This window comes from Eschscholzia californica, unplaced genomic scaffold (assembly GCF_041429995.1).
Source record: "Eschscholzia californica isolate CP2 unplaced genomic scaffold, dmEscCali1.0.p SCAF_6, whole genome shotgun sequence".
In the NCBI taxonomy this organism is placed as follows: Eukaryota; Viridiplantae; Streptophyta; class Magnoliopsida; order Ranunculales; family Papaveraceae; genus Eschscholzia; species Eschscholzia californica.
The window spans coordinates 19,316,195-19,367,301 of record NW_028238483.1 but is presented as its reverse complement, the minus strand read 5'-3'; the positions used below and the strand labels follow the sequence as shown (position 1 = coordinate 19,367,301).

At 34.9% G+C, this 51,107-nt stretch overlaps 6 protein-coding genes, 3 long non-coding RNA genes and 1 pseudogene across 15 annotated transcripts; 5 read left to right on the top strand and 5 right to left on the bottom strand.

Moving 5' to 3' along the window:
* The first annotated feature begins 2,152 nt into the window (after positions 1–2,152).
* Positions 2,153–3,515, top strand: LOC147532241 (uncharacterized). Its single transcript, XM_086649588.1, has 3 exons — positions 2,153–2,395; positions 2,553–2,778; positions 2,895–3,515. The coding sequence occupies exons 1-3, from the start codon at positions 2,153–2,155 to the stop codon at positions 3,356–3,358; spliced, it is 933 nt and encodes a 310-aa protein (XP_086505714.1). The 3' UTR covers positions 3,359–3,515.
* Positions 3,516–3,737: 222 nt separating this feature from the next.
* Positions 3,738–7,793, bottom strand: LOC147532240 (beta-glucuronosyltransferase GlcAT14A-like). Its single transcript, XM_086649587.1, has 5 exons — positions 7,692–7,793; positions 6,493–7,222; positions 6,333–6,408; positions 6,114–6,229; positions 3,738–4,759 (listed from the first exon to the last, which is right to left on the bottom strand). Exons 2-5 carry the CDS (start codon positions 7,061–7,063, stop codon positions 4,260–4,262), a joined length of 1,263 nt encoding a protein of 420 aa, XP_086505713.1. The 5' UTR covers positions 7,064–7,222; positions 7,692–7,793; the 3' UTR covers positions 3,738–4,259.
* A 710-nt stretch (positions 7,794–8,503) lies between these two features.
* Positions 8,504–11,146, top strand: LOC147532239 (putative F-box/FBD/LRR-repeat protein At1g78760). Its single transcript, XM_086650411.1, has 4 exons — positions 8,504–10,090; positions 10,182–10,334; positions 10,428–10,751; positions 10,848–11,146. The coding sequence occupies exons 1-4, from the start codon at positions 9,065–9,067 to the stop codon at positions 10,908–10,910; spliced, it is 1,566 nt and encodes a 521-aa protein (XP_086506537.1). The 5' UTR covers positions 8,504–9,064; the 3' UTR covers positions 10,911–11,146.
* Positions 11,147–12,517: 1,371 nt separating this feature from the next.
* Positions 12,518–16,354, bottom strand: LOC147532238 (uncharacterized; annotated as a pseudogene). Its single transcript, XR_015228106.1, has 8 exons — positions 16,336–16,354; positions 15,987–16,129; positions 15,845–15,893; positions 13,735–13,787; positions 13,486–13,570; positions 13,336–13,402; positions 13,028–13,250; positions 12,518–12,894 (listed from the first exon to the last, which is right to left on the bottom strand). The product of XR_015228106.1 is annotated as an uncharacterized LOC147532238 (transcript).
* Positions 16,355–18,598: 2,244 nt separating this feature from the next.
* On the top strand, positions 18,599–34,460 carry LOC147532234 (patatin-like protein 3). 4 transcript variants are annotated; one of them, XR_015227641.1, is made up of 7 exons: positions 18,599–18,779; positions 33,457–33,506; positions 33,596–33,634; positions 33,734–33,838; positions 33,915–33,946; positions 34,156–34,215; positions 34,346–34,460. XR_015227641.1 is itself a non-coding variant. In XM_086647888.1 (5 exons), the coding sequence occupies exons 3-5, from the start codon at positions 19,950–19,952 to the stop codon at positions 21,165–21,167; spliced, it is 480 nt and encodes a 159-aa protein (XP_086504014.1). In that variant the 5' UTR covers positions 18,678–18,779; positions 19,541–19,702; positions 19,878–19,949; the 3' UTR covers positions 21,168–21,398. The 4 variants fall into 4 exon arrangements, 1 of the variants encoding a protein (XP_086504014.1); XR_015227640.1 differs by lacking the exon at positions 33,596–33,634; XR_015227639.1 differs by lacking the exon at positions 33,596–33,634 and having other exon boundaries at positions 33,695–33,838.
* Positions 21,718–22,733, bottom strand: LOC147532237 (uncharacterized). The gene is given in 2 exon segments (XM_086649921.1): positions 21,718–22,328; positions 22,406–22,733. Coding segments are annotated over 2 exon segments (720 nt in total). The 5' UTR covers positions 22,601–22,733; the 3' UTR covers positions 21,718–21,803.
* On the bottom strand, positions 24,721–32,138 carry LOC147532235 (uncharacterized). The gene is made up of 6 exons (XM_086645072.1): positions 31,746–32,138; positions 31,304–31,530; positions 27,953–28,054; positions 27,754–27,860; positions 27,554–27,662; positions 24,721–25,006 (listed from the first exon to the last, which is right to left on the bottom strand). The coding sequence occupies exons 2-6, from the start codon at positions 31,508–31,510 to the stop codon at positions 24,848–24,850; spliced, it is 684 nt and encodes a 227-aa protein (XP_086501198.1). The 5' UTR covers positions 31,511–31,530; positions 31,746–32,138; the 3' UTR covers positions 24,721–24,847.
* Positions 29,171–31,111, bottom strand: LOC147532236 (uncharacterized). 3 transcript variants are annotated; one of them, XR_015227151.1, is made up of 7 exons: positions 30,922–31,111; positions 30,682–30,816; positions 30,481–30,596; positions 30,301–30,387; positions 29,899–30,047; positions 29,664–29,776; positions 29,171–29,555 (listed from the first exon to the last, which is right to left on the bottom strand). It is a non-coding gene; the product is annotated as an uncharacterized LOC147532236 (long non-coding RNA). The 3 variants fall into 3 exon arrangements; XR_015227153.1 differs by having other exon boundaries at positions 29,899–30,023; positions 30,682–30,752; XR_015227152.1 differs by having other exon boundaries at positions 29,899–30,023; positions 30,682–30,802; positions 30,922–30,950.
* A 5,561-nt stretch (positions 34,461–40,021) lies between the features above and the next one.
* Positions 40,022–41,527, top strand: LOC147532233 (uncharacterized). Its single transcript, XR_015227643.1, has 3 exons — positions 40,022–40,161; positions 40,254–40,294; positions 41,443–41,527. It is a non-coding gene; the product is annotated as an uncharacterized LOC147532233 (long non-coding RNA).
* Positions 41,528–42,667: 1,140 nt separating this feature from the next.
* Positions 42,668–44,607, top strand: LOC147532232 (uncharacterized). Its single transcript, XR_015227642.1, has 5 exons — positions 42,668–42,710; positions 42,824–42,944; positions 43,125–43,603; positions 43,683–43,787; positions 44,072–44,607. It is a non-coding gene; the product is annotated as an uncharacterized LOC147532232 (long non-coding RNA).
* Positions 44,608–51,107: the final 6,500 nt, after the last annotated feature.

Below are 51,107 nucleotides of genomic sequence, written 5' to 3'. Positions count from 1 at the left end.
TAAGATGTGATGAACACGATAACCGTTTAATTTAAACCATGAATGAAAGAAGCCTAAAGCTCAACAAAATGAAAGAGACCTAAAAACCGACAAATTTATTTACTTTACTAATAACTTAAATTATACGTGATAAATCTTGATGGCAAAATTAATTTTCTTTATTAATAACCTAAATTATATGAGATAAATCTTGATAGGAAATTGCTTCCACCGAGACTCATCTCGCGACTTCATAGACTTAACATGGGTGTACTGCACCAAAAATTGATTGACTAACTGGTTTTTTATTGTACCCAAATTTTGGGTTTTAAATTTATCCTCCCGTTTTGTAAATTTGTATGGTGGGATGGTGGGATATGAAACTCGGTGGAAATAACACATTCTCCGTATGATGATATTGGAGTATATCCAAAGAAATGTGTATCCATTCATTATTGACACAAAACCAACGTGGATCTTTGCTGTCTAAACCCTAAGAGCATCTCCAATGCAAAACTCAATCTTAGAAACTCGGAGTGCCACATAAGATTTTCTGAGTTTTTCTTAAAAAATCATCTCCAATGCAAAACTCAACTAAGATCTCAAAGATGATGTGTCGAGAGTGGAATAGAGATATCTCAAGAGGACACTCTATTTTCAGAGTGTCCTCTTGAGATATCTCTAATTGTCCAACTCATCAATATTTAAATTTCAACCAATAGAAATCAAGTCTTCGTATATTTCCAAAATAACTTATTACTTTATTACGAAAATAACCATAACACGTAAGTAAAATAAAAGAGTTTAGAGTATTGCATTGGAGACATATAAGAATTGAGGATCTCTATTTTCGACACCTATGAGTGAGAATCTCAATTGGAACTCGACAAATAGGACGAATAGAGATTTTTTTGAGTTTTGCATTGGAGATGCTCTAACTCCCATCCCTTCATTTATCTATCTAACTTAGTTTGTCCTTATCATACACCCAATCAAAAACCGCCACATGTACATTTGGTCCTACAAAAATGTCCGCGGCGAATCGCTCAACCACGTCTGTCAGGTGGGACCCATCTAAAATCTAACCTATATAAAGGACCAGAGAATTTTCTGATCATTCACAAAGATAAATTTAGAGTTAATTCCTATATGGCCCCCTACTTTGTGACCAGCTTCCTTTATGGCCCCTTTTTTTTCGTAAATTCAAATATGGCCCCCTATTTTCAGATAAATGTCATTACTACCCTTCTTAATTCTAAATTTAAAACAATAAAAAAAATGATTTCCACCTCACCCCTCTCTCTCTCCACCTCATCTATCCCTACACCTCATCTCTCCCTACACCTCATCTCTCCCTACACCTCACCTCTCCCTACACCTCACCCCTCTCTCTCTCCAATTCACCTCTCTCTCTCTCTCCAACTCTTTCTCTCCTACTCACCCCTTTCTTCTCCGGCAAGGTGGCCGGCCGGAAAATTTTCCGGCCGGTCACCTTCAAACTTAAAAAAAAAAAAAAAAAAAATTTCTCTCTCCTCTCTCTCTCTAAATTTTTTTTTTTTTAAATCTCACCACTCTCTCTCTCTCTAAAACTCCGGCGAAGGGGGTTTCCCTTCGTCGGAGGATCTGTTCACGAACAGCAGCTCTGTTCGTGAACAGCAGCTCTGTTCACAGAGCTGCTGTTCGTGAACAGATCCTCCGACGAAGGGAAACCCCCTTCGCCGGAGTTTTAGAGAGAGAGAGAGTGGTGAGATTTAAAAAAAAAAAAATTAGAGAGAGAGGAGAGAGAATTTTTTTTTTTTTTTTTAAATTTGAAGGTGGTCGGCCGGAAAATTTTCCGGCCGGCCACCTTGCCGGAGAAGAAAGGGGTGAGTAGGAGAGAGAGAGTTGGAGAGAGAGAGAGGTGAATTGGAGAGAGAGAGAGAGGGGTGAGGTGTAGGGAGAGATGAGGTGGAGAGAGAGAGGGGTGAGGTGGAAATAATTGTTTTTTTATTGTTTTAAATTTAGAATTAAGAAGGGTAGTAATGACATTTATCTGAAAATAGGGGGCCATATTTGAATTTACGAAAAAAAGGGGGCCATAAAGGAAGCTGGTCACAAAGTAGGGGGCCATATAGGAATTAACTCATAAATTTAAGACACTAGTTTTGGGTGGAGAGGTAGGTGATTACTCACAATGGCCGGAACACAGGGAAGAAGAACCACCGGTCACCGGATTCTAGCCGGTTTTGGAAATGATGTCGGTTTTTCCGGTCGACTGACAAGTATCGTTGATATGGATTTTGGGGATTTTGAAGAAGAAGATCGGTCACCGAAAAATTATTGTAATGATATAGGCGAGGATGACGAGGACCAAGACAACCCACAAAGTGTTGCTGAGAGTAAAGCTTTTTGGGAAGATCAAAACCAACTTCTCCAAGTAAGTTGTTTTTAATTTTTTCTTAATTACTCCATTAGTTATTACTTCAATTTAATTAATTATATTTAAGATGATTTTCTATTAGTCCTTTCATTCGAAAACCCAATTCTTATGTTTTAAGAGCTGATGACTAAATGGGTTTTGTTATTTTATATAGGCAACTTTAATAAGGACTACATCGATCGAGTGGAAAATCAGGCTAGCAACAAAAGAAGCCATGAAGGAATACCAACTCGAAGGAAGTGTTTGTGTGTGCTTGAGACCAGTACACAGTGGATGCCGAAATTGTATGAGGAGAGACGTTAGCGATCGCCTTCAAAAGGCTGGTTTCAACATAGCTATTTGTAGGTCTAAATGGCGAAAATCATCTGAAATTCCATCAGGTAAACAAACAAACAAACGAAAAAAACAATAGACGAATAAACAAAAATTTGTATAAATATGAACTTGGTTTTTTTTAATTCAGAATTTGACTTAGTTGTACCATTTTTTTCAACAGGGGAACACACATATCTTGATGTAGTAGATTCAAGTTCGAAAAAAGGAGAAATAAGAGTGATAATTGAGTTAAATTTTCGAGCCGAGTTCACAATGGCACGAGCAAACCAAGAATACAACAAGTTAATAGATAGACTTCCGGAGGTATTCATCGGAAAGGCAGAAAGAGTACGAACAATTATCAAGATCTTATGTTCGGCCCCTAAAAAATGTATGAAAGAGAACAAAATGCATATGGGTCCATGGAGAAAACACAAGTATATGCAAGCAAAATGGTTTGGTCCTTGTGAGAGAACAATTTCTACACAGTTTTTCTCCCAGGGGTTTTCTAACCGACCAAGGAAACCGAAGGCTTCCTTGCTCACATTTGACTTGTTAGAGAATTTACCTTCTCTGCGACATTTTGCAGTAGTTGAAGTTGTTTGGTATGTGAAGTATAATGAAGTTTGGTTTGTGAATGTATGATCTTCCGGGCGAGGTGTAAAGTTGAGAGAAAATATATAATAGTGTATCTGTATATCGAATGATGTATAAGAAGATTGAGAAATAGTTTAGTGAATGGTCTAAACTATCTAGTTTATGAACACGTTCGTAGTTGTAGATTTATCGAAGTTTATTTGAATTCAGAAAGAACATAAATGATTTCTCGAGTGGATATTCGTTGAGAAATCAAGTTTTAGAAGACATCAAAAGTCATGTTGAAGGGGTGATTTTTTTTCCATTATCAGAATGTGACTCGGATTTATTTCATCAAAAAAAAAAATGAATGTGACTGAGATATATAAAAACGTATCTGAATCTATCACGTCGTGGACAAAATAGGAGTCTAAAGCAGAGTCAGATATATACAAACTTCGAATAAGTACTCATAATAGCTCCAATTCAAACGCTTTTCATGAGTCAGAAATGAAGAGATAAAAGAAAATGTATTAAACTGACTCGGGGTGATTCAGGCTCCAAATAATACCAGATGGAATAAACAAATTGAAAGTTCAATCACAGAAGTTGGATAAGTATCATTATTGTTGTTACAGACAGTAAATTACCTGCACTTTTCTTGTCTCATGGAATAAATAAACTCTCCTTGGTTAGCTCTGCACTTCAATCTTGCTCCTCCGACTATTGGTGTTTCTTTTCTCTGATGGATCCTTTTGTAAGTATAAGCTAACAACGATACTTTTCAGCTTCCGTGGCAAAAGTTAAGAAAACGGATAACGTGTTATACTGTTTCCGACCAAGAAAAATACGGTGCACAAACACCTTTGAAAGAGAACGGAGAAGCTCTACCTCTCTGTTCTCACTCTGACAATGCTAAAATTAGTGTCATTTGGCTGCAACAAGAAAACGAAGAACTTCTTCATCTAATCTATTTACATTGATTTGACCTAAGTCTTGAGGAAGAGGCTATCTTAGACAAGAGAAAAGAAAGTCGACGTGATCCTGGCCCTGGTTTAATCTTAGTAGGATTTCCAACTTCAGAACATGGAGGATTTCCAGAGCACCAACCACCAGGAGTGAAGCTACCGTTTTTTCGCTGAAGAAGATCTTTGTCTATCTTATCTAAGACGGAGTCATTTTTCTTGAATTTCCGGGCAAAAGGAGCACCACTTCGAATCATCCTAAATGTGTCGTTAATGTTGAGAACATGAGGGTGTTGTTTCGGGGGAACATCCCAAGCAATATAATGTAGATCGTGGTTAACTGCAGTCTCGGCAAATTGAGGCACATTGCAGATAATTGTGTGGAAATAGCCTTCGGGTGATGAGAGAAAGTTGGAGTAGTACATCAGGAGAGTTCTCGGTAGGTTGTCCCAGCCCCATATTATATACTCAACGAATGAGCGTGATAAAACCATCCATGCTGAACCTGCAAAAGTTCTTCCTCTTACCCCATTAACGATATACACTAAATCTGGCAATAGTCATCCTGCAACATTTATGTACAACCCAACTCCCCCCAACTATATAACAAGGGAGGAGGGTATCTTTTTCAGAATACACCATCCTCTTGAATGGCTAAGATTACACCTCCCAAACTTATCTCTAAGAGTTGAGATTACATCTCCCACTTATTTCCAAGGGTTGAGATTATACCTCTCAAACTTATCTTCAATGACTAATATTACACCTCTAAAACTTATCTCCGAGGGCTGAAATTAGAGAATTGTCCGTGTCAACCGGGCATGGGGTTATACCTCATTACATCAAATGTGTAATCTCAACCTTTGGAGATAAGTTTGAGAGGTGTAATCTTAGCCATGAAGAGGGTTTGAAGATAAGCTTGGGAGGTATAATCTCAACCCTGTGAGATAAGTTTGGGAAGTGTATTCTTAGTCATCGAAGAGGGTTTGAACATAAGTCTGAGAGATATAATCTCAAGCCTTGGGGATAAGTTTGGGAGGTGTGATCTTCGCCATCGAAGATGGTATATTATCAAAAAATACCCAGTGGCATCGGCACGGTGAAAATTAAATTTTTAGGCAAACTACATGAAAACAAACAAAAGGTAGAAAAAATAAACACATTGTTGTTTTCGTCGTGAAAATGTCAATAAAACATATTTAGGAGTAGAGAAGGTAATTAAACTCAAGAGAAGCTAACGGTCATCAATTTGGGGATCTTAAGAGAGTTATGTGAAAAGTGATTACAGGGGAGGTTATTTAACTAATTTAACTGTATGTTGGAGGGAGATATTTTACGGGAGGTTTTTTTCTTTCTAATTTAACGTATTTTAAAGGGATAGAGTTGGAAAAAATGATGTCTATATCAGATTTATCTTTGGATATATGCTCCGATTCATCTGGAATTTAGCGACCTAATGGTTGATTATAAATTAGCCAACACAACTACAACTGCCCCTTGGGATTATAACCTCTTTTAAACCTGACAAAATAAGGCCCATTCAGCCAAACCTACCCTAAATCACTCCTAAGATACGGTTAGCCAAATAACCTACCCAAAATCTCTCCTTAAAGGACCTTCATATATATCTCACTTTCCATACAGGTCTACTAAAATTAACATCATAGATGAGTGTAATTTACTCTCTGTTAGTTACCTTATCTTCTCTTCCATCATCTTCTTCCATGTTTATTGGTATTTTTCTCAGCAGGCACGACAATGCCTTTACATTTTTTTAGGTGCATTCATATAATATGCATCAATTCTCTATGTTTAATCTTTGCAAGACTGAAGGAAACGATGGAAAAAGAGAGTCTGACCTGTAAATAGTTTAAATGCTGTTCGTAGTTCTCTTCTCTCGGTTGCCCAGAATATATCTGCTTTTTTTGTCATATAAAGTCCAGGATCTATAATCAAGGGCTTCGCCCTTTGACCTCTGTTCACCAATAGAATTATAAGATTAATGTATGAACATGGCATAGTTAACCGAAAGAGAAACTGAAAAAGGATATCAAAAAGAGAAAGGAAAATCAAGGTACTCCTTCCAACCTAACCGACTTGTATGCTCTATAAAATTGAAACTTCTATTTAATTTTGAAAATGTGAAGATAATATCTGCATATATAAATTAAAACGATTACGAGATTATAAGAGAATCAACAAACGAACTTTTGAAAATACCGAGAGAATAAAACGAACCATCTTGTGTCATGAGAGGGTAATCTGAAGCACTGAGATTTATAAACCAATCCCATTCTTTGCTTTTCTTGAGCATAATGGCACATGCATGAAGTGTATTAGAAATCATAGTTGGTCCTCTGTAAGTAACCATATTTGCTTTTTTGATCATATCCACATTGCCAATCTTTACAAATATAGGTTCCCTTTCTATACGAGAAGCAAGTTCCAACCTTTCTTCCACCGATGACTCCAAGTCCAAATGAACTATGTAGTGATTCAATGGATGATAAAGGACTTTCAAAGTTCTCCATAGCTTTTCTAAATCACCTTTAGAACCTGAAACCAGATAGGCGAACCGAGGAACAGAGGGTTGTGTTGGGGGAGGAGGTTCTATAACTTTAGATTCAACAAAGATTGATTCGGTTTGGTTCAACGATGTTCCTCTAGAGAAAATTGAAAAGATAGAGTTGATTTTATCTAAAGAAGAAACAAGACCCAAGTTGAGAGAGGTTACAAGGAGGAAGACACATAGGAGAGAGCTTACCACAAACGAAAATACCCATTTTTTCTCTATGTTTAAAGGTTCCATGAATGAACCTGTTCATGGGTTGTTTTCGGTTACCGAACAATCATCCCCATTTTTCAATCTACTATGTTTTATGATCTCACCATAAGAATGAAAACTAATAACAGAGGCCTTCGATATTCGGGGTTTCTAGCTTTCGAAAAAAATTGAACTTGAATGTACCTATAGATTAAACACATGAAATAATTTAATATATGCATATAAAAGGAAGATCCAATATTTATATATAACAAGCATTTTGATGTCAATGAGCTAACAAAACAAAGTCTGTGAATTTCTTCAAAAGACTTTCTGTTTTTCCTTCTATTTGAGTCATTTTTTCAAACACATTAACTACATAATTCAAATTTGAACAAAATAAACAAGGAACTATACTATAAATCCAATTCAAACCAGAGAATTATGATAAACAAATCTGAAGAAATAAAAGAAAATAATCGATACCCAATTGGATCATAACCCATTGGAGAAATTTGCATATAATTTACCCATATGAATGAAAACCATCAACATACAATATAATTCACAACAACAAGATCATGAAAATAAAAACATACCCACAACTTCAAATCAATCATACTATTAGAAAGAGAGAGAGAAAGTTCTAGAGAAAGAAAGAAAGAAAGGGTACCTTGTTGAAACAAGACAAGAAGCAAACCAATCAATATATGAATATGAAGCCTTGAGGAAGCTAAAAGGGCAAAATAAAGGAAGCTTTTTTTGTGCATGGAGTAAAAAGAAGGAAAAAGATACTCCTTATAAAATATGAGATCTAAATTTTGTTGTTAACTAATCAGTATTAAGTATCCCGAAAAAACAGCGGGAAAAAGTTCCCGAAACATTAAGGACCATAGGATTTAAGCGAGATCAACACGTGGATGTTCATTACGGGTTTGTAGAAAGTAGTATATTCGGGACACATGTTGGGTCAGTTTGGTATTTTGCTTTAATGGTAACTAAGTCGGCATTCATTACGGAATAATAGTTGACCAATGACGGAATAATCGTTGGTGACTTGGTCCCTTTCTCTAGCCTTCGAATTTCATACACTGTTCGTGCAAAGTGGGAATTACGGATTGCTATGACAGATTTCGTCGTATACTGGAGCATCAAATTGTTTTTTTCATCGAAACGGTTCGGGACGAACCTCGTGGGAGAAGGGGAAGCTGATGCAGGGGCATCCGGCGTGGACGCTTTTGCCGTGGACCTATCGGCCACGTAGGTCAATCGGCCATATTGTTTAGAATTAGGAAAGTCCCAGTTTTAGTATGATTGAATTTAGGTTTAGGAAATTACATTATTTCAGTATTTACATTAATTGGAAAGTCTAGTTTGAGTCTATTTATTTAGGAAGTTGCAGTATTTCAGTATTTCCATTATTTAGGAAAGCCTAGTTTGAGTCTAAAATCCTATAAAAGGAGGTTCAGTCTGTCTTTTATTTTCATGTTGAAGAGAAAAACCAATTGAGTTTAATCAAGTTTATAGTTATTTATTCGTTCTTTTATCGTTTTTTGTTTACTTTTATTATCTTCTTTTAATTCCGCTGCGTTCTACATCAATAGCTCTCCAACCATAATAGCTCCCTAATAACAATTTTCAGCTCCCTTTACCAATCGCCCAAATTTAACAGCCGAATAAATAAGTGGGTTCAACTGAAAAAAATCGCCGAAATTTAACAGCTGAATAAATAAGTGGGTTCAACTGAATTTTTTTTTTCTCTCTCTCTCTAACTAGTCGGTTGGAATAGGTATAAATAGCTGAACAAAGGAGTTTTCGTTCCACACTGAAAAAAAAATCTCTTTTTTCTCCCGATTACCTTCGTTCTTGCTCTTCTGATCTCTGGTTTTAGAAATTAAACCCTTAACTCTCTACAGTTTCCAACCATTTTCTCCTTCATTGTCTCCCTATCTCTCTCGGTAAGTCTGTAGTAATAGAATTTCTTTCCATTTCTTTATCGTTTTCAATTAGGAAACAAAAACCGTAATCCAAGAATCCATTAAAAAAATGGGAGAAAACCCTAATCGATCAAGAAAACAAAACTGCAATCAAAAAGGTGATTTAGACAGACTAAGTAATCTTCCGGAAGATCTAATCCATCTTGTGTTGTCGTTTCTTGACATAACTGATATCATGAAGACTAGTTTGTTGTCAAGACAATGGAGATACGTCTGGTGTATGATGCCCTATTTTAATTTCAATGAAGCTAAGTTTTCAAAGTTACAGATGAAGAAACTGAGGTTTAAAAGGGAACTCACAAATCAACAGTTTGCAAATTTCGTGAATTTCGTATTAAGTCATCGTTCTCGACAGAAGACCATCAAAAAGTTCAGTTTGGAATCCAGTTCTTCCAACCCGTCTAATGAAATCAGGGAAAATATCAATTCATGGATACATCATGCTATTAAGAGCAAGGTAGAAGAGTTATCCATTAGGTATTATTTCCTTTCACCTTTTCGATTTACTTCTAGTATTTTTTCAAGTGTTTCTTTAACAAAACTAGAGTTAGGTTCATCTATGGATAGGGACGGAAGTTCCAATGTTAATCTGCCTGAAACTATTCATTTGCCTAATCTCAAGTACATGAAACTTGATTCGATCGTAATTGAAGAAAAAGGGATTCAAAAGTTCATCTCGAGTCTACCCTCTCTCAAAACATTGATTCTAACGATTTCTAGAGTTAGAGACAGGGATAACGTTTTCGAGATATCTTCGGTGGTACTATCAAAACTTCAAATAGAGAATACACTTGCCTCGGGCAATAAACCCAGCAAAATTCATCTGTCTACTCCCAAATTAGAATCTTTGATTGTCCACGACTTTATGGCACAGCGATACACATTCCATGACCTATTATTGTCCATTGAATGTGCACATATTAACCTAGTAGCAGTTAGGGGATCTGATGTTGGTCCAAATGCTATATCGGAACTCCCAAAGAATTCTCTTATTTTATACGTTGAGCGTGCCAAGGACTTTTTAAAAGTTTTAACTAAAGTGACAGATTTAAGCGTGTCCCATGACTTCCTCGAGGTATGTCTTCCCTTGAATTTCTTTTGTCTCCAATTGGTTAAATGCAATTTAGTTGGCTCATGCATAGTTTACTTATTTTATTTCTGCGAAGGTTATCGAATCTCTGAAGTTTCATCCGAACCAATTCAATTGTCTAAAGAATTTGAAGTTAGTGACATGGCTTTCAAATAAATCATTTGGTGCAATAATTTCCTTGTTAAATGCATCTCCTAATATAACATCAGTGTTCGTGGAAATTAAAGTGGTAATAACCGAAAACCTCACCTCTTGAGCTGTTTATGTTTTGGATGTCTTCAATTAAACGGGTACTAACTCTTAATGTTTTTTTTTAATCCAGAGTTCTAACAGAGACAGATTGTATCCTTTCCATGATGAAGAAAACACTGATTCTAATATGGAATTGGAATCACTCCCAGGCCTTCTCAACCATCTCACGGTTGTTAAAATTGAAAAGCTATTTGCTTCTATTAATGAGCTTAAACTATGTGAGATGTTTTTGAAGAGTTCTCCCAATTTGGAGAAACTTATTATCAGTTATAACAATGTCGTGGTTAAGGGAGAGGACAATAAACACGAAATACGGACGGGGAGCTTTTTTGAAAAATTGCTTAATTTCCCTGCAGCTTCAGCCACAGATTTGACGATCGAGGAAGAGGATTATGTGAGTTTATTAACGTTTGATTCATACTTACTCAAAGAAGTATCCTTACTCATTTAACTTTAAGTTCTGATTTTCTTGTATTTTTTACTTAATCAGGGGCAGAATGGTACTGCTGGTATCAAGGAGGTTTCTGCATCAACCAACTTGATCTCCAAATAGGTTTCATCTATGGATATCGAAGGACAGTAGAGAATGAGTTAGTAGCACTACATGTATATAATAAGTAGCTTGAAGTTTTAGCTGCAAGAGAACCTTGAGGGTCTTTATTTGATTTCAGTTGGATATTGTTGGTGGTTTGTTAAATTTTAGATGAACATTTTGTCATCTTTCTCTATTAATATTGTTGGCTTAGTATTGCAATTTAGACTACAATGATTTGTGTTTTTGTTGGCTTTTTACTCTAAACTCCAATTTAGCTGCAGATTTTGTGTATGTGTTCTAATTGCTAATCTTTAGTTTATTTTTGTCGAATGGTTATCTAAATCCTTGATGATATTTTGATCATCTTGTGAGATGTCAACAGGGCTAATTTTCGACATTAGAAGGCTAATTTCAACCACAAGATGATACAAGCCCATAACTAGGAATCGAAGTGGTACAAGTCCAACTAGCCAATTTTCGACATCGCAACGAAAAACGTATACACAACTTGGAGGTATAAACCTCATAACTAATACTGCAAAATGACAATAAAACTATGCACCACATTCAACTAGACAGTCTGAATTACACTTCCATTAACAAAATGGCAAGGAGAGTATGTCCTGGTTAACTTAAAACTCCATTAATAAACTAGGAAGAGATTAACCAAAAGTGTCACCAACCTTTGGGTTAATCTCTTCAACCTTTTGGGATGAAGAGAGAGAGAAGGAGAAAGGGATGAAAAGAGAGAGAGGGATGAAAAGAGAGAGAGGGTCGCCAGCGTTAATGGTAGAAGTTGCCGGAATCCGGTGGAGCTAGCTGGAGTTTTAGTTGAGGTAGAGGAGAAGAAGAAGAAAATAAAAAATTGAAAGGGTGATGTTTGGGAGAAACTAGAAAAGTTTGTTTCTACCCAAAACTTATTGCCCCGCAAACTTTGTTGATTCCCCAAAACACTGGCCTAAAACAAAGATACTACAGTCATGATCTCCCACCACCACCTCTGGCCACAATCATTTAGGATTTCCCTCGAGCAAGACGACTGGCGAAGAGAAGATGCCCTGAGAGAGAGATGGTCGGAAGTAGTGGTGGTAGTTGTGAAGTTATGTATATGTTATTTTGGCAGTTATAAGTCATTCGACTACGATCACGTAAGTCGTTACTAGACATTGATACATCATAAAGATGTGATAAGCACGATAACCGCCTAATTCAAACTAAGAATGAAAGAGGCCTAAAACCCGACATGAAAGAGGCTTAAAGTCGACAAATTATTACATTATTTATTTTAATACATAGCCTGCATTAGAAGGGATAAATCTTGATAACAAACTGCTTCCACCGAGACTCGATCCCACAACCTCATTGGCTTAGGAGGGGTGTCCAACCGTTGCACCAAAGGCTGGTTCCACCATCATCTCTTATCCCCAGTTCGTTCGCTACGAATTTGGGCTCTCGCAAGGGGTTATATTTTGTTTTATTCCGTCATTTGTAAGTTGATTAGTTTTACCAAAATAGCGAATAAAATGCTAATAAGGAATCCGACTGAAACTAAAAGATACAAGCATGACGATCATTCACATTAAAAAGAGGAGTATTCGAGAAAAAAAAATTGATTCTCTCTCTTCTTCATCGAAGAAAAAAAGGTGTATTGAATGAAAAGAAAACACGGGTATTCACATAACCAAATGCCGCCCAAGACCAATAACATAATCTTCTGATGTCTACACTGAGTATAATTTAGAAAATAAAAAGGGTACAAAGAAAACCGACAAGATTTTGACTGTAGTCATACTTCTATGAAAATGCTTTAACGGACACGGAGCAACAATAAACACAATAACAGTTCAGTCGGGCCAGGGCAATCCCATTCTTAGAATAGGAACTCAAGGATCCTGTTGAATGTCTTCTCTTTCAATTTGATTATTTGAATCTCCCCAGTCGAAGTTACTTGCATCCTCTGATGCACACCAAAAACTCCAAATCGACGCTGAGTTTTCATCACCTAAATGGAGCAGAAGCAAATAAATCAATTTTGTTACGAAAACTAATTTGTCACAAACACATGTGTATATATATATAATCCCAGATTAGAATTGCATGAATATTGTAAGAAGACTAGGAGATAGGAAATATACAGCTTAGGCTATAACGTTCGTCACTTTCATTGAGAGTGTCAAACCTCCGGTGCCCAGATGAAGTAGCAGACATTGGAAGATAAGGTTTACCGTCAATGAATATTGTTGGATCTTTAAAACCAAACACAAGGCGGATGGTTCACTAGAACGATATAAGACCCGACTTGTTGCAAAGGGCTTCGCTTCAATCAAATGCAGTGGAAAGCGAAACCATTGACAGTATCTGCAATAAAATCAAGAACAATAGTTCTGATTTCGGAAAACATTGAAATCTTTCTTTCTGGTTTAGGAGATGTAAAAAACCATACTGGATGCTGCTTTAAAGCTTGATACCCATTGCCCAGTCTGAAGGTCATAATAATGAACTTGACCATCCTGGTTAAGAAAATACCACAGATTTTAATGATTTGAGGACGTCAAGATACCCGACATACATTAAAAAGGAGGTTGAAGGATACCTGCCCGCCTGTACCAAGATGTCGACCAGAAGGTTCTATATCAAATAATATCCGCTGGTTCTTATGTTCTGATGATCTGTACAACCTAAAGATCAAATAAATGTAAGAATATCAGAACTGTTTGGACCTAACTGACTCCATTCTGGTTCTCATATAAGTTAATTTTAATGCAGAGAGAAATACAAAAGATGCACCAACTAAACTATCACCAAACATAAGAAGTTATTACTTGCCCAATAGTTCACTTACTTGTAGACTATTCCAGCAGTATTTCGTATGTCCCAGCATAGTATATAGGGGTCCTTCAACCAGCAAAGAAAAGTCAGTGTCAGATACAGATATTCAATATCGGGATGAAGATCATGCTGGATTAATTAAACGCAACTTGTGTTTTGATACATGGAGCCTGCATAAATTGGTAAATAAAAACATCCATTCATAACATTCATTACTTAAATATCGGGATGAAGATCATGCTGGATTTTCCAACTTACTGCAAAACTTCTTAACTAAATGCTTGCCTCCGGTTAAATCGTACAGTTATGGTATTACATCATTAGTAAGAGTAGGACAGCTCACCAATAAGTTGGAAAATCTACCTTGTACGTGGTCTTACTGACGAGAATAACAAGCGAAATTAAAAAACAAATTTCGCAAAAGTATGTACTCCAACCTTTTTTTTTTGAAACTGTGAATTAATATTCATAAACCCGAAGGTGAGCTGTTCGCCAAGGATAAGACAAAGTACAACGTGCAAAACCAAGTAAATGAAAAACATAACTAACAGTAAAAACAGAAAAAAAACGGGGGAGCGGATCGGGCGTTCCCCCGACGAAGCCTAACCCAGAAATATCCCAACCAAAAAGTCACCCTCCACCGACCTAAGGTGACTACATAGGGCTGCCCCTCGACACGGGCCACCATTAGATGTAACCCTCGAATGAACAATCACAAAAAGAGACCCGGACTAACGAGACAAAACACCCCCCTTCCACCCCCAACCACATAGGTCTAAGACGATTCTTCCTCTGACGATACTTCATCCTTTTTCTCCTTGCTGAGGTCCCTCTGCGTAGATGTTCTCGTAGGGGTGGCCAAACTCCATTCTAGCAGCTTCAGTTCCCTGCTGTAAACCGCCAACCTTTTTTTCTTCAATCTAGATCTCATAGCGGCCAGAGATGTCTCACTCCCCTCAGCCAGATTTTGAGGGGGAAGAGAGGCCAGAAACTCTATGGGTTTAGCGATAACCGATTCCCCTTGGTTCCTCTCTGATTGGGTGGGTTTTCTGATATTCCTTCCAGAGAAGGGGCCTGCCGACCAACCCATTTCCTTTATCTTTTCACCCAGCGATTCCGACTGTCCCCCCGAGACTTCATTTTCGCCCATTTTGGCCCGGGTTGGTGTTTCTAAGGACAACTCACTAGAAATCCCCAAGCCTGCTTCTCCAAGCTTATCCATGCTAGAGCAACGATCCTCGACCCTCCTCTTCAAACCTTGCGTTCTTAGGAGCGCCTGTTTAATCCGATCCGGGCCTACGTTGTTCTTGGCCCACCTAACTGATAAGTCCATTAGGACTTTCACCGCTGATAGCACTTCTTCTGACTGGGGCACCTCCTCGAGAGAGTCTCTCTTGCCCTTCATTTCCTGAATTTCATTACCCTATATTATCTCCTTCCCCTTTGATGACGTTCCCACGGCTGTGAGAAGTCTACTGGCTCCATCCCTAACCCCTGAGTCCTCACTGGCAGACCTATTCCTTCCCTTTTCTGCTCCATCCCGAAGATAGGTAGGGCTCGTATTCAGTCTTTTGATAGGAAAAGAGATTGAAGTCCTTCTCAGAACCGGGAAGGAGTTACGAGGCATATATACTGGAACTCTGACTGGAGGGAATAATTCCTGCCACACTTTTGATTCCGAGGCCGACACGGACTCCACCTCCGAATAGATAGGATAGGTGACTCCATCTATCACAAGTTCCTGGCTCACTGGCATCGAGTTGTCCTTCTCACACAGAACCGTGATAGAGGCATACCAGAGGTTATTCATGGACGAAGTGTCCTTATGAATGGCGAGTATGGTTATGTACTCCAACCTTTGGTTCACCAAAATCCCATTAACTGAGTGTATTGCCCTAGAGACGTGAAACCTACTTTAGTTGGGCAGTAACATATGTGTTTCTCTACTACAGAGATGGGGGTTCAGATCTTACTGATAAAAAAAGAGGAGTTACCCTATAGATAGGTAAGTAAAGTTTCAACGGGAATCTAGCTTTTATCTAGTACACTCATTGTTATCTTCATTCTTTGTGTTACACTGTTACTATATGAAGGACAGAATCGATGGAGATTAAAACAATTACCTTTCTTCCACCTGTGTATAAATAGGTTACCATCTCTTGAAAATTGTACCTGCAAAATGATCATAATAAAAGGCTTGTTTATAAAAGACTAGCTGAAAAAAGGAAACATAAAATCATAATAAATAATAGACATCTCACTTACATGGGTAACTCCACCTTCTTGGCCATGTAAAACATATAGAAGCTCCATGTTATCTTCTGTATAAATTGCTGTAGTGTGACTATAAGAACCAGTAGCAAGCATCCCAGTATGCGTGGGGCAAAAAGCAGTAGCAGATATGATACCTGAAAACCAATAACAAGTGGATGAACTCAAAGCAAATTCACACTGGAGAAATAGTTGCATTCGTAAAAGCAGCTGTCAGCAAATCACTTTTAAGCTCCACCTTAATAGTGTCCAAACTCCAAATTTCATGTTAATAACACAAATGAACTTAATGATAAGACCCCCAACCATAAAATTTCAGTTGCCCTAAGTTGAGGCACAATACCAAGTTTTCGCACTGACATCATATGTATGGTGATTTCGCCAAGAGTGCTTCTAGGATTTTTGCTGCAAGTCTTCACATCCAGGTTTGTTACTATTCTTCCTCTTCTTATTCTTCAAATTAAAAAATCCAGAGTTCATGATTGGGCAAAATCAAAGGCCAGAGAGAAGTGGTAGTGTTGGTGCCAGCAGTCGGAAGTAGTGGTGGTGTAAGCGAGGGAAGTGGTGGTTGTGGTTATGGTGTTCGGACATAAAGATGAAGGTTAAGAGGTAAAAGACAAATTGATTTTTAAACTAAAACAAGATTGTTTAGTTGACCAAAGTCTTTATGTTCCAGATAATATTTTGGATGGTCCAAACCCTCTAAATACGAAAATAAGAGGATGTATGACAGGTTTATGTGCGACTTGATTACAAGTAGGTTAACAAAAGCAAAATTGTACTGGTGTGAACTTTGGTTCCAAATATGTGATATCTTACCATCTCTTGTTACATGCTCTTGATTATCATTTAAGAATCCCACTCAAGGATAAAATAAGAAAAGCCTTTTGGAGAGCTAAATCCAATCCAAGAATTATAGCATATTAAATGTGAAAAAGAAAAACCCAAAATAGGCACAAACATTTTAACCACATTTTAGATTGAAGATTAATATTACTTTTCAAGTTTTAGCTAATCTATCTTTTACGATGGTAAACCAATTTTTGGCAGGTGAGAATGAAATGTGATCACAAGAAATCACATCATGGTAGGACTCTTTTACCGCGCTCTGAACATGGCCAAAGGGACCTGATTGCAGACTTCTCACATTAAAGGTCTGGGGTGGTGGGTTGGGGTGGACTGGTTCCATTTCATCTGCCAGCCCACTTCTCACATGACAGTGTACACACAAGGGCCAGCAGATTTTACATGTAGCATATCTCTTTTAAAGAAGGTAGTACTCTCCAGATAGCTTAAGTTCTTAAAAGGAAGAATAAATCAATGTAAGTAAACAAAGATAAGCTTCAAAATTAAAAGTGGATGAAAGATCACACAGAAGTTAACATTCTAAAAGATGGAAAAGAAAATGTGAAGTCCTTATGATGTAGACACATCGGAAATAATAAGAATACTAAAACTTGAATAAAGAACGATTAAAGTAAAGGGAAAATACGATAACTTGATTAATAATTCTCTGAAAGGTGAATAAGAATGACAGACTTGACGTCTTTTTATACAAACTTGGACTCTTCTAGATAGACTCAAACCACGAGTCCTAAATATAAAAGATACTCAAAGTTAGAAACTCGTAAACCTAGGAAATACTCAAACATAGAAATTCTCAAATCTAACCCTAATGGACTCGGACATAAGGCCCTCTAGCTAGCTTGGCCGTGAGGCCAGTACAGTCTGCATCACCTTAGCTCACCTATACAGACTTACATCATCACCTTAGCTCACCTATACAGACATGGCACCGAACTTAATTTTGGCCGAGGCTATAGGGAAGCTTCTTAGCTTCTGAATGAACTTCGTTACCCGAGAGCATAAACGAGGGCTTAACCCCCTAGACGAATTGGCCACGCGAAGATTAACTATATTCAAGATAGTAGAATTCTTCAACAAAATTTCCAAAAACTTGAGTTCGTTAACGCACCCTAAGAATCCTCGAATTTCGACATACTTTAGGTGTTTGAGCAAGCACGGTAACGAAGACCCTGCATCCCAATAGTCATCTGAAGTAAATTTGACCTAGAAGAAGAAGAAAATGGTAATTAGAGTAGGCAGAATCTCTCTCCCTAACTAATAACAAAAAAAAAAAAAAAATTGGTTACCTCATCAACGAAGGGATAAAGTTGGGGACTCTGATAATGATTCTGGATACAAATGAACAATATAAGCTCATCTTCAAAGATGAAGAAAAATTAATTAAAGACATGAAAACTAAAACACAGTTGAGAAAGATTTTACCCCAATAAGTTTCAACTTAATATATACTATATTAGGAGAAACCTTCAACAAGTTCATGATTGAACGAAAGGATTCTCTTGAAAGCCACGACTCAAGCTTCAAGTATTTTAGATTATAGCTTTGAGGGGGGCAAATATCTAACAGTTGAGGAGGTTCCGAGATAACAACCTTGCACATTTAAAAAAAATACTCCTAGGTAAATTAAAAATGTACTAGAATTTGATATTTCCGAATCACAAACAACAACATGTAATAACAACTTGTGTGTGTGTGGCAATAGAATAATAATCCTATATACTATCAGTGAACCAATTAGGCGCCGGGTGGGTGGGTGGGGAATTTATTGATGACAAAAGAAAGTCAAGAAAAGGAAAAGTGACATACATACCTCAAAGAAGGAAGAATTCCAGAGACATCTCCATCTTCTTGACAAAAGACTAGTTCTGGCAACTTCTTTCACAGTAAGGAAGGACATGATATGATCAATTAGATCATCAGGTAAGTTGCTAAGTCTATCTAAATCTTTAGAATGTACTAATGATTTTCTTTCTCCCATTCTGAACTAGGGTAACTAACAAGAGATTGAACTACGTTTCTTCTTTTTGAGATGAAGAAATTAGGGTTTTGGTTGAGATTCAATAAATGATTAGGCAAAGCAACAAAGTCGTTGTAGTATAGTGGTAAGTATTCCCGCCTGTTACGCGGGTGACCCGGGTTCGATCCCCGGCAGGGGCGTAATTAATTTTTGTTTTTTTCCTTCATGTGGTGAACTGATCATTATATTAGTCTTTAATTAAAAAATACTAGGGTTTACTAGTCAATTATAATATTAGGGTTTATGTTACAAAGACAATATTAGTTAACCCCTGGTTAGTGTCTTGCTAACATTATTTTATAAAGTCAATTTCGTAAAATACCTTAACATGTTTGCACGATCGAAAACAATATATAATTCCTTATACTCTAGTAGACTTTATACTACATTTACATATAACATGAGCAATTAATTGAGCATTTTGCGCGGCTGATAAATTATGTCAAGATATTTTTTCCTGTGAAGAGTCCTTTAACCCGAAAGTTAGCTCAACTAAGTTAGTTCAAGAGTCCAGGGTTCCCTAGTATTTGATTTGGAATGCGAAAACAATTCAAAGCATGTGTAAATTAGTTCTACAATAATGAAGCCATTAAGTTAGGACAATGCGTATCTTTTTCACTTAGGTAAGCTCATTATTGTGATCGATATTTACAACTTTATGTAGGTGAAAAGCTCGCCAACATTGGATGCTCGTCTATCAGATATCTGCATTGCCACTTCTGCTGCACCAACATTTCTTCCATCTTATTATTTCGAAAACAAAGATAAGGATGGCAATGTACGAGAATTCAACCTCATCGATGGTGGTGTCGCCTGTAATAATCCGGTAAATGCATGCATAACTCAAAAGCTAGTGAAAGGAGCCATGCATAGTTTAATAACCAGCAATTCAAGCTCAACTTTCAATATATTGTTTTTACTAAGTTGATAATATTTTACAAATTAAGATTATGTTAAAAAGAAAAAGACTAATGATAGTGATTATAAACTGATTAATGCAGTCTCTGGTTGCTATTAGTGAAGTAACAAAGCAAGTGTTCAAGAAAAACCCTGATTTCTTGCCAATAAAGCCAATGGAATTTGCAAAACTTCTGGTTGTGTCATTAGGGACTGGGTCAGCAAAAGTGGAAGAAAAATATGATGCTAAAATGGCAGCAAAATGGGGAATATTTGGGTGGTTAACAAGTAAAAATTCAACCCCAATTCTTGATGTGTTCAATCAATCAAGTGCAGATATGGTTGATTACCATATGTCTGTTGTTTTTCAAGCTCTTCAATCTGAAGCTCAGTACTTAAGGATCCAGGTATAAAGTTAGTTTACCCTACATAAATGATTTTTTTTTTTGATTTAATCCTTGCAAAATGCTTAATTCAAATATGCTCCTTGTTTCAATTGGTGATTAAACTTCCCTCCTCCAACCGCCACAAATAAGTTATAATTTTTAACATATGACCAAATTGCCACGAAGTTATACTTACCTCTTTTAGATCGGTTTTCTGAACAAATCTTAATTTGAAATTTTCACTAATTAAGTTTTTTATTCGGAATTTTGAAGTTAATAAACTCTCAAGTATCCGACTTGATATTTTTATTTTATGTGTATTAGTATTCATGTTATCATGTGTAACTATCATATTCGCTCAATTACAAATTTTCTTATTCTTTTTACAAGAATTTCAAAACTATCGTTTTATAATTTGACTCTAGCTTTATATATCTCACTAAATATACGAAATGAAGATTATTCTAATTAGAGTGGGGCTTAGTTCTTAGATTAATCTTAATGTTATTATTCCATGTGAACTAATTTTTGTATGTCATGACCTCATGACCTTTCCATGAATGAAAAAAACAAAAACAGGATGATGGGTTAACAGGGAAGATTTCATCTGTTGATGTTGCTACCAAGGAAAATTTAGAAAATCTTGTGAAAGTGGGTGAGAATTTGTTGAAGAAACCATTTTCAAGAGTGAATCTTGAAACAGGTCAAACAGAAGCTATTCCAAATGGTGGAACTAATGAGGAGGTTCTCAAAAAGTAAGATTATCAATTTGCTCCTCTTGTTAATTGTTTGTTACCACCATTTCTAACTTAATAGAGAAATTTCGAACGCAATACTTGTTTTCAATTCTTATTCAGATTAATACAAAAATAAGCGTGCAAAACGGTAAGTCTCTTTAAGTCGTATTTTGATCTAATTTCTTATGCTCTTTATAGATTTGCCAAAATACTTCCAGACGAAAGGCGAGTTCGAGAATCAAGATCACCTCATGCACAACCTTTGAAATGAAATTAGGGTAAGAAACTATATAATAAGGTGTGGTTGTTTTACGTTTGTTCAATATGTCATTCAAACAATTTATTCTGATAACAAGTTGTTATTTTATGCATTTCATCAAATGTGTATATTTATATATATTATGGTAATAGACATGAAGGTTCTCATTGTAAAAGTGTTTGTAGTTTCGATGTAATAAAAATATGTATAGTAATTCAATCTTATTATTTCTCTTTCTTCGTATATTAATAGTGTCCGAGTTCATATTCAAATATTACCGTTCCAAACATAATGGAATTGTCCACAACTTTAAATTGGAGTGGTTACCACGTTAGTTTTCACCTTCTAGGTCAAAAGTACTTCGAGACACGAAGTCATGCCCCTTAAACTATCCTGACATTTCAAAAGAAAAAATACAATGGAATTTAACTTGTTTGTCTAATATAGTACTAATTAATATTCTTCGAAGAATCGAAGAACAAGTACAAAAACAAGAAAGAAAATGTGGAATTTAATTCAGAAATCATCAAAATACCAATTATTCAAATTTTGTAAATTAGTTTATTCATTTTGAACTTCATGCATTTTATTGCTCTCCTTGCATGAATATCTTTTATTGAAAATGATAAAAGGATTAATTCGATGGTTTTAATTCAACATCTTAAGCTTTTGATGAGAACCTCCTCTATGCTTTAACCAAGATTCTGAAGGAGAAGTTGGTAATGGTGGAAGCAACAATTCCTTCCTACATAACCCAAATGGCCAACCTTCACAATGACAAAACTCTTGCAATATTGATCTCTTTCGAGTCATCTTGGAAAACTCGATAACCCTTCCAGTACTCGAACAGCGAGAAAAACAACTCCCACCAGCTGAGAAGAAGATTTCTGCAGTTGAGCTGGAACAACAATGAGAACCCACAGAGTAATAGATGGTTTCAGTCTCATCAAAATCACCACCCACTTCTTTTTGTTGTTGTTCTTTCTCATCATTGTTTGTTTCTATTCCTTCTTCGTTTCGGACTGGGTAAGCGGCAGCCCAACGAGAGCTTGAATTGGTTGAGGAGAAACCGTTTTTACGTCTAAGTTTCGCTTCCATTGCAAGAGTTTGAATTCTAAAGATGATTGCCTGCATGTGAGAGGAATATAATTAACTAGTCAAGTAATGATCTAGCTAAGAACATATGCATATATATAGACTATGAAAGTGAAAGATTGTGAATAAAAGTTGTTTTAGCTTTAGTATATTAGTATTTCTTGTTCGTATTCGACATCACTATTAATCGAATACTCTTCTTCTTCTTCGACGTCAAAAGATGGTGAAGTTATTGGAAGGAAAGTGCAGCTTTGGCCAAAAGCTTGTTTCATTGCTTCACTAAAGAGATTCAATGGTTTGAGATGGTTTTTGGGTTCCTCTTTTTCTTCTTCATGAGCAAAGAAACTCATGTTAATGATGTGGTGGTGGTGGTGGTGGTGGTGGTGGTGGTGGTGTGTGTGTGTGTGTGTGTGTGTGTGAGGGCTGGGTGGTCTTAGGTTTAGATACTTCAGATGAAGGGGGATGAATTTATTTGAAAAATACATGATGTGAGCCAAAAATTTGTGATAGTGGCCTTGCAGCTAAGCTTATTTAAAAATATAGGTTTCTACCCTTTAAGGCAAAGATAGTTCCTTGATTAGGTTAGAGTAAGGAGTAAATCATCATAAATTGATATGTTACCATCATAACTTGATATGGTTTCATACATATATAATTAGCTAAGTTGGCATGTAATTTTCATATCTTTACTTTTATTTTGAAAGGATTCATATATATACTTTAAGCTCACGTTTTTAAGTCAAGATTAAGACCTTATTCCTAATTCCAAGTGCACTTCAAGATGTCAAAATCATCTTCAATAAACAACCATTAAACCAGGACTTCAAATTAAAAACCTTTCTTACATAGCAAACACTCTTATGAAATTGACACCAATACACATTTCCAAAAAGTATTTATACATGTAGAACCATTTAGACCTCAAAACGATGTAGCTTGCCGGCCCATACGAGTACACTAATGGTCATGTTAGTAGTCGGCCCCGTATCCGCCCCACCTGATTCCTACCCTTAAGAGGTATTGTGAGGTTGACATAGCCATTATATATGGTCGTGGTTGTAGATGTTGCTCAAGTTCTTATTTTCTACCATCTATTGATGGTGGCCATGGTCATCCTTGATTAATAATAGTTATAGATGTTTTATGACTTTGTTTCCTAGCCTCTATAGTAGATGGCCTGGGCTGTGAATGGTTTTTCTTTCTAGATGATACTGTCGAGGTAGTCAATTCAAAAGACACCTAAAAAAACATAACAATTATGAAAACTTCTGAATCAAATAAAACCCTGAAATTATCAATTAAAGAGAAAAGATTAGAGAATATTTGAAAACTTACTTTGAGAATCCATCTGATCGACCACATATAAAAAAGCTTAGAGAAAAGATTACGAGGTCCATAAAAAAGCTTGACTCGAGAATGCTAAGGAGAACAAAGAAGATGCACCACCTATAACAAATCAACTAAAACCCCAAAAACTTTATATCCCAATTTACGCCCTCTACTGGCTATATGGGGGTAAAATTGATGAACTCACACTACAAAGGATATAAGCCCATCATTGTTAGGATTAAAAAGCATAAGAATTGATTATTAAAAGGATAGTCAATACATACCATCTCTTCGTTCTCTCACTAACAAAACCCGTCTCTCTTGACGTTAAAAGAATTGACAACAAGTTATAATTAGTCAAAAAAAATGTAAATAGCAGTTCATTTTTGTACACTATATACTTGACTAAGTGGTGTGAAAGAAAATCAGGTCATGGAAATTGTTGTAGGGGGTGTTGCTTCCCGAGAACTTCAACGAACCACGCCTTCCAAGCTTCCAGGTAATGTGACTAAAGAGAGCGGTTAGAGCTGCCATCACAACATAAAGAGATCGAGTTTTTGTTAAGTAGTTCTTCGAAGAAATTGATATGCCCATGAAAAGGGATTTCAGTATGAAGATGGTTAACCGAACTTGAACCATAGCGGTAGTAAGTCATACTGGTATGTATATAAACACTTTTTATGGGATGAAGAGATAAGAAACTAATGGAGAAAGACTGACAAATGATTGATTTGACAAACATTATCAAGATAATTTCATCATTCTGAAATCACTAGGATGCTCAAATTGGTGGATTTCCTCACTTTTGAAGAAGTTAGTGACGGAATAGTATGTAAACGGATTCTCAATTACCACATGAACAGTTTGCAAACATCTGAATATGGCTTGTAGGAAGCATTGTGCTATAAAAATCGGTCGCTTGATTTTATGAAGCTATGAAATTGAACGCTTTATCTATATTATAAATGTAAACTTTGGTCATTCACATACTGGTGGGGCACTAGGGATTTCAATAACATTTCGAGATCTTATTCTAAGTGCACCCATTCATCCCACAAAGATTTTCAAAGTGCTTTTTGTTTTTCAGTCATGTTAAACAATGAAAAGATACAAAAAACACACAACCCTGAATGGTTAACAATTTTTCTAAAACAAAAGTTCATTTTTGTTTAGGTTAATAGTTAATATCATTGCCAATGCTAACCACAAAAAGAAACCACATGTAGCATAACATATATCTATTGTCTGTCCCCACAAAATATCATCCATCATCTCCTCCCAAGGCTGCCTGGCACCGTCATTATCACCAAGAGCTTCCTCAACTGTGATCCTATTGCACTTCCAAATGCCGAGAATTTTGTCAAGAGTTTAAAAATATCAGACCAATTATCGTATGTAAACAGATCCAACAACTCTTTTATAAGATCCTACAATTGCAAAAACTCGTATTAGTTAGTTTCTCTTTTCTAGAAACAATATTAGAATCCAACATTTAGTATACGACTCCATAACTGTTGGGTTTTCCTCCTAGTGGGGAAACCTAGTTGGGTTTGGATTAGGAAACCAAACCCGGGCCCGAGTCGAGTTTCTTTGGGTCGGTTACTTATGACGGTGGAATTAGGGTTAAGGGTAAGTCTATAAATACTTCCTTAATCTTAATTAGAAGTATGCAACATAATTAGAAACGCACAAGAGAAGAAGGGAGAGAAGGAGGTTGCCGAGAAGAGCGGGGCAGAACTTTTTCAGCACGCGCAGTCTTCGTTGTTCGGAAAATCCGACGGTGAGTTCTTCTCCGATTGAGCTGAAATTTGGCAGAACTGTTCTTGACATATTTATCTAGTATTTGTACGGAGGGATCGTTGATTGGTCGCTGGAATCCTAGTGAATTTAGGGTCGTTTTGGGCTGCAGATTTCTGGACTGTTTTGTTCTTTCTTGTGAGGGTTTCTCCGTGTTTCTTCGTGTTTGAGATTGATTCTTTTGGGAAGGGTCTGAGTCTCGGTTGGACGTAGTCTGTAACTACTTTGCTATCATAGTTGATTTGGTTGGACTACGAGTCCCGTGGTTTTTACTTCTCACGTTGAGGAGGTTTCCCACGTTAAAAATCGTTGTCTTATTTACTTTCAGTTCTTTGTTTATTGCTCCCACATATTCTTCTATATTATCCTCGTAACTAACACAAAGGGAAAAACTCTTGTTTCCGCTGCGCCTAAGTGCCCGTTTTTCCCAACAATAACTAGTCCAATGTAAGAAAGACATTAAGATGTAAACAAACACCAAATCATTTCACATCATTCTTTCATCGGATTTCAATGTACTTCTTCCTTCTCTTCCAAATCTAGATTAAATCAGGGAGATTTGCTGTTTGGACTCCCTTTCCTATAATTGACTTGCACTTTGGACTCCCTTTTTCCAGAGTTGCACTTTGGACTCCCTTTTTCAAAATAATAAGTTATATGTAACAGTTCCAAAATAATGACACAGTGAAAGTACTATTTTACCCTCGTTTTGGAAATTGAATCACAGACAAATCGTGGGTTTAGTTGAAGATGTATAATAGGGAGAAACCCATTTTCCAATTTAATCAATTTCTATAACAACTCATTGTATTGCAAGGATGGGTATGACGAATGAAAAACCCAGATCATATAGACTGGAAATTTTATCAAGCATCAGGTGTGAACCAGTTTGATGAAGAAATTTGGGTTTGGTTACTGGCTGGATTGACTCCGGTTTGGAAGACCCAGATGAAGATGGGTATGAAGATTGAAGAGCAGGTAAAGCTATTGGTGAAGAAAAGGAATGAAATGTTAGTGAGATGCCTTATTTTCCTGTTTTTAATAAGAGAAGAAGGAGCATCTCATGGCTTTTTATTTTCAGTCTTGCTTCAATAAATTTTGTTTTAGAAAGAGAAGTTGTCAATCTTAGAGAGAGAAAGAGTGTTTTTTATTCATTTCATTAGCTAGGTTGGGTAATGGAGCTCTTTATAGACAAGTTTAGAGAGAGAAAGAGTGTGATGTTGCTCAAAGTGAGGGGATGATGACATGATGTTAATGGAACATGAAGAGGTATGATGGATTTAACCAAAAACAACCCCCTGAAATTCTTTTTCAAGTTTGAGTTTCAGAGGCATAGGGATACTACTAATTAGAAACAATGGAGAATCTCTTAACTTATCTGAAAATGCCTTCACTAATAATACTAAGTATCAGTTAATGGCACAACAAAGATATTAACTCATACTATTATGAGTGCCTTCATTATTATGAATTCAATTTTGATGAGAACAGAGATATTATTGTTTCTGATTAGTTCAATTCAGTTCAATTCATGGTGAAATTGAGGTTTATCAAAGAAATTTGAAGTTGTTGTTTCTGATTATCCAAAACCAATATTATCCATGATAATTAGTCATCCTCTTGATTTTTGGTGATTGAGTTATATTGGATATTAGGGTTTGTGTGGTGTGTTTGTTAAATGGAGGAAGAAGATGAGTTAAATAAACTAGGGAGTCCAAACTGCAATATTGCTAATCTAAGGGTAAATTGGGCATTTTTGTAAGTATAACCTTAGAGACGGAATATTCCCGGATGATTCCGTCAAAAGGGAGTCCAAAGTGCAACTCTGGAAAAAGGGAGTCCAAACAGCAAGTCAATTATAGGAAAGGGGGTCCAAACAGCAAGTCAATTATAAGAAAGGGGGTCCAAACAGCAAATCTCCCATTAATAAATTGTTAACGTTTCAAACAACCTTTTATACTATGGTTGCAAAACCTCATAACGTAGAGTTTCCCCTTATCAATAAGAATACTCGGACATAAGAAACTTATGGACTTTTTTCTACTTTGAAATTAGATAGCGGGAAAAAAAAAAACTAGTATTGTCTCTGGATAGCATCACGCTATCAATGTCCGACACCAAAAGCATTAAAAATCAATCACTATTAAACGAATCACAAGAACAAAAATAGATATTACCTTGTACTTCTCTCCACGGCACTTTGCAGTTGCGTCTTTCTTGCCGTAATACTTTTCGAAGTTGATCACAGCCCTCAGGATAATAAATTTCGTAAAAGTCCCCTCGGTACTGTCACCAAGCGTGGGTTTTTTTATTTTGAAAGGTTTGAATTAATATTAATAGAAAAAGGATTTCAATGAAGAAAAAAAAAAAGCTTTACCGGTACATATTCTCCCACGTTCGCGCCATATGATCAAATGACTCATCCAATGTCCAAGGGTCTCCTAGTGTGGGATCATTCTTTATCTTATCAACAACACCTTTAATCTGTTCACATAACCAAAATTCAGCAAACAGTAAATTCAAATACAATAAGATGCGAGATGGGCAGGAGAGTTGGAGTTGAGGTTTTACAATACCTTTTTTAATTTACGAAAACACGCTGTAATATTAGGATTAATGACTTTGTCAATGAATTCTCTGTAGGCATTTCTTTCAGCTAGGCATAGCTCACCAAATTCCTAAAGATCATACATATTACGACATCAAATTTACTCTCAAAGACACTAACATAAGTGGTTAACAAACAAGACATATTATAATATTACTAGGCATAACCCGTGCCACTGGCACGGGAAAAATCAAATTTAAATATAGGTCAAGGGATTTACCTAATATTATGGTATATGATCTTTCCTCCTCCAACAAAGTTTGGAATTTTCTATCATTTAATGCAATTTTACCATCACAAACCCACGTCTCTCTCTCCTCTCTCTCTAAAATAACTGTTTGCTTCTAAAGTCCAGGAGTGTTTTTGCCTCTCCGGCGAAGGGAAGACCCTTCGCCGGATTCCTTTTTTTTTTTGTTTATAATAAAGATCCAACACCTTCAACAATGTCCGGCGACTCAATCAATCTCACAATTCTTTCCATCGGCGGCCAATTTGTCTGTCAAAGTTTATGCCGTTGTCATCTTCAACATTAGTGATGGTTATGTGAGGCGTCCAGATTAAGTAGAGAGGGAGATTGGTGGCATTGGACATTGAATATCACCATCACATGTTGATATTTCACGAGAAGGTGAACCCTAAAGAGGTCTTTGGTGGATGACACTCAATCGGCTTCGGGGTCTAAGAGATAATGATGAAGAAGATCGACACACGCATAAACAATCAAAACATAAGATTCTTCGCTTCATGGAAATGGAAAAGGCTATAATCGGTGTTTCGTTCGACTTTATCTTCTTCACAATGATGGATATGGTGGAGTGATGGAGGCGGGTTTCCGGCGACAATGGCGATTTTCCTGCGACAATGGCGGTGTTTAGTTTGTTTAGTTTTTTATTTTTTTGTCAGACCTTTAGGGTCTCCTTTCACGGATCTTTAGGATCCTTTTGTCAGACCTTTAGGGTCTCCTTTCACGGATCTTTAGGATCCTTTTGTTAGACCTTTAGGGTCTCTCTTCTCGGATCTTTAAGGATCTTTTGTGGCAGTGTTTAGTTCAATTCTTTTCCCTTTATGAGGTACTTTGCATTTAAAGGTATGTAACTCTCATGAAATCTTCAGATGAGAGAAATTACAAATTATCATCCATGTAACATCGTGATTTTATCACTTATTAATGGATATGTTTCCCTTGGATTAAAAAAAAATGCAATTTTACATCAAATTGGAATCGTTGAGGATATTGGTACTGTTTTAAGACGGGCCAATCTTCGATTTCACTACTCTCATCACCATCACCTATTACCAATCGCCATCTTTTCTTATTTCAACAAAAAAATACCATCTTTTCTTCCATCTACTTCTCCGGCTCACATGTTTCTTTCTCCCCAACACCATCTCTTCTTTGCAACAAATTCTAGTACATAGTCGATTTTATAAAACCACTGGAGTCAAGCAAACTTCGAGTTTCTAAATTAAAGCATGGAAATCTATTGAATCTAGATAATTGGCATCATCAAGTCCAACACGGTAGTTCTCCAAGGATATACCAACAAAACCAATTACAGATGCTACTTTCTCTGTTATACTTCAGAAACAAATAAATTCATAAGTATAACCAATTAACCATATGATGCTTAATGAGAAAGATAATGGTTAGTAATCCAGGAATTATCGATTTAATGTACCTTGTTTTACGAGACCCACTTGGACCACCAATGTCAACTGTCACAAGTCCATCTTTCTTTCCTCGAAGTACTTGAATAGACATTACTAACAAATGATACCCACCATCAAAGGACTGCGACAAATATTACACATTAAATTTTGCTAAGAAATTCATAATTAACAAAATGTAACAAAAGACAACAGATTGCTTCGATAGATATACAATTGCTAACGAATTATAGCTTAAGTACTTACAAAACATTCTTTAACATAGACTCAAAACGCAGGTTAGAACCCCACGAGCAACACCAACCATTGTATAGGATGCTTCTTATTTATATAAAATCCTTTTTTCCCACGCAAGTGAAGATTCTTTTTACCTGAGGAGCGAAGATTCTTTTTACCTGAGGCACTCTCCAAATCGAAAGTTGATGAATTCTTTAAATTCAAAAATCTCCGTAATAAAAAAACTCAATTAAGATTTATATTAATATATAAAACCAAATGAAGAACACTATAAAACCAAATGAAGAACACTATAACATAAAAATTTCACGCCAAAAACAGAGATGAATGGAAAATTGAATTGTAAATTTAGTAAAAAAAAATTAAATAGAAACTTGGTAATGAAATTGAACGGTAGTAAAGATTATTTACCCGTTAAGGATGCTAGATGATCGTAAAGCTTTTACAGAGATGAATCTTTTGAAAAGAAAAAGACAGAGAGTCTCTCTTTCCCACTCTCTGAATTAGATGAAATCAAATGAGGAAGAAGTAAGTACATGAAAATGAAATAAAAAATATAGTTTATTTGAGGAAAAAGATAAATACGAATACCAAACAGTGTAGATAGGGTTCAACTGTTCCAAGATCAATACCAATACCAATTTTTCCAAGACCTTCCCAATTGATTGGCAACCATGTAAATCCTTTAAATCATAGCATCTTAAACCCTGTTATCCCCACCATAAATATCAAACAAACAAAAAACTATAAACCACAAGTATCAAACAATCAAAATCTATCTTATGGATTTACCTCTTGTCAAAAACATCTTGTTCATCTTCAAAATACTACTACCATTCTCTTCCCTTCAAACATCTTCTTCTCTGTCACATTGTAATTGAGTTATTTTGTCAAACACCTTCGTTGCAAATTTCTGGTTTACAAGTTCTAATCATCAAAAAACATCTATTAAAGCTTCGATTTGAAATTCGTCAAAATCAAGGAACATAAGAAAGTTTCAGGTCTGCAAATTCGCCAAAATTGATAACTCACCTACATGAAGATTTGATTTTATAAGAAAATCCTTGAAGATTCAAGAGAGATAACTTGATGGAAGATCAACTGAAAAGAAGCTTCAAATAAACTGCAAAACCAGGTGTGGATGTGCCAAGAAGAAGAGAGGTGAAGTAATGTCGGGATAAAGTAACCGAAATTCTCTCATTCATGAGGGGAGTAATGTGAAGTGAAGAGGAAGAATTTAGCCGGTTCATTTGATTGAAGGAGAGAGAGAGACACGAGATTCCGGCCGTCTGATTTATTTAAAGGGTCCAGATTCATTCCACCGTGTAGTCCTAGATGGCAGTTTTATTCATTTTGATCCTAGTCAGATTGTCCTAGTCACAACTTTTGTGTTTTGTTATATAGATGTTACCACCTCCCAGAACTTGGCCTCCTTTTCTATCTCTTCTAATGCAGCAGTTTGATCCAATTGTACACCCAATTTGGATTTTCCAAAACATTGATAGTAGTCATCCATATAGTTATACAAATCAAACAAAGTTAGGTCTAGAATTTCTAAAAGAGAGCCATCAACCCCATCTCTCTTCTTTTCTACATTGTTCTTCATTTTCCAAAGAAACATATTCTTGTTAGCTTCATCCTCTATAAGAAAAATGAACAAAAAAAAATTTGCAAAATTATTTGATTTATCCAAAGTTAGGGTTTCATTATTAAAGATTTAAGCTTTACTTGAAACATATGAATCAATATAAACAAAGTTAGGGTTTCATTATTAAAGATTTAAGCTTTACTTGAAACATATGAATCAATATAAACAAAGCATCTATGAAGATGGAAACCACTTATAATAGATCAACCTGTATCTCTTCAATTTAGGGAGGAAATTTCTGGTTAATTTGTCAAACTCTTCCTGGGTAGTAGTAGTTTCTTCTTGCTTTTTCTCGCACATACTGTTTTTTTCTTCTTCTAAGTTTGCCTCCTCGTTTTTTCTTTTTCTCGACACTTCTGGCTCCATGATTTCTCTCGATCAGGCGTTTCCCTTTTTTCTTTCTTTTTAGGGTTTCTTTCTTCAACAAGAGGCAAGAGCGTCGTCCTCTTTGGTATAATATTGAACTTTCCTTTGTTAGTTATTTCAGTTATACTGCTGCTGAATCACTGGTTATGACCAAATCTCACCACCATCTCCATGTATGGAAATCTCATACATTATTTTAATTCTCACTTAAACCAATAGGCAAAATTGATGTATCAATGTCGTAGTTTAGTTGTGCTATAAGTTCGTTCTTTCTTGTAAGACTAAGAAATTAGCTAGGCGGTTGTCGTGCTTATCAATGACATTTTAATGACTATCGTAGATCGTAATCAATTTAAAAAAAAATCAAAATTGATTGATGCGTCTGTATTTATCTTGCAAGAGTCAAGTTTGGGTTACAAAAGCTCCGTGCGTCTGATTTCAAAAAAAAAATGTGGTGCATATCGAGTTTTCTCTAGTTAGACTGTTAGAAACTCGAACAACTAAAAAGGCACGCAGGTTTGGATGGGTTTTTCGACATCACTTTTTTGTCAAATTACCGCCTATAATCTTAACAGATATATAAAATTTCATAGCGAGATCGACCCAACCCAATGAGAAAGTAAACCTGCAGTCACTTGCCCCGACCTGATGATTCCCACCCTTAATTATGTCGTTCGGTTCATTAACTTTTGATTTCTAAATCTAATCTTCGATTTTTTTTTTCTTCCGGACATCTCAAATTCAAAATTAAAAAACATCTAGTAATCTTATTTGTTAAGTTTCAATTGAGATTCTCATTATTAAGTAGCGAAAATAGAGACTCCATTCATCAATTATTTTGTATCTCCAGTGCAAAACTCTGACTTGTTTTACTTAATTACGTGACATGCAAAGCTTATCTAAAAAGCATACTCTCTCATTATGGACTAAGAGCATCTCCAATGGGACACTCTAACAAACACTCTAAAAGTCCTAGTTGTCAAGGGCCAATAGAGATTCTCTTTCTTAAATGTCAATATAGAGTAGGGGTGGGAATCGGGCAGGGCTCGGGCACCCGTGGGCACTTCTAGTCCGGGCTCGGGCGTTTCGGGTGCCATATATCAATGCCCAAATGACTTATCGGGCGGGCTCGGGCCGGGCAAAACCAAAACTTTGTTGCACAAAGCCCGCCATGGGTACTAGCCCATGACGGGCATAACGGGCTTCGGGCGGGCCGGGTATCGGGTAAATCACCTTCAAATATTATTCCATATCTCATGAAAATCTCCCTGCATCATTTGGCTAAATCGAACCAGTTTTTCAGTTAATTTTTTTACTTGATTTTGTTAGAATCTTTTTTAGGTTCGATTTAGAACTTTAACCAAGTATATTTGTAATTTCATAACTATATTTTGTACCACAATTGATTTCTTTGTTTCATCATATACTATTTAAGTGGTTTATATTTTTGTTAAAAAAATAGTACATACAGATCAATCTAAATGAATATTTGGTTTTTTCATGTCTATATTAGTGTAGAGGTTGATTATAAACTACTCTATAATATAATACAGCTGGACGCTGGTTGCTTGGTATTAGAATCAAACGGCTCTTCCATCACCAGGTATTTCTTATTCTTTCATTATTTCATCAATACGGTTGGTATTTTCTTCGCGGATTATCATCACACAAAGGCATAAATAACCTTTCTAGGGTTTGCTATCTCTTCTTTCTATGGGCTCGTATACAATGGTGAGTTTGTAATAATATTTTTATCTCATTGGATCTGATTACTTGCGATCCTGCTTTCAGGGTTCTTTGACCTCTAATCGTTGTACTCATGGGTATTAGGCATCGCCAATTGATGATGACGATCTTTTAAAAATTGTAACGAGGGAGAAGAAGACACACAGGTTGCAGCGTTATCGTCTTTCATCTTCTGAAACTATCTTCTAAGTAAGGATTTTTTTTATTAGGGTTTAGTAGTTGTTCATGCAGATCATATTTGACTAATGAACTCTATGTGTTGTAGGTTGTGAAGAAAGAACATGAACTATTTTGTAGGTAAGGCTTTACTTTGTTTTAGGGTTGAAGTCTCGGGTTTCGTTTTAACAAATGCAGGTCCTGTTTTACCCGGAATTTGCTCGAGAAAGAGAGCCATATTATTTTCCTTCCTTACTTATTGGGTTAATAAGTTAATGAAATCAAGCCTGAGTGTACACTTATATTAGTACATAAATATATTTAAATAAGTTTTTGATCTTGCCTTTTAGGTGGCGCATCACGGAACCTTAAAAGAAAAGGAGTGTCGTGTATTTTATAATTGTTTGAAGGTTATTGCAGACTCTTTAAACTAAGTTTCCTTATGCCCTGTTAGATTCACATTTAAATTGGCTTCCAAATATGCTATTATTGTTTTGGAAAGTAAGCTAAACTCGTGCTTAACTTGTTTGAATTTTATAGTGTTAATCTAGGTGATTCGTAACATCAATGAAGAAAATTGTGTTATTAAGCACTTCCGGATTCTCGTAAATTATGGATTGCGGTTGTGGTGCGTACTTGAATGTTAGGTATTTAGATGGCGTTCTCTCTATAGAATTAGTTATATTAGCTGTCAACACATTCTACCGATCCATGTTGTAATGTTTGATATTTCTTTCTTCATTTTATAATTCGTTAGATATGTATCCCTTTAATTATGTAATAGATACAAAATATAGTTGAATAAAACTATATTTGTGTGAATATATGTCTTTTTGTTACGTTGTTCTACTGGCCAAACATCAATGTCTTCGTTAATCTTACTATTTTGACTAATTGAACTGAACGGGGATGATTGAAAGTTGAAAAAAAAGAATAACACAAGAAATTGGTTGTAGGTTGCAGCCCTTTAACATTGTTGTATGGAGTGAAAGCTGACAAGTGGAATTTATGACAAAATTACCCGCAGTTTTTTTAAGGTAATGTTTTAAGCATTCTTCATGTATTTATCATTTTTACAGCTCCTGATATGAAAATTTCGCATCTCTTTTGTGATATAAGATGACTACTTGCAACAAAAAAATATTTGTAAATGAATGGAGATGTGGGTTTTGGTAAAAAGTTTGTTTATCTTACATTGGTATGTTTCAATTTGGGGTTTCGGTAAAAAAAATTAGATTGTATTTTGCATTGGTATGTTTCAATTTGGGGTTTCGGTTTTACAAGTCAATCCGATCAACATCTTGTGGGTATCTCTGTCTCTTATGGTTAAACGCTTAATTATCTTCCTCTTTAGCTATTAAAAAGCTGCACAGGTAATATTTCAATATAGGGTTATTTTGTCTATCTGTATACATAACATGAACAACGATAGAAAAATATCAAACAATATTTGGAAAAGGGTAAAAAAATACTACCACTGTCAGCCATCTTGTGGGGGTTCAAGTACATAGAAATCAACTACAACTTCTATTCTTTTTAGCTTGTCAGAATGCTAATTCACATGAACAATAATTGGATTCATCTTTCTCAATTTCCCATTTTCCTTCCTATTTTGAACAACACTTCAATACCCACAGAGTTATAAATATTTATGATTCTTTTAGATGCATGAATTCCATTATAACCAGTACATGAAGGATAAAATAGTTCTTCAATAAGAACTTGTTTTTTCCCATTTTCCTTAATTCTTAGAATCCTTTTCCAAACCTCGAGATGTAATCGTTGCTCTTCTTTTAAGCTACCCATGTATTATAAATCAAAATTCTAAAGGAAATAACAGATGTAGACGAACCCCTTATAGGATCATTCAGACATAATACATCTGGACATTTCCTTGCATTAGTGGTTTTCTCGAATACTGTCTCCTCCATATCAGACTAATATTTGAAATTAATATGGTATTCTTTTAGTACTATTTGAAAATCAACGGGAAAAACAGTCTTCACTGCTGCTAACCACTTCTAAAACAACTACTTTTCTTACAATATATGGAGTTATAAGTCCATACATAACAATATTTTCAGCGTCCGGAACATTATTGATTTATTCTCAACAGTCAACTATTACAAATAAGTTTACGTTCTATTGAAATATGAACCAGTTCTTGCTTCATATATTCGAAATTCTTTTTGCCTTACTTTCCTCCTCTGGTTTGCAGGTGTCCGGAAATTGCGTTAGACAAGCCCTAATTCAAGCTAGGTGCACACCAATTCATTGATAATTTATGTCATAATTATTTGCATTTCCGTTCTTTATTTCCAACTCTGAACCACTTACATAACCTAGCTAAGCTCGTTCTTAACTTGTTTGAATTTATATTATAATTATTCTTGTAAGTTACTGACTACGGTTGTGTTGTGTACTTGAATGTTCGGTAGTTAGATGGTTTTCCGTCTTCCCTCTTTCGAATTAGTTATATTAGCTATCAGCACATTGACTGATCCATGTTGTAATGTAGTTTGATATTTCTTTCTTCATTTTATAATTTCTTCTTTTGGTATCCCTTTGATTATAAAATAGATACAAAATGTAGTTGAATAAAACTATATATGTATGAATGGATGTCTTTGAGTTACAGGCTTATCTGTGAACAACACTGATTAAGGTTAGTTTCTTGATTTTAACAACAAATAATAATCTTCTTTTTGGTTTCAAACTCCTATATAACACCCATTTTCCGTCTATGTAACTGAAAAAACGTGCTTAGAAGTGTTAGACCTTTGACATTGGTAGCCAAGACTGCGATGATAATAATGTGCTAAATAGTTAGTTTCTATTTGTAGTGAAGTTGTTACAACGAACATCCTTGGGTTGATAATACTCTTTTGAGAGGTAAAAACGTGAAGAGGCTATATAAAATGCACGAAATGTATTTCTAAATTGTCATAATCAGACTAACTTTAACTCAATCGTCATTTATTCATTATTATGTCCAGGCAATAAATATGATGTTCACTCAGCCTCGATGAAGTCATATTATAACATGGATGGAGCTCGTTCAAATGAAACACCAACCCCTTAGGTACCATTGTTCTTCCAACGTTGGTAAATATAAAATAGTCAGATTATTGAAATGACAATATCTTGTTCATTATCTCTTTCATAACCTATTACAATGAACTAAAAGTTATGATTGGATCATACCATTTAGTTAACTAAACTTGCAAGTGGAATAATATCTTAAACATCAATTGCTATCTTAGTTGCATATTTTTGCACTTTTGCACATGAGATGTTTGTAATACTGAAAGCTACAGTTTTTTTTTTCTACTTTCCATGCCTTAAGCTTTAGAAATTCACTAATTATTTCTGAGTTTCATTTATTCACATATTAACATTTACTCCATTGTCCAACAACCATCACTACAATACTTCTTTAGTGATCGTCCCAATATCTTCATATATTTGTTCCAGATTCTTCTTCTCTTACATCTTACTGGGTATTAATCTATTGTCAAGCAAACCCTTGCACGCGCTCTTCTTGCTTTCCCCTTGGTGTGAAGCTGATGATGTTGTAGTTGTAATAAGGTCAGATTTATCTTGTGTGCTTATGATTGTTTTATGTTGTTTTATTGTGAAGATCAATGATGTTATTTCTTTTTCGTTAATAAATGGATGCTACCACCCCTAGATACTAAGACAAGGATGGAAAAAACCGTGACGGAAGTGCGATCTTACTTGAAGAAGGTTGGGTACTTCTACCTTTTCATGTGTTCTGAGTGTTTATATCTCCCACCATTTGAAGTACCTCCTCCGTTTTTCTATTTTTTGGTTTATGAAGTCTCATATGATTCTTTAATAGACTTTCAAATTTTATTCTTTCGATGATCTATAAGATATGTTATTCTGTGTTTATTTTTGTATATGAGATGAACTAAGGGTTGCAAAATTTAGATTAAATAGGTTGCAAGTAATAAGTTTCAACTTATTGACTAGGACAAAATTTTTGTTGATGAATATGTGGGAGAAGTGATACGATCATACAGACTCGTCCAATATATGTTACTGGTGTGTATTTGTCTTCTAAGTTTTGACTACGGATAGTTAGTTGTTTAAGTCTGTAATTCTTATCAGTATGTTTTTGTAGGTGGTGATGAATCTATATTTTTCTATATGAATTTAGTAGCTTTGTCCTAAAACGGTGGTAAGAATTTCACGAATAGAATATATTTCATTGATTACTTCATATAATATTCAATGTTTCCAAATAATAGATGTGGAGGGTTCATGTTTCTGGCACGAATAAAATATATTTCATTGGTCACTTTACATAATATTCAATGTTACCAAGTAATAAATGTGGAGGGTTCATGTTTCTGGCAACAATCTGATCTCATCTAATTACTTGTAATTAGAAATAGAGTTGTTTGTTTAGTCAAAATAGAAAAGTTTTATATCACATAAGTTAATTTCTTGAACTTGTATGCAGCTTTCGAAGAATTTTTGAAACTTGGCCAGAGTGCTCTATTAGCAGCATTAAAAGGTAAGTCGGTTATCTTGAAAAATTGATATTGTATATATATATATATACTTTCACTATTTGAGTTATATGCTAAGAAAGATGAACATTTTCTTAATTTGATTTGGAAAACTGGCAACTTTTCAACCAAAATCGTTATTACTTCAAATAGTTTTGTAAGATGTTCAAGGAATCAAGGGCCTATACTATTTCTTAACTTCAACTCAGGTATTATTGGTTTGCCGTCTCTCTAAAGATTAATCAATATGTTTGAATTTCATTTCCGCTTTCTTTTCATTTTGTATTTTTTATGTTTTCTTTTTTGGTTTTAGCTATGGTTGGTATTTCACCTTTGCTCATTTATTTGTGCATTTGATACTACATTCACGTACAAAGGCTTACCACAAAACAAATGGTGAATCCATTATCCATGGAAGACATTGGAAGCTCTCCAATTTTCTTATGGGTTTCAATGGATTGACAAAGGATCTTTTTCTTATTTGAGTTTAAAGTCAGTTTCTACATGATCTGTCCCAGAAGTATTTTTGACAGGTAATATTTAGTTGTTTGCTTGCTTCATTTCACTCTTTATAATTGATTGTAGTCATTCTATTCAATGAACTTTTGCAGTTATGCTTACAAAAACAAGATAAAATAACTAATACATTCAAATCAGATAAAGGGAGACAGAAGTTACATAAAACATAGCAATGATCTAGGACTGAACTCTTCTAACAATGTTGCCAGATTAGAAGACCACAGACCTAAGACCCCCCTCAATTACTATAGCAACTAAGTATAGGCAAAACAAGGTCTTTAGCTGTTCTCAGGGCAGGTGATAAATATTCACAATAGGATAACACCCTTCAAATGATTCTATGTACACATATATGTAGAATGATGATACAAAAGTCAGGACATGCAACACCCCTAGAGTTTCTTTCTAAATTAGGGTTTGTCAATTACCCATGTTCTAGTGTTGTCAATCTCTAAATTTGAGGGATCGTCACAAGAGACAACGGACTTATTTGTGCGGACCCATGGACTTATTTGCACATTATACTGTAAATTTGCCGATTGCATCATGTTTCTGCCATTCAAAAATTAAAGCTTAAATCATCATCTATATAATAAAACAGGTTGAAAAGTGCTGACTGGGACAAACATTGGAGATAAATCCGTCCGTCCGTCCCATATCAACACCGATATCAACCGTTAGATAACTTCCATTATAATGAACGTTATTGTTAGTATTAATATCACTTTTCAAATAAACCGTTGGATCAACCATTATAACAACCGTTGGATTAGCCGTTCAGCGTAATTGTTAGTATTAATATCACGTTTTAAATCAACCGTTGGATCAGCCGTTAAAACAACCGTTGGATCATAGCAGGGCGCCTTGAGTGGAATTTGACGATGCCCAGAGACAAACAATGAGATAAATCTGGTCGTCCATCTTAAATCATCCTTATTAACATTTAACAATCTGACGGTTAAAAATAACCCACCATTTTTCGTTAAATCTTGCCCTTAAAAATCTCCTCACATCAAATATTGATCGTGCAGATCTGGCCGTAAAAAAATCTTCTCAACAAATCGTGGGTATGGAATCATTTATGTCCGTTCGTCAGTTTCAACAAATCGTGGGTAACACATCAAGTGGAGAATCATTTATCTTCTAATTCCTAACGCCAATTTATCTTAACTCCAAAATAATGATTCCTAACGCCCAAAGATACTATTTTTCCCTTGATTTCATCCTTCAAGATGATGATTTCTCACTATAAAATTCTTGCATCACACCCATAAATCATTCTGTAGTTTTTTGAAATTGGTAAGTTCCTTACATTTTGATTATTGAGTGCTTTATTGATTTTTTTTAGTTTGATTATTGAGCTTCTTATTCATATTTTTTCATTATCACAGAGAGAAGGTGATTATTGAGTTTCTTAAAGCGATCACTAACGGTAAGTTTCTTATTCTGATTTTGATATTATTTTTCCTGTTCTATAGAGTTTGATCATATGATTTTTAGACTTTCATTTTATTGATGAATACCTAAAATACCTAGATTCTATAGTTCTTAGAATTGTTTACTTGAATACCTAAAATACTTAGATTCTGTAGTTCATTGTTAGATCATTTTTAGTTTATCTTAATACCTAGATCAAAGAATTCTTTTGATTAAGTTATTTTGTGGAGTTCAGTTTTGTTCATTGTCAAGGAAAAACTATTTGTAGTTCATTGATAGTTCATTTTAGTTTACTTGAATAACTAGATCAAGGATTCTAATGTGCACACAACATGTTCGATAGAACTCCCCCGATAGCGTACACCCTTGAACGTTGTTAACTTTCTTGGCTAAAACAATGTTATTATTTGGCTAAAACATTAAACATAGTTTGATTTTTCATAATTGTTTAATTGACACTCATAAGTGTTTACTTGAAAAAATATATAACAATCTCCTGAATAAGAATTCAACAGAGTATGTATATACAAATGTTCACATGAAAAATCCCCATGAAAACCTCAAAGCTTTAATTGACTCTGGCAGTGTTGTTGCAATCAACCTCACCGAAGAGACGATTATTAAATTCATTTTAATCTAAATCCCCAAAAATAGCCAAAAGGAGTGATTTGCTGCAACTGAAAACCTTTATATGATAATTGTTCATACATTCCAATCTGTAAAGAAAGAAACTAAAGTTTGGTCTTAGATTTGCAATATTAATTGTCATGTTAACCTTGGAGCACATCCTTTGTGGGGATGGAGTGACAGTAAATACCTATTAGCATATAAATTGAATCTTAAAATGATGGTGATAACCTGCTTGCAAGAAGTAGATCATAGGTTGCCCATTTACTTGAAACTCATAAGTCTTTACTTGAAACTTGATTCCTTATGCTTACGGCACAAACACAACCATGTCTTACATTGAGGTCACCTTTGGGGCACCTGCGATTCTCCTGATAAATCTTGGTCTTTTATTTATCTCATGATAAATCATGACCTTCCATTATCTATACGTAACTCTAATTTATTGGTAATGAGATAGGCTCTTTAATTGGTTGTAATAAAAGCATTGACCAATCTAAGTCGTTGATCAAACAGATTGACCAATCTCAATCGTTCAATCAACTCAAAGCTCAAGAGGTTATCACTAAGAAGAGGAAGAGAAAAAGAGTTTCAGTTACAGATCAAATGTTTTCCATGTAGCAATTCATTAATATCCATTCACATGCACCCAGATGACCACGACCCATAACCAAGCATCACCAGACGCCACCCTTTTCTTTCCCCTTAAAAATCATCCGTAGTTCGAGAGAATTTGTGAATTTGATCTTCTTCTTTGATCATTCTAAGATTCAGGGTTTTATTTTTTCGTTCATTTTAATCTTCACTTACAAAGGACTGCCATCCCATATTAAGATGGTTTATTCTTTGAATGAACGGGAAACTCAACGGATCCTCATCAAACCAGGTCTTTCTCTTTCTCTCTCTATCAAAACTCCATCTTCTTATCGAGTTTTATGATTTGAGCTGATGGACTCAGTTTATTTAAATAACTCTTTGTTTAATCTGTTTATTGGTTTTCTACTTGACGTTCCTTTATGTGAGTTACTCTAAATTAACTATTTGACGATTCTTGCTCTCCTTCTCTTCATCGAATCTTCAAATGCATTCGTTAAATCTCTTCAAACCCTAAATCGATTTGCTATTTCGTTTTCAGTCTCTTGATTTTAATAACCTTTTTATTTAGGAATTCTTTTTGTGCAGTTTGGAGAAATTGGAGTTTGATTGATTGGAGATTTTTGTATGATCTATACAGTGAAAAGTTTGAATTATAGTTTACTTGTAAATTTCATCTCTCTCTGACTCTCCTTCTTCTCTCTCATTTTGATGAAAACCCCCTTTTTTTATGAACATTGAAAACACCTCAATTGATAATCACATAATAGTAATTCAATGGCTATTATAGTGTAAGATTTTGAATGTACATCTTCCTTTTAGTAGCACACACTTAGGGACTATGAGACAACATTCTAGTCTATTATACAAAACAGATCCTTGTGACTAGGACACCTTGTGACTAGGACAAAATAAATGTTCCTATGTGATGAGTTAGATGATGACTTGGACAACCCCTTATATCATTCTCTTTCGATCTGGGCCGTTCAAACTAATTAATATCTCCAATAAGGGACCTTCCATCGTATCTTCCTTGGTCATTGAAACGACAACATAAACCGTTCCAATCGGCAATCTCTTCGTCTTCTCTTTCTCTTGACTTGGTCATTTACCTCTCTCTCATATTCTCGTAAGTCTCCGTCGCGCTCTCTCTCTTCTCATGTCGGCCTTGCGGAAACCATGGAAATGAGGTTTTCATGATCCTACCCAAGATGAATTGATATTTCGGTGGATTAAATGAATCAAAGTGTTCATTTTTTTTATTTGATTTCATTGTATATTTTACTATGATTATGTGTTTTAGGTACTTCAACTACTCGGGCAGTTATTGGCCTAAAGATGGTCAGAGAAATAAGAAAATCTTCAATGACGGTATCAGCGACGTTCATATGCGAGAGATGGTTGGATTCAAACTTCTTAACCTTGTAAGTTTTGAAATTGACCCTCATGTGACAAGTAAGACAACCAATGATCATTCAATTGTCAAACATCGATCAAAAGTTAATTTGGGTAGTCTTTAATCTTGATAAACTTCTTTGTGTGACATAGATTGGGGTTGTTTTAATTTGTTGTTTCTGTGATTCCAATTGTTCCTTTTTATTTAGGTTAAGGTAACTTCATAGTAGTTAACAAATCAAGTCCAGAAGCTTCTACAGTTATATTATTCATTATTTGAATGATGGTAGTGTAGTCGAAAAATGGCAACTCGAGACTTGTGAAGAAGGGGAGGGGGTTTCTCACTGTTCTCGGGACTACTTGTTGAAACCTCTGCTCATTGAGGAGCTAAAGAATATATTGCATCACCTTTATTTGTATAAAGAAGGTAGAGTTGAATGCCCAAAATAGTTATGAGAAATTTTCTAATCAAGGAATTGGAGAAAGTGGGAAAATTTCCGCACTAAGTGGAGGTGATGAACATCAAGATGGAAAACCTAACAAAAAAATAAATGAGCAAAATGAAGAAGATAATGATGATTGTGGTGAGAATGAGAATGACGATCCACCAGCCGAAAAGAAACCTCGGATTTTTTGGTTTGTGGAACTTCATCAAAAATTTGTGGCAGCTCAAGAATTGACAATATAAGTAAGACTTCGAGATTTCCTTTAGTAGCTTTTTATATGTTATTTCTAATATATTTTGCTTCTGTTGCTTTTTGTTACAGAGGTCGTACTTATAAAGGTAGATATAATGAATGTCGACATGCTTAAAATGTTGTTAGGCATCTTCAGGCATGCATACTTCCCTGTTTTTCTTACTTTCCTCAATGGTATTTGGTTTCTGAAAAAAAAATTTAAATATCCAGAACAAGTGTCAATTTGATGATTTGTTGATAAGTTCACAACACCAATAGTTGATATTTAGTTATGGTTTTGAGAGGTTGGATAAAAACTCTATTTTGCATTGTTGATTTTGACCCACAAGGGTCAATTTGACAATCAACAGAGTTGATCCAACTAACTTTTATATTGGCGGAAGACAAGGATAGACATTAAAATCGCTTCTATAAAATGAATCATTTTGACTAATTAATTCTTCAACTGACAATTTCAGGCACCAAATGAATCAAGGTGCTCTTTCTTACACATCGACTATCTTAAGCAATATTGGTGCAACAACTATTGACATTACAAACATTTGCATAAGTAAAATGCTTGATTCTAACTATACTCGAGAATAAAGGGTAACAACTTCAAGCTCGATCACAGTTAATTGTGTTTTATGTCTTCATTAAATGCACCTTATTCTTCAATGCACTAGGGGTAGTTTGTGATACTTTTCGAAGTCGGAACTCTTTCACTGCACGACTATCACTAGCCCGTATTACAGTGTGAATTAATCCATATCTAGGGCTTCTAATTTGTGATAATTATTTCTTTGTCCCTTTAGCCTTCTCGGAATCTATTACCGAGTTGTTATTCTCTCGTACGACTGTGTCTTGACTGTGGATCTTCTTTGCGGGTACATATAGTTAAATGGTGAAATGAATGAGTTGAAGGACCTAGAATTTTGGTCTACACTGCTTAAAACCTCGGGCACCTTTTGCTCTTCTGCAGCATATCTAACAAGATGATCATCGGAGGTTGAAATTTGTATGGTAACTAATTTACCGTTCTTGATGTGATGACTATATTTTCTTCGAGGAGTTTAGGAAAAATTATTTAAAGACATACTAAACACCAATGTTCTGCTTCTGTCCAACTTTCCATGGTAATATACTGATATTAAAAGTAGAAAGAGTAAGAACTATTTATATATTGCTACAACGTTCAATAATTTAATTCGTACTTTTGAAATATGTAAAAAAATTAGACAAAATGTTTGACGATGTAACTTATGATGCAAAAGTATGTGAGAAAGTGGATGGGTGCTCGGGAACGCAAACAATAAAATGAGGAGTGTAAGATTACGAACTACTTCAGTAGCGAAGATGATGATGACTCCCAAAGTCATTTCTCTACGGGTCAAAGCAAGTTCATACAAATTTCTACATAGTTCTCTTTCAGATGTAAGTACATTTTTCAAGCTCTTTAATGATGCAACCTCTATAAAGAGATTCATTACGTTTTTCTTGAGTATATATTTATTTTTTTCTTGATCTTCACTGTTAGCAGTGACATAATATTCTTTTGCCCCTGACCTCCGTTTTTATATGTAGATATAATGTTAAGCTTTACTGACTTACTACATAATTACTAGCTCACATGTTTGTGGAGTTGAACTTGTTTCTAATGTGTTTTCTTTGTTAGCTCAATAGGTGCTTTTAGACCAATTTACATGTTAAGTTCGCTCTTAGAGCAGTAGAAAGAGTCATGCACCAATCCTCGTACCCTAACATGTGTTGCAACATATTCAACAATGATGCTTTCATGTAAAAATGTCAAATGAGGTTGTTTCCCTATGAGAGGCACCAAGGCCAGAGTCTTGTCATTTCCTCTGTGTTTCTTCCATTTCTTCTTTAAAATCATTTTTGGTGTGTATGTATGTGCTCCATTAAATGTATTTCAATGTTAATTGTTGTTATGTTACCTTTGATATTGTATATTTTCGAGTAAGTTGATATTTATCTGTTTTCTGAGGGCTTATGGACATTTGTTCATCCCAAATGTTCTCTCTCCTGCTATAAACCGTCATGTACCACGCTTCATCGTAGATATGGAATCTATTGTGAATGCTATTTTTGTTCAATTTTTACAAAACACAAGAAATTGATGTTATTAATTCGTCTAAGAAGTGGACACACATCTTCCTGCCTCTATGGCAAAGGGGACATGGTGGTTTTTTTGTTGAAACATGGGGACGGAGAAGAGGATGGGAGAAAAGATGGTGGCTGTAATATGTGATGGTGATGAGTGTGGCGAAGTTGAAGAGCGGCCATTACCAATATCCCCAAAGATTTTGATTCAAATTTGATTTTTCCGGTGCTAACAGTTTCAGACACCCTAGATGGTGACTGGACAACCACAGAGCATATGACTACAATATCACTTCTTATTCAAATCCAACCATCCATTTTCAATCTCACAATAAATATAAAAGTGTCCATGTGCACTTCAATGACACTTCATTTATCTCACTCTATTACTATGTGTTATTTTCCCTCTCACAAGTACGTCATCTTTTCGTTTTTTTTCCATGTACACTTAATTGACCCTTCATTTATGTCATTAATTTTGTTACCAAGTGTTCCTTTGCCTATAAAAAAACAAAATAAGTGTTTCTTTCCCTATCATAACTTCATTTATCCCGTAGTTTACTTTGGTCAAAAATCTATTTTTATTCTTCTCACTTTGAGTTGTCGTGATATAAGATTGGTTTGATAATCCAGTGAACAAAAAAGGAAGGAAAGTAAAGTTACACTTTATAGTAACACCCTTTTATGAATTCATCATTTTGAGGATGCGGACGGCTTTTATGTTCTCATAGTGATTTTTTTTTGCTTAAATATTATGTGGCTGGAGTCGTACAAATCAATTTTTTGTTTTTGCAAGACATACTTTTCAAAACAATTTAAATTTATGTCTGCTAAACCAAAGTTGGAGTTTGAATTGTTTTTTTTTTCAATGGGTCTAAATTGATTATGTTAAATTGGACTTAAACCTATATGAAAAATTATGTCTAATAACTACATCATAATTTGAGAACATCTTTTGGAACTCATATGTAAAAAATAGTACGCGTGCAGTGAGACATCTATAAAAGAAACCTAGAAATTTTTTCAGAAAGATTTTCTTAATAGATTTGAAACATCAAAATAAAAAAAAATGTGTAGTTTCAAAAATCTTAAATAACTTGCGATAAATCTTATACCTCCAAAAAAACTTCACTTATCTTTAGAGAGTACCAAGAGTTAAAAATTAGGATTTTTGAGTTTAAGGTCCAAAAATAAGGGGGGTAATTAGTCATATATCCACTCCTAAATCAATAAATAAAATAAAACCAAAATAAATCGAAAATGTAAAATAAGTCCAAAAATTCACTATTTGGTGGGCCCCATGCATCAATCCTTTAATTTTCTCTCAATTTTGCCCTTTCATAAATATTTTTTAACCATTGGTAAACCAAATGTTTATAATGGTTGAGTTAATACAATTATTCTTTCTATAAATTTTATGAAAGAATATTTATGGTGGATATTTAACGTTAATCTTTATTTCCAAAACTTATATTTTTCTAAAGTAACCTACCAAATCAATGGATATTTACCTAAAACTAGTTCTCTCTCCCAAACACGAGTTTCTCTTTCTGTAACTATATGTTCTTTGAATTTAAGAAAATATATATTTCCAAAACTGATATTTGTCTAAATTAACCTACCAATTCAATGAATATTTACCTAAAACGAGATGCTCTCTCCCAAAAATGATTTTCTCTCTCTGTAACTCTATGTTCTTTGAACTTCAAGAAAGTATGAATTTGTGATTTGTTTTTTATCTCTACCTCGATCCAATTAAACATCTACAAATTCTTTCGTGAGGTTAAAAAGGAAAGTATTTTGCTAGGTTCTTACTGATTCTACTAGCATATTTTACATTCTACTAGCATCTGATGAATGAATTGTACAAAGTAGTTTAAAAAGCAAATACTATTTAGCTAGCATCTTATTGATTCTAATAGCAATTTTTACATTCTATTAGCATCGGTTGAATAAATTTGAATACAGTAGTTTAAAAAGCAAGAATATTTTGCTAGCATCTTATGAATTTGTTACAATAGGTTAACAAATACTTTTTAGTAATTTTATGAAAGAATATTTATGGTGGATATTTAATGTTAATCTTTATTTCCAAAACTTATATTTTTCTAAAGTAACCTACCAAATCAATGGATATTTACCTAAAACTAGTTCTCTCTCTCCCAAACACGAGTTTCTCTTTCTGTAACTATATATTCTTTGAATTCAAGAAAATATATTATTTCCAAAACTGGTATTTGTCTAAATTAACCTACCAATTCAACCAATATTTACCTAAAACGAGATGCTCTCTCCCAAAAACGATTTTCTCTCTTTGTTATCTATGTTCTTTGGACTTCAAGAAAGTATGAATTCGTGATTTGCTTTTTATCTCTACCTCGATCCAATTAAACATCTACAAATTCTTTTGTGAGCTTAATAAGCAAACTATTTTGCTAGCATCTTACTGATTCTACTAGCATATTTTACATTCTTCTAGCATCTGATGAATGAATTTGATAAAGTAGTTTAAAAAGCAAATACTATTTTACTAGCATCTTATTGATTCTAATAGCAACTTTTACATTCTATTAGCATCGGTTGAATAAATTTGAATACAGTAGTTTAAAAAGCAAGAATATTTTGCTAGCATCTTATGAACTTATTACAATAGGTTAACAAATACTTTTTAGTAATTAAAATATATTATGTGAAATTGTTTTTGTTACATTTTCAGTATTTTACTAGCATTTTCTTGATTCTGTTACCATATGATATGAATTTGTTACAATAGGTTGATTCTAATAAAATTTTATGTTGGTAGAATCTTATCAAGTCTAACAACATTTTTAACATTTTATTTTAACGTTTGTTTTTTCTTACTCTTCACTACTGTAGATGATGAATGAAACCATCAATCGATTCTCTCTCTCCCACTCGATGCTTTCGCCTTTTTCACTCGGTTTAATTTGGGCGTCGATGATGAATGAAATCAAAACCTAGTTCATATATTAGAAAGTGACGATGCTCTCTCTCTCTTCGGTTTGTTTTTGCCCAATTCTAATAGAAATATAAAAGAAAGTATTCTGCTAAACGGTAAAGGCAACTATTTTTTCGGAAGGAAAGTTTGTTTTTGAGGAAATCATTTAATGAATCTCTAAATATTATGGTATATATTATTTTAGGTTATTTTTTTTAACTTAGGATAGGTTAGGCAGTAAAAGAGAATGAGAGGATAGACATGTAATTTACTTTGAGTGGATTTATTTTCTATTTCAGATTATCTTTGGTCTCTAGACTCATTGATCATGCGATTTTGGACTTAAAACACATCCCCCGTAAAAATTACAATAAGAAAGTACCAATTGTAGAGAAATTAAAATTACAATGAGAAAGTACCAAATGTTGAGAAATTAAAATTTAATAATCGGATATCATGTCACTTATCTTTGCTAATCTTACAACTACCGGAGAGATTGATATGGTAGCTCACCAGACCCCTGGATCATTGGAGAAGACGTTTTCTGTTTGAAAAAAGTTATCCACGGAAATCACCGTTTGATCATCAATTGCGGTAGGCTTGATTCAATATCCAATTTAATGATATGCCTCACATGTAGGAAATTATAGTCTTCAAGAGAATGTAAAGTAAAGAACTGATCTGAATTTCATACATTGCTTACTAAAGAAAGCAGTACACTTAAACAGGAAAAACAAAAAACTACCTTTGTTGAAAATAACCAACCACTAACACATGACTAAAAACTTAACATACACCAATAAATCCTAAAACCAGTTGCTAAAACAGAACATCTATTATATTAAAACAGCTCAGTCAGTTATCCAAGGGATAAGTCTGACCGTCCGACAAATAATATAAAACCTTTTTTATGTAAATAGAGTAAAAAGAGAAGGGTGTCCATGTAAATCAGTGGTTAACCACCTATCCATGTGTCACTCAATTAGATAAAGAGTTACAAACTACCTCATGTTTCCCCCCATTTTCTATTCCTCAAATCTCTCCCTCAACAAATTATTCTACCCGCGTTTCTCCTCTCAGAAAATAACCACTTAAAAAATATTTGTTCAAAATAACTTCCCCCTCCCACGAGCCTATATATACACTATTAACTTGCAGTTTTCTAGGAAAGTAGCAATCAATTTTTACTGATTTCATGGAAAAACCATTGTATTTCAATTGCCTTCTCTTCTTCTCTATCTCTCTCCTCTGTATCAAGCACTTTATTGATGTGTATGTATCTTTAAAAATTTGTAAATAATGTAAACTTTTATTATGCAAATTTAAATTGGATTCATTGATATTTTATTATTCATTTTATTGATGTGTATTTTGGTTAGCTTTACAAACTGTAGCAAGTCTGGTTAGCTTTACAAATTGTTTAAGAGAAATTTGTCTAACCAAAACAGATGGTGTTAATTCCCTTATTTTCTCTCTAAATACTTTCTCTACTCTCTCTCTCTGATGCAGGGGCACCCGGCATGGAGACTAATTCCATGACCGGACCCGGTCATGGTCCAACCGGCCAAGGAGAGAGGACTTAGAAAGTTCTTATTTTAGTATGTTTATTAATTAATTTTGGTTTAGGAATTATGCTATTTTAATATTTCCAATAATTGGAAAGGTCCAGAGTTAGTCCAGTTATTTAGGCAAGTTGCAGTATTTAATTATTTAGGAATTCTAATTCAAGTCTATCTAGGAAAGTCCAAAACCCTATAAGAGGGATATCTAGTTTGTCTATTATTTTCAGATTTGAGAGAAAAACCCCATTGAAGTTTTAATAAAGTTTATTATTTAGAGTTATTTGATCTTTAATTTCATTGTTCTTATTTAGTTATTTCATATCTTTAATTCCGCTGCGTTTCTACATCAAGTGGTATCTAGAGCCATAATTTTTTTTCTTTTCTTTTCTTCATCACTTTTATCATCATGGTTAATACTACTACTACTACACCAACTAAGGAGAAATCACCAACTTTCTCTTCTGAATGGGACAACATTAAAGAAGGGCTATCTGCAGGAAGAAAATTGGAAGAAGGGTTCAATGAGTACAAGAAGGAAACAACAGAAAAATTCGACAAAATCGATAAAAGATTCGATCAACTCAATGACTCAATCACCATCATCTCCAAACAACTTGAAGGTATGTGTAAAAACCAAACTCCACCTCCTACCACTATCACACATCAACCCTCACCACTAACGGGCACCACCACCACCACAACCACTCGGTTTCCCCCTCTAGGTTTCTCCTCCGAACCGACGACACCACTCTTCGGCCACACCATTAGCCACCCTCCACCGATTATAACACCACCCTTCACCACCTCCTATTCACCAAACACATTTTTTCCAACACCTAGCTACCCCCCCTATACCCACTCTTCAACACCACC

Bases quoted from the DNA above. Each gene is read 5' to 3' on its own strand.
- LOC147532239 (XM_086650411.1), top strand. From the start codon at position 9,065: ATGGGAGAAAACCCTAATCGATCAAGAAAACAAAACTGCAATCAAAAA. The intron at 10,091-10,181 runs GTATGTCTTCCC...ATTTCTGCGAAG, and splicing joins TGTCCCATGACTTCCTCGAG to GTTATCGAATCTCTGAAGTT. The intron at 10,752-10,847 runs GTGAGTTTATTA...TTACTTAATCAG, and splicing joins CGATCGAGGAAGAGGATTAT to GGGCAGAATGGTACTGCTGG.
- LOC147532241 (XM_086649588.1), top strand. From the start codon at position 2,153: ATGGCCGGAACACAGGGAAGAAGAACCACCGGTCACCGGATTCTAGCC. The intron at 2,396-2,552 runs GTAAGTTGTTTT...TATTTTATATAG, and splicing joins ATCAAAACCAACTTCTCCAA to GCAACTTTAATAAGGACTAC. The intron at 2,779-2,894 runs GTAAACAAACAA...TTTTTTCAACAG, and splicing joins ATCATCTGAAATTCCATCAG to GGGAACACACATATCTTGAT.
- LOC147532240 (XM_086649587.1), bottom strand. From the start codon at position 7,063: ATGGAACCTTTAAACATAGAGAAAAAATGGGTATTTTCGTTTGTGGTA. The intron at 6,230-6,332 runs GTACCTTGATTT...ATTGGTGAACAG, and splicing joins AGTCGGTTAGGTTGGAAGGA to AGGTCAAAGGGCGAAGCCCT. The intron at 4,760-6,113 runs GTCAGACTCTCT...GAACTTTTGCAG, and splicing joins AGCATTTAAACTATTTACAG to GTTCAGCATGGATGGTTTTA.
- LOC147532235 (XM_086645072.1), bottom strand. From the start codon at position 31,510: ATGTTTCTTTGGAAAATGAAGAACAATGTAGAAAAGAAGAGAGATGGG. The intron at 27,861-27,952 runs GTATTGTAAAAC...TTATGTGAACAG, and splicing joins GTTTTCGTAAATTAAAAAAG to ATTAAAGGTGTTGTTGATAA. The intron at 25,007-27,553 runs GTAATATCTATT...TTGCAATTGTAG, and splicing joins GCCGTGGAGAGAAGTACAAG to GATCTTATAAAAGAGTTGTT.
- LOC147532234 (XM_086647888.1), top strand. From the start codon at position 19,950: ATGGAATTTGCAAAACTTCTGGTTGTGTCATTAGGGACTGGGTCAGCA. The intron at 20,181-20,738 runs GTATAAAGTTAG...AAACAAAAACAG, and splicing joins CTCAGTACTTAAGGATCCAG to GATGATGGGTTAACAGGGAA. The intron at 20,915-21,094 runs GTAAGATTATCA...TGCTCTTTATAG, and splicing joins AATGAGGAGGTTCTCAAAAA to ATTTGCCAAAATACTTCCAG.